General features: G+C 39.6%; 2 protein-coding genes across 2 annotated transcripts in view; both read left to right on the top strand.

The window, feature by feature from the left end:
- Positions 1-16,587: 16,587 nt before the first annotated feature.
- Positions 16,588-43,499, top strand: LOC140239713 (uncharacterized). The gene is made up of 15 exons (XM_072319536.1): positions 16,588-16,721; positions 23,131-23,280; positions 23,865-23,981; positions 25,257-25,349; positions 26,140-26,227; positions 27,749-27,804; positions 29,792-29,869; positions 30,855-30,914; positions 32,268-34,838; positions 35,712-35,868; positions 37,508-37,632; positions 38,159-38,302; positions 39,482-39,601; positions 40,596-40,784; positions 42,417-43,499. Exons 1-15 carry the CDS (start codon positions 16,608-16,610, stop codon positions 42,990-42,992), a joined length of 4,638 nt encoding a protein of 1,545 aa, XP_072175637.1. The 5' UTR covers positions 16,588-16,607; the 3' UTR covers positions 42,993-43,499.
- Positions 43,500-71,770: 28,271 nt separating this feature from the next.
- Positions 71,771-72,089, top strand: part of LOC140239712 (uncharacterized) — a 12,221-nt gene continuing 11,902 nt past the window's right edge. The window contains exon 1 of the mRNA XM_072319535.1: positions 71,771-71,861. Within this exon, the coding sequence (XP_072175636.1) occupies positions 71,771-71,861 (91 nt within the window). The remainder of the gene's footprint in view (positions 71,862-72,089) is intronic.

Raw genomic sequence — 72,089 nt, 5'->3', positions numbered from 1 at the left:
GTGGTGATACTCCGTACGTTTGTTACACGCGATATACTAGTAATACACACGGCACACTACAACTTGCTGTGATGTGCACGCTGAGAATTGGGTTTTCGACGTGGACGGACCTGCTTGTTGAGTCAGGTGTACGCTAGACGATCGGGGACTTTTCTCGATCAGCGGACGGTAAACGGTGCATGCATGCAGCGAGCGCAGCACAGGAGGCAGTACTGTACGTGCATGGGCAGTTCGTTATCACACGTCGACTTTCTACCGATGATAACTAGCACGGCTCTCTCCATGTACATGTACATACCCATACGAGTTATCCTATGTACGCACGCACGCCTGAACTGTGACACACACCTCCGTCTAATCCCACAGCTTCAGCTCCGCGCGCTCCCGATTCCCCATGGCCCAAGCCACGTTATCCTAATTTCCGTCCTCAGGTACTGAGTACTAGTATCTTGGCCCTTGGCTGGCCCTTGGCTGGCCCCGTTTACATAGAAGGATGCATAAAGTCAGAAACATATTGGATAAGTCCAGTATTATCAGCCAATCAGAATGGAGTATTCAAAGACTTTAATGTTAGATTTTCTAAATCATGTTAGATTTTCTGACTTATGTTTGATCTTAAAAAGGGATGGTATAGTATTGGATGAGGTGATCTGAGGATTAAGCCTTTAACTTTTTGCAAAATAATGTAAACCACTATTGAATATGAATAGAGAATAACAGAGGAAAAGTTCATTGATGAAAATCCGTTTTGATATAAAATGGCTGTGATATCCAAAACCAAAGTAAAACAAAGCGATCGTAAAGAAGGTGGGTCCCACCTTTCATTTGGATCACTTTGTTTTTGGATCAGCCATTTCAAAACCAATTTTCATCATTAGAAATGCTCTTTCATCTTCCATATAAGAGGTATCATCTTATCATCTCAAAAGGTCATCATCAAAAAGCGTTGGAAACCTGAAGCCCCATCTCAACCGAAACTGTGTCATCCCTTTAACTTTCAGGCAACAGGGCTCGCGGGAGACACACGCAACTTGACATATAGTAAGGAGCTGTAAACTTCTTTTCTCAAGTTCTTTCCCTAACGTCGTATCAAATTGTAATAAGTTACCGGAATGAAATCTTAATATCCTAGACGTATGTAAAGACTTTTTCGGTTTGTGCCCCCCCCCCCCATTTTTTTTTTTTTTTTTTTTTCGTGTCTCCGGGATGACAGGCCTCGGTGCCTCACGGATAATATTATTCACTTGAATCTGGGCAGCGCCGCCGGTGAGTATGTACAGTCATGTATCAGTAAGTAAATGGTTTTAAAACTCTCAGGGAAAAGGATATCATTAATTTGTGTGAACATTGTATCTTTTATTTCAGGCAGTGAGTTTTTTTTTTTTTTTTTTATTTATTTATTTTCTCGTGCATGTGAATCTGTGTATAGCTGTATGGCGTTAATTGTGATGATACTGATATTAGCCACGGTCAAAAACTAACTTACTGAACAGTAAAAAGGAAGGGACGTGTAAATGAATATAACATCCATTAGGCCTACTAGTGATATTGATTATCATAAAACAACCTATTGATATTTACCATCATAATTATAATTACAACCTGGGGCGCCTTCACCTAATAACACTTATTATGGAAATTGATATGAGACAAAAAAGGGACAATGTGTACGGTACCCGGGGCCCCGGCTAAATGCTGGTTAGTGATAATGTGAGAGTAAAGATTAGGGCTGGTTTAGGTTTACAGTTAGGATTAGGGTTAGGGGAAGGTGAAGGGGAAAGGTCTGGGGTATTGTTCCAGGGCCGGCGGAGCGTTTTCAAAAGTGGGGGCCCACTTCCGGGTTCATGAGCTAACAAGCAGAAAAAAAAAAAAAAGGTCCTCAGCTCATCTCTCCTGCTCCATTCAGGGACCGGAAACCGGAAAAACATAACCTTACCGCACTTACCTTTAAAGATCTCTATCTTTTTCTCTTTAGTGCCACTAAACGTACTTCCGGGTTAAAAAAAAAAAAAAAGTGTGGGGGGGGGGGCAAAGTGATGACACCTAGGTATTATTTTCTTTGTATGGTGCACAAAAAGTGGGGGCCCGAGCCCCCACGGCAAACCCCCCTCCCCTTCCGCCGGCCATTTATGTTCAGGGGGTAATTGCCATAAACCAAAAATTTTACTACCATTATAATATTGGGTGCGTGACTTGTGGGATCTAGACAGGATGCGATCATTGTGTTCATTTATCTTGGCAGCTCAACTGCAGCTGCCTCACTGCTAGCTGCTCAGCTCAAGATGCTATAGCGCCACCTTGCGACATTATTATACGCTTACGTCCACCTGTCCTTGATCCAATCAAGGCGCCGCCGGCTGAGAGAGAATCTACTGCCCGCCTCGTTCTACACGTGCGTTGTTAGGTTAGCGATCGAGCAGCGATACAACCTTTGTTCATTTTATGAAAACTCAAGAAGAACATTACCTGACCATGACGGAGTATGGTAAATGTTATTAAGTACATGCTGAGGCATTGTGTCGTGATATTTTGGATGAGACTTGAATGAACGCTTTTTCAGTCGCTTCAGTCGAATCGCCCAGCCCAGACGCTCAGCATAGCAGACGATGTGTATGCACATTGAGGCGGGATTTCGACGAGGGCTCGCTCGGGTACGGTACCAGGCCAACGGGACACCGGCACTGCACGCAGCTATTAGGTCCCTACTACTATGTACTAGTGCGTGGAACTGGCAATCAATTCATGAGCATTGATGAGACGAGGGAACTGCCTTTACTTGCAAGTGGTCATATTTGACGGGTGTATTTATTGGTAATATAGACCATCTATCTTTGTCCTATCAATTTAAAATGTTGTCAGGTGGACAAGTCAGTATTAATTACCTAGATTGACAAGGTCTAACGTTAGAATTTCTAAGGTTAGATCCTACATGAGATCTTTGCTAAAAAAAAGGTCTGCCTATTAAACGTTAACTGTTAAACAAAAAAACAAAAAAACAACAAAAAAAATCAGGCGTGTATGGTGGTGTGTATGGAAATCCCTTCTTGTTAATCTTGGTTGGTCTAAAATTCAAATGCCAATTTGACTAATAATATGCGATATGATCCTGAATGCCGAACTAGGTCTAGCTGGTCTAGATTCTACTAACCCGTTAGATCTAACGTTGACACATTTAGATCTAGTACGAACGTTAGATCTGGCTTCTGTTAAGGGCCTAGGAGCCTACTCAACTTTATGCTAACTAGAAACCCTAGATCTAGTAGATATTATAAACGGTCAAATAGATCTAACCTGTTAGATCTAAAAGAAACTGGATTCTATAACAGTATAAAAAGTTGAGTAGGTCTAACAGAAGAATGTAGATTTAGGCCTAATGTTAGATCTCAGTATTGTGTTAGATGTCTAACAGAGTTTTGTGTTTTTACAGACTTTGTACTTCTAACGTTAATCTACTGGGAGGCCCAATGCCTAGAGTAAGAGTTCAGTAGGAACCAGAAGACTTAATGTTACCACTTAAATATCGCAAAGCCAGACTTTCAAGCATTTTCTTTTTTTTTTTTCTGAGGTCTATCTGTAAAGTTTTACATTTATTAGATAATGGACTCCTGATCCTGGAGATGGAAGTTACCTCACCTCCCTGGTTTAGACATACATCTGTAGATGTTTTAAATTTTAAAACAACCATCGATCTTAGATCTTAGGTCTGTTTGTATTAAATATAATGTAACAACTCTATTACACACAAATTAGATGATAAAACTTAAGACTTACCACTTAAATATCGCAAAGCCAGACTTTGAAGCATTTTCTTTTTTTTTTTTTTTCCTGAGGTCTATCTGTAAAGTTTTACATTTATTAGATAATGGACTCCTGATCCTGGAGATGGAAGTTATAACCTCACCTCCCTGGTTTAGACATACATCTGTACTGTAGATGTTTTAAATTTTAAAACAACCATCGATCTTAGATCTTAGGTCTGTTTGTATTAAACATAATGTAACAACTCTATTACACACAAATTAGATGATAAAACTTCATTCAATTTCGGATTGACCAGACTAGAGAGTATGACATCATCTCCCATAATTATTGCATTTTAACCCGTTCCTCCCGCAATTCTCTGAGAGCCTTCAGGCAATACCCTACAATGAGATTCTATTTGCAGGTTGATGGAGAGCGGGCAGGTTGGTAATTTGCCTGTGCGAAAACAGTCAAGCGTTAAATGTACTTTAGTATGCTTTTGCACGATTAACTACCAGTACATGTGCCATCAAACAATGAAAATATTGATCGATCGCGAGGCATGAATAGAATGTGCGCTGATGGGCTCAAAAAGACTCGTTCTTCACAAAGTAGGCACCTGGAATGGGTCAGCGAAAGCAAATTTCTTCTGAGCTCAGCTGTGTTTAATTGCTCTTCAAATAAGTTTTACATCAAAATAAGCATGCACTACATTGGAGAAAAGGTAAATAATACTGCCATACACACGGTTTTCATACAGAAAGAAAACTGATTCTGGTAGAAGAAACTCCAACCTTTTTATCAAAGCCATTTTACTGGCCAGCTTAACACAAACATGTTTTATTTACACCACAAACGCAGTCACTCTTGTCTAGATTTTAGGAACCTATACATGCCAGTTTCCTGTAGGGGATGACAGACTAAAATGGCTCCTCGTATAACTATAGTGGCAGTTATCCAACTACCGGTAGACACTAGACTATAGTTGACTAAAATATGCATCAGCGTGTACATGTCTAGACCTCAGCTAGAGAATCAGTAGGCCTACATGTACCACTATTTCTCGGAAATTAATGCAAATTAATTAAGAGTTACATTCTGGGTCTTATAATTTCAGGTCCAATTTTAATGAAATCATTGTCATTTTTTTCCTCTCAGCATTACTCTGTATTACTTAAACTAAAGTTGGCTTGATCGATGGAATTGCACACCAAGATCAGACACATGTAGGGCATATACGTACCAGTCAGATGATGTTCAATATCTGTTCGATGTTATTTGAGACCCTGAATTAATGAATTTTGGTCTACATCTTGTATGATCGGTGTTGAGCCTACTGGCAGGGCCTACAGTACATTGCTGTCTCAGGACCATGAAATATCCAAGAAATGTTATTCAATGATGATTAATTTGGGTCAAACTATCCCAACTATGGGACAGAAAGATAGTCTTGTAGTCAGACTACCAACAGGTAAATGTAGTGCAAATATTCTTAAATGGGAATGATAAACACCGAATAAACTCAAACAAAAACATGGTGTCATGCTGGAATGTCAAGGATGAGGATTGAGTTTTTGTGCAAATCCAGATTGGTAATGATAATGTGTGTGGAAGTGTGTATGATAAGCTGAATGAACAATTACACAGTAAATAACCATGGAACAGTGTTTTTTTTTTCAGTGTTCAAAATTTTGTGCGTAATTTTCCAAAAATGTAAAGGAATTTAGTGTGAAAATAACATGAATAATAACAATGTGAATATTTTGGTTTGTTTTGTCTGAAAAGAAAAAATAGAATTGATTTTTGTAATTGTCAAATGTCTATAAAATTTATTGCAAATTTCATCAACTGTACATTTTACTTGTTTAATTTCTCTTGAAATACATGGGGAAACTCTGCAATGTAACATTGTATCTTGGTTACTTAATGGTCAGTGTTGTTCGTCTACCTTTAGCAGGGTCCTAGGCCTACAGTGTTCGTCACCACTTTTTTATTTTTGTATCTTTTTTTTGGGGGGGGGGGGAGGGGAATTGGCTGGGGAAAAATATGGTAAGTTTCCAATCATTTGACAGTCATGGAATGTTTATGCAAACATAATCAGAAGGGAGAGACATAATTTATTTCTAGAAAATGTAGTTAATTAAAATAATTTTGCATATATGGAACATAAAGTTTAAGTGTACAGACACATATAGTATTGAATGAATAGTCTCACAAGAGAGTTTAACCCGTTGAGGACGAGTCCCGAGTATACTCGGGCAAGCGTCTATGGGAATTGCGTGTTGTACAATGTAGCAAAATCAAACCGTCCTCAACGGGTTAAGTTCTGCACGGAATACCATGCTAAAACATCAAGAGGGTAGTTGAAATTACATACAAATTGGCCAATCGATAGCTTTATTAAAATTGTGTAGATCTGTGTTTGATAAAATATTTTTTAAACCATGGTGCATTATCTTGAGTTAAAATTGTATTGTGAGTGCATTATAAAGGTAATTGCCCTCTGAAATGTAGCTCCAGCAAAACATTTTAAAAAGACTAACCGGTATAAGCTACAACTGTATACACAGACATTCTGGTTTAAACAAAGAAGGGTTTCTATTTGCTGGCAAACTTTATTAGTAGTGAGTATGTACTCATAAAGAGAGTAATGAAAAGCGCCCTCTACTGTTTCCTTTCCACCCATTTGGACCTCACATGCAAATCATGCATGAATGACCTATGGCCCTGTGCTGAAGTGTCTTCTGCACACGGCACGCTTATGATGTGCTACAGTGTAAATGCAGGCCTGTAATGCATTCTCAGTGAATATATGTGGCACATGGCTGGTCTATTTGTATACTGATTTCATCCAATGTGGTTCCAAGAATGACTTTAGTCTTCTCCTCATTCTACTTGAAATTCTTATCCTGTTCATGTCCCTGAAGACGGACCGACAAGGCGAAGCCGAAGTTCCAATTTTCGCTTCAAGTTCGCAGAGCCGCCATCATTGGTTGAGTTCGACGCAGCAGATTTTTAAGGTACATGTAGTTCAACGTTTTCAAACATTTTGGTAGACAGTTCTAAAGATTTAGACAATGAAGTTGCAAGTAATAATATCCTAGATGTTATGTTGACGTGAATTGATAAAACCCGCCAGCTTTAACCCATGTAATGTGTCGGATTGTAAAATTTTAAGCTGTGTACATAAGATTTATGCTCACGCGCGCACTAATACAGCATGGCCTACAATGACAAATGGCTATGGTGCCGTTGCTTTAGCACCAGAAAATATTGAGAATCAGAAATAATCTTCATTATTCCTTTTGAATGAATGTAATGTGCAGGTTGACAACTAAGTGTGTAAACGTCAATATTTTTTGTACAATTAATTTTTTGCACCGAGTGGCTAAAAAACATATTGGTGGGATTTTGATCGATTCAAACTGTGCAATTGGCAACCTGTTCAAGATGCGCAGATAAAATTGTAAGGATATTTTAGCGGGTTTTGGAATTTGCGCGCTAGCCAGAAGTAGCTTGAAATACCCACAATGGTGTGAAAATGTCAACATTTTACAGTACACTAGCTATTTAATACACAACACTGCTCTGATTTAAAAAGGAAAAAAAAAATCATCACCACCATCATCATCACAAAGCAATCTGTAATTTATTATAGTCATGTATATTTCCATGTTGGTTGTCCTTAAGTAGTTTGATTCTTACAGTTTACACATAAGAATGTGCAGCAACTTAGAATCTGCTTGATTGTGCTTTAAAATTAAAACCTGTCTTTCATAGAGGCCCTCCTCTTGTTCCCACCCTATATACTTATAGGGTGCGTTCGAGCGCTCTCCTAAAGCGAACTGTACCGTACCGTACCCGCGCCAGAGGAGCATTCGAACGCTCCTAAAGTGTACCGTACCGTACTGTACCGAGCCAAAAGTGGACCACTTCCCGATGTGCTCCAAAAGCGTACCAAAGCGTACCAAAAGTTCGTTGTAAAGCATGCGCGTATCATGCGCATACGCCACAATGCAAAAACATCATTCTCTTTGTTCTGGACAGCTGTAAGTAGTTCAAGCGCCAGGGGTGAATGACATTCTTGCTACAAACAAGCGTGACCTTTCTAAAAATAACTCGTGAGTACGCTTTCTCCACAGAGCGCTCGAACGCTCCAAAATTGGCATGGTACGGTACGGTACGCTTTAGTTCAGTTCGCTTTGGTTCGCTTTAGAGCGCTCGAACACACCCTTATACTCATGCAATGAAAGAGAAAAACATTTGGAAATTTGCAGATTAAAACCTCCAAGCGATGAAGTGATGGGATGATATAGAAGAATGAGTGAACCCCCGAGAAGAGTCCTGTTGAATGTTTAAACAAACCCCAATTACGGTACTTTTTGTATAAGGCTCTCGTGCAATACTGTAAAAGTGGAATGTTTCGCCGTGCAGAAATTTTTGCGCAACATGAAACTAAGCGAATATTAATGGTACTATTAACTTGGAAGCAATTTACATGTTTGTTTGTTTTTGTTTGTTTTTTTTTTCGGGGGGGGGGGGGAGGTTTGCGTAGTTTCTGGTCATGCAAAATGTGCAGAAATTTTCACACTGTTAAAAATATCCACTTTTATAGTATATATTAGAAATGTCCTGCAGTCATTATCATGGAGCCCTGCTACATTTGTACTCCCTTCTGAGAGAAATCCGCAAGCTCTAAAAGGCAGAACATTGTGTGCATGGGTATGGGGAGGGCTGGGCCCATGGGCGAGGGCTGGGCTGGGGGAGGGGGAAGGAGGGGGACAAAGGAGATGGATTCAAAAAAATTGAACATAACAAAAAAGTGCCCCTAACTTTTCTTTCACCTAAGCAGAAATTTTCTTACAGGTAGTTTTTTTCTTCACTCAGTTGGTAAAATGAATCTTGCAAAATCAAAAACACAAAATATTATCACATATATTTAATACAAGCACAAATATTTGTGTTCTTTAAGGGGGATGGCTAGTAAGTGGGAATCAGTGGGAATGCTGGGGGATGATTGTTCCAATCCTTGTGGGATTCATTTAAGAGTACATATTGTCATTATGTATCTATTGTTGTGTGAAAATTATTTGCTTCAAAACGGTCTCATATTCAAGTAATGTGCAGTTTAATGCCCCATCACTGTACAGGAATGCTAACCTGGAAACATTAAACTGCACATTACTTGAATATGAGACCATTCTGAACAGCAAATAATTTTCACACAATAATAGATACTCTTAAATGAATCCCACAAGGAATGGAACAATCATCCTCCAGCATTCCCACTGATCCCTTTAATATTGCAATGCATTCATTCGATCCACAGGTTACTAGATGAACTTGTCTTGGATTAATATCTCACTGCAGAGTTGAAAACATACAAAATTCATCTTCTTAGTGCAATCACAAAAAAAAAAAATACTTAAGAATCTCCACTTATTGCAGTATTATGGACAGGAAAATATGTTTGCAAACAAAATTTTGAACATATAGGATTGTTGGAAATGTGCTCCTTTGCCAATACAATATAATGTATTTTGCTCTCCATTTTGCCTAAATTTTACATTGGAATGTCAGTCTATGTTCATGCTTACATGTATCCATAATATTTTTAAGTGAGGACAAAAAAGTGTAAATTTTGTGAACATGAGACATGAATTATGGCAGCTATGAAATCCAAAAGTTTTCAAGTTTCATGTTTGCGCTAATAAGCACCTCGATGGTAGTCAGGCTCAAATGCAATTTGTGTAAAGAGGTTAAAATGTCATGTAACGTCATCTAAACTTTAGGCCTAAGTTTGACATTGACTTTCACACAAGTTGCAATGAAATTCCTTTTTTAGTGAGCGAGTTGTCTGAGAATGATATCCAAACCATTATCTTGTTTTGAATCATCATTCAACAAAGACAACTTTTAAACATTGGGATCAGCTTTTGATTGAGTTACAAATCTACAGCCAACATGATTCCTGTATTGTTTAAAGTTTAAAACTCAATAAGGTGTTTGTTGTGATTGCATCATTGCCTTATTGGCTTTAAATAATGCTTGTGACTGATGAATTACTTTTTTGATCATTTCCTTTAAAAAAAAACAAACCCAACAAATTATCTGTACATTATGCCCAATGTTATGAGAAATATACCATTGAACTGTGTTTTAATGTTGTTTTTTTTTTATTGATGTTAATTCAAATGTGCAGTGACATTTCACTCAAATTCAGCTCATCATATGTCATTATTGTGAAGACACTGTGAATGTTTTAAAACCAGCAACTTTTATATCAATTTGATACTTTTCACATACCGGTATATACAATTCATCTCCCATTCCTTGATTACTGTTATACTCCATTATATATATTTTGCTGATGTTTTATTTTCATAAATTTGGCTAGTTAGGTGCTATATTTATCAATATACATATTCATTTAGGTGCTATAACTCTTATCTCAACATGAATATGACATGCATGCATACATTTCTCTGTTCATTATGATTACTGTACTCAATGATTGCAAACTAAACCACCTGCGAAATTGCCGGGAAGTCCCAATTTGCAAGAAATTAGACTCTCTGTAAATATTTTGCGTTTATCAGGCAATTTGCATTTAAATGTGGGCCTGATGAGCACGGTATGAAAATATTTATTGCTGGATTAATGGCAACACAGTTTTGATTATTAAGTTTTTATACACTGAATGGAACAGGATTGCCCTGAAAACTACCAGCGTATATATAGTCCACATGCACATGGTTTGTACACATTATGGTACCGTGTTTAGCAAGTTCCGATGATCATGACATAGGGTCACACAATTCTGATGCATTGTAAAGACCTGTGCCAGTCATGCTCTAGATATTAGAGACCTAGTTCTGTTTAACAAATTATCCTGCCTTCTCCAGAGCATGTGATTTCCACACAGTGTCTTTTATGTGTAGCCCAATGTTATTGTTGGTACCAGGTAGCTTCTATTAAAGGTATTGTCTGCCTAGTGTAGTAATGTAGAGATCTTAATCCACACTGGGCTAGCTAGGCAGCAGCCTGCCCTGCCCTTTCACAATGCACGATGGCTGAAGCCCCTAGTGTACCATGTATGCTGCTCAGTGTGCACACAATACGCTCACTGGGCAAGTGTTTATATGCTAATTAGATGCGACCTTTTACCCCTACATGTGTGTCTGTGTGTTGGTGCATGCGTAGTGGGAGTGAGCTGTTCCTCTACAGCCATGCATGCATGCATCCTGAGAAAAATACAATGCATGGATCACCCATGTGTAGTTTGAGCTGAAGTTCTCTGCATACAGATTCAAAATCTTCTGTATGGCTTATATCTGAAATGAGATTTCTTATTGGCATTTTCTTCGAGATATGCTTAGAGAATGCGATTCGAAGGACTGGTTGGAAGGCCGGGAGGGTTCCGTTGAAGTTTGTGGCTCGAATACATAGTTTGCAAAAGTTTTCGCTCTTGTGTATACTGCATGAGCGGCATGGCCTGAAAGGATGGTGCATGTAATGTGTGAGTAGCCATCTTTGTTTACAGCGCAGGGCCACGATATTTCCTGGCTTATGTGATTATAATCTGTGTCTTTGCTGATCTATGCAAGTGAAGTAACATGTCTTGCAAATCCAGTGTTCTCCGTCAATCAGATAAAACCTGGTCAAACACCCTGTCTACTTTGTCTTAAATAGTAAGACAATGTCACAGTTTAGGAACCCCCTTTATCATAATGTTTATGATTTGAGTCTAGCCAAGGCATCTACGAATTAGTCCTACAGTGTTTAATAGCACGACTAATGTAGTACCATGGGTATTGGATGATAAAAGTTCAGAGTTTCTTCAAGCAATTAAACTCAGCTGTGCATTTATCAGCTCAGCTTGGGCTTCAAAACCACAAAAATCTATACAGATTATTGAATATAATGGTACTTCTTTGGGCATGTGTTGATAGAATGTACTAGGGCTAGGGTACTCTGTAGATACACAGCAAGAATGGGCACCCTGTAAATGAGCTTTTGTGCTCAATAATCAATTTCAAGCAAGTCCGAGAGACTGTGATAATTTGTTACAGGTAGGACCTACAAACCCATAGCATGCTTCTTTTTCTCTAGAGCGTAAATATCTTGCATTATCATAGATTACTGTATACGCTGTTATGAATGATGAGGTCGTAGACATTTTCGCGAGATTTTTTTTTCTTGGATCGACGCCGATGCTTACGTTAATGCTCTATTAACGTGATTAACAAAGCGCATGGAGACAATTTTGCGTGTTGTTAAATTCGCGATCCAACTGTGATTCGCAAAATTTGCGAAAATTAAACCCTCGCGAAAATAACAGCTTATAGAGTAGTTTCCAGTGTGGAATTTTTCTTGGATTTTGCAGAATTAACAGCATGGGAATATTTTGTTTGTTTGTATTTTTCTGAGAAAGTAGAATGAACATAGAAATATCCTCTAATCTATGAACTTTAGCAAATGAAATTTATTTAAAAAAAGAGAGAGAGAGAGAAAAAAAAGTCAGTCATGGGAAAGAAATCACATTTTAATACCAGCAAGGTATTACTATCCACTTTCACTGTTCACATTTGACTTTTCTTGGGTGCACTAGTTTGATCAGGCATTGGGTAAACCACTACAACAGGGCAAAGCAGTTCTTTTGAATGTTTGTATGTGGCTGAGATCATATGTTTTCACTCTTCTGCAATGTATTCAATTGGCTGACATAAAAATGGTAGTATACATATTATTAGAGTTTTCTCACTGTCACAATGGTCATGATATAGAATACCGTATATGTTTGAATGGCAATTCAGTCCTTATGTTCCACTTTGTTTCCCTCTGCACCATTTCACTTTTTTTTTTATGCTACATGGAGCAGTTTCGGATGAGTGTAATCTCTCATTTTTTTTTAAAGTATGGTTAAAACAAATATGAACTGGAACATTTTGTTTCAAGCAGATAATATGGGCACTTTTTAGTTGTGTATCAATTTCTTTTCGGTGATGTAGTTAATTATGTGAAGAGAGCATTCACAGGATTTGGAATGCGAGTACCCCTTTAGGGTGCCTAAAGTAAGCTGTGATTGACACAAAAGATTGTTTTTGGTCAAAGAAGAAATATTAATCTGAGTTTTAGAGTAGTCCTGGGACTGAAAGTGGAAGATATCAATTTTACCAAAGTTGACAATCTTGCAAAACACAGAGTAACCCCCCCCCCAAAAAAAAAAAGAGATAAAAGAGATCTTATTCCTTCTATTTCTCCATCACAGGAATTTTCCCTCAAAATGAGTTCAGAGCTGGGTCAGTCATGTTCACATGGATCGTTGAGCTGCCAGTGGTTGCTAATGGTTACGACACGCCCATGAAGTGATGCCTCATCCCCTTGGATGCTGAGAGTCACTTTTCACCAGCCTCCAGAGACCACGGTACGGGGCGAGAAGTCAGAATATTGTGCGACCTCTGGTCAAAGGTCGTAGGACTGTGAGCTGGTAGGTCACATCAAGGGTCAGAGGTCAAGGGAGGACTGGTGAACCATGGAGGGTGGGATGAACCTGAACGTGAATGTGAACGTGGTCCCGCTAGCCCTGCGGAGGACGCACCGCGCCAATGCTGGGTGAGTGTTGGATGCTTGCATGTAATTCTTGGTATCGCCAATGCGCAGAAAACTTCTGCGCACGCTATAAAGCCCTGTCGCAGATGCACCGTGGGATTCCTCGCAGCCATTGTTCCTTCTGATTGTCTTGCACATGTCTTTGTTCCAATGCAATTCAGTCAGAGCAATTTTTGTCTGCTTTTTTCTTTGCTTAGAATTGAAGAGTTTCAAATTTCAAAATTTTACTGATTTGTGGTCACCATCTAGAGTCATGGTTTACTACTGCAAGGCTTCAAATGTGCTGCCACGTGATGGCAAGTAAAGAAATCTTCAACAGAAAATACCTGTGGATAAAGATGGAATGTTATTTTTTTGTATCTCTGTTGATAATTTACCTGTATCTTTTTTACAATGTTATTTCTGTTCATCGCATTGTGGTACTGATTTTCTGACATCTGTGTATATGAATGCTTCATTGTACTTCCAATTATTTTGTTTGTTGGAAAGGAAATAAATCAACTTGAACTTGAACTTGAACGTGCATATATGCAGCCAAAACAGGGACAAGTTTGTCCCCTGAGCTATCCTACTAAATGTAAAATGCATCTGAAACGCTGCTCTGCGCATGGCACCTAGGTATTGGCGATACCGAGAATTGTGCTTTTCATCTCAAGGATCAATTGTCAAGAGCAAGACACACTGTGAAAGCACAGGACGAGTGTCAATTACCAACTTGGTTGTGAGGACAGCAACAGAGACGCAAGGATATCATGTCTACAGCTTTGAGATCATATTTCAAGCTGGAGCCCCATGTTGAGAATATTGAGAATTTAAATGCTGTTGAAAACATTCTTCTATAAAAGGGTTTGTTTGTTTGTTTTTGACCATGGACTGTTGTTAGTGTACACACATGAATTATTTCAACTGAGAGGAAAGTAATCTACAGTCAACATCCTCACCCAGTTTTAAAAACTTGAAAGAAAAACCATTTTGCCATTCTGTATTGGTACTCTCTTCAGCCATTGAAATTGGAAATTTGTTTTAAATAAGGATATGATTTGGTAAGCAGTGCAGTGTTCTATAAAAACACTCTTACAGCCTTCTACTTATATCAAGTCATCTGCATCATAAGTCCTGTAGATTTCATGTTTTATATTAAAAGACAGCAGATATGAGAAAATGATTTAACTTTCCTTTAATACATAATTTGATCATCTGCAGTAATTGTAATAATCATTATGTTTGAACTGCATTATAGTCTAACACCAAATATGGAGTGCCTGTTGTGGATTGCAGTTTAATTATTTGAAGACATGTTGGTGGGACTTAATATTAATTTCAAAGTAAACTTTTCTCTCTTTTAGTATTCTTACTCTCTCTTTGCTTAATATTCAATTTCAAAGTAAAACTTTTCTATTTTTATAGTAATTTTAATCTCTTTTTCTTTCTTCACTTTACCTGTACATCAGTTTGATATATTGCATTTTGTTTTGTGACTGTTGAAATGATGTTGCACAGAATCGCTGTTCATGAATTCTCTTGATGAGCACTTTGCACATTACTGATCAACAGTTCTTTTTTCCCCCCAAATGATATGTGGATTGGTGAAGACGGAGGGATAGAAATATCACTGCACAGAGTCTATAATTTCTGGGTTTTTTTTTTTTTTTTTTTTTTTTGGTCAGTGTGTGTTTGTGTGGGGGAATCTATGAGACTGTGTGTTTCCTTCTTACTTGCTGTAAGAGAGGAGAGAAAGATATATGAATAGAAAGAAGAAAGATTAAAAAAAGAAAAGAAAAGATGGTTACATGTATGTGCCCAGTCAATCATCTTTGATCCACTGAACTCCGTACTCTTTGTTCAGTTGGATTGACATAGTAATTTTTGTTCACATGGTTTTCATTTTCTGTTGAATTGTAAATGAAAAACATTGTCTGTGGAAAAAAAGTGACAGACAAATATGACAGCCATTTGAATGTAAGGGCCACAAAATTTTATGTGAGTTATTATGTGCTGGAATTGTGAGGAACGAAAGGCAATATTTTACTCTGTTGGACCACCTCAGGCACCTACACTTGTATACCAATCCTTGATTTTGGTATAATATTATGATTACTATCCTTTTATGATGCAGAGCCAAGAGGAAGCAGGCGATGCGAGAAGCAGAGGAGTCTCCCACCCCACCTAGGCAGAGAGGTGAACTGTTTGACAAGAATCTCAAAATTATACACTCCACTCAGTCTTTGTTGAAACTCCCAACTAATTCAGTTCAGAAAGACATTGCATGTTGCATACATGTACTTCCAACAGGTACAATGTACGTTTACAGCAAAAAAACTGATCAAATACTTTTTGAAGATTGGCATTATATTTTTCCACTCTACTATGTGGCAATTTCTCTTCCTTTTGAGAAGTGTGAATGAAAATCATTGCAAATTAGACTGCATTTTCTTTTGTTGATTTAAATTTCAACTGACTTTCAGAATATGATTATACAAACTTGTATGTATTCTGGTTTTTTTTTTCTTCCACAGTACTTGTAGCAGTCATCTTTTTTAATACAAGTTACGTACGAGACATCGTACATTGTGTGTGTATGGCTAATGATCCTCTTTCATTGTGGCCTGATGACTTTGAGAAAAGATTAGGTGACAATCATTCATGAAGTGGGAGGGGAGTTGGATAGGAGCGAGGAGAGATGAAACCAATAAAGAGAAAGAATCAAGACAAGTGCACCTGTGAACACCTGTGGACATAAAGCCTTAATAAAGATAGTATTAATGAACTGAGGACAGCCATGTTAGATAGACAGGTTTGGAGGTGCAACTTCGTTTGTGGAACCCGAGATGGCATAGGCTGAAGCTACTGTATACGTCGTATATTTTGTGAGTCTAAATTTTCGCGTATCGGGAATTCCCGATGATTTCGCGAGTGATTATATTCGTGGTCGTGGAGTCTTGTACTGAACGGAGAAGTGTACACGCGTATGTCACAGTCACAGCGGAATCAGATTCAATATTTTCGCTTGTTTTTAATTTCACGAATAGCACCTGACTCGTGAAATTCATGGCAATAAAAACCTTGCGAAATATTCGGCGTGTATGGTAATTTATGCCCTCAAACTACTTGTAGTAGTACGTAGTAGTAGTAGTAGTACACCTGTCTATTAAAAGTCAGTCTCTTTGTTTTCTCTTTTTCTCTCTGTCTCTCGATCAGTAGACAGGAGCAAGGAGAGTGCAAGGAAGAAGCGAAAGAAGCAGGTTTCACCAGGAATGGGCGCGGCGGCAAAGTCGCCGGGGAAGAAATCCAAGGCGGACTTCAAATCCGCAGAGGCTGTGCCCCCAGCGAGACTGAAGAGGCCCGTCTCACACTCGATCAAGAAACTGGTGAGTCATCGCATTTCATTTCATTACCTCCGCCAAGGGAGGAGGTTATGTGTTCATTCCCATTTGTTTGTTTGTCTGTGCGCAAAATAACTCAAAAAGTTGCGAACGGATTGGGATGAAACTTGCAGGAAAGTTTGAAATTGACACATTGTGAGCAGTACAATTTTTACGTGTTTTTTTTTTTCTTTTTTTTTTGCAGAATTTTACCCTGTTGGAGACTAGTCCCAAGAATGCTTTGGCAAGTGTCAATTGGAAATGCATGTACCTTTAATTGCACCAAAATCAAATGGGGCCACAAGGACAATTTTTATGTTGTAATTGTGGAAAAAAAAAAGGTAGGAAGGGCATTTCATCATTTTATCCAGGACAACAAAGATAGATTTAACCCAAATTAAAGACATTATTTACCATATGCAGATGAAACAAAAACCCAGCTTTAGTACTTCAAAATAGTTCTAAAATGTAAGTTATGAATCTCAATAGAAACAACCAATGTAAAATTTGAATCAGTATGATTAAAGATAATATAAAGTTTTGGTACCTCAAAAGTTTCCCTGAATTTCCTTGTCTTAGTTTGTGTTTTAGGTTAAAGTACCTTTCATATAACTAACACTGTGAGACTTACTCGCCCCAAAGTGCTCTCATGTCTTAGTAATCATGCAATTAACTGCGACCAGCAGCCCCATACGCATAGTGACCAGCAGCCCCATACGCATAGCGTAATGGGGCTTCGCATTGTAGTATTCAGGATCATGAAAGATTTAGTATTGCGGGTAAATATCAACTTAAAGGTAGGGGATACCTTTTACAGACCTTCCAAAATGCAGCAAAACATTAAATATGAACCTCAGGGGACTTGTTTAGGCCACTGCTGAGAAATTTGGAAGTCAACAGTTATCTACAATTTGAATAATGCACAAAACTCAAATACTCAGTAGTTCTGTGTGTCAGTCATCTGTATTTTTTATGTATAAACACAAATCTAAAAGTATAAAAGCTGATGCAATTACATATAGAGTGTGTGGCAAGAATGTATGTTTGTAAGTTTTGATGAACTTTCTTCACAAAATAAACATGATGGACACACATGCAGTGCATGGGTCTGCAAAGGTAGCCTAGTAATGTACTGGAATTTACGGTGAGCCCCGAAAAAAATTCAATTCAAAATCTAACGGTCAATAAAAATGTACCAAATGTTACCTTCCACTTTCAATACTTTATGGGAGTTTCTAAAATGATACTCTCTTCAACATACCACTGTATTTATACAACTCTTCATTTAAGGCCTGCAAATGGGATTCCCTACCTTTAAAATCCAAAAATTTCTTCAATTTGAAGACTTACCAATTAAGTTGAAATATTGAAAACAGGCTTCGGGCAACGTTTGGTTCTGCTAATAGTACCTTTCTGTTCGAATTGATGACTGAATTTGACTCGGTCGAGAGGACCTTGGGAGAGCTACATACACTGAATAATACAGCCAGCGCATTGGCACACATCACATGCGCACAAATTTCAAATCCATGAACGGATAAGATGTTTGTGTGCGCATGCGCTGGCCATTAATTCAGTGTAGCTCTCCCAAGGTCCTCTTGGCCGAGTCACATTCGTTCATCAATTCGAACAGAAAGGGACTATTGGCAAAACCAAACGTTGCCCCAACTGGTAAGTCGTCAAATTGAAGAAATTTTTGGATTTTAAGTTGATATTTACCCGCGATACTAAATCTGTCATGATGCTGAATGCTACAATGCGAAGCCCCATTTAGCTATGCGTATGGGGCTGCTGGTCACAGTTAGCTATGCGTATGGGGCTGCACGCTGCTGGTCGCAGTTGTCATGCAATAATGGTTTCGTACAATACGTGTACTACCTCGCCGCCGTACGGCGGCGGCTCTGGTACGAAACCATTATTGCATGATTACTAAGACATGAGAGCACTTTGGGGCAAGTAAGTCTCACAGTGTTAGTTATATGAAAGGTACTTTGACCTGAAACACAAACTAAGACAAGGAAATTCAGGAAAACTTTTGACATACCAAAACTTTATATTATCTTTAATGTTAAGGATAATAATAATAATAATAATAAACCATTTTTATAGAGCGCAAATTACATTCAAGTCTCTAAGCGCTTTTAGAAATGAGAAAAGACAGATTATACATGTGTAAGAACACTCAATACAAAGTAGAAAATTACATATATATCAACTTAAAACACATCATTAAACAGTTTACAGAGCAATGGTTACTTTACAAACAAATGAGACTTCAATAAAGACTTGAACTGATCTAATGATGAACATTCTCTGATATCATTGGGGAGCTGATTCCAAAGTTGAGGTATTGAATATTGAAATGATCGTTGACCGTATGACTTAGTCGATACATGCACCGGTTTTAACAATTGTTTGGTGCTTGAGCGAAGTTGTCTGGAAGGTTGATATTTTTGGAGGAGCTGTTGCAAATAATGAGGAGCTAACTGATGTTGACATTTATATGCAATTACAAGTAACTTATAAACTAACCTATCTTTGACTGGCAACCAGTGCAACTTGTGTAATATTGAAGAAATAGAGTCATATGTGTGAGTTTGGGTAACCAATCTTGCAGCTGAATTTTGAATTCGCTGTAGTCTACCTAACATTGAATCTGACAAACCATATAACAATCCATTACAATTATCAATTCTACTCTTTACAAAAGCATGTATAAGTCGTTCAGTCGCACATTGATCAAGATAGCGTCTAATTGAACCAATTCTATGTAGTTCAAAATTACGCTGTACGACATATACTGTTGATATGATCAGTCAAAGTCAGTTGATCATCAAAAAGAACCCTTAAATTGCGTGCACATCTAGTAGGACGAAGAATAAAATCATTGAAAGTTATCGGAGGAAGCAAACTCCTTTTCCTGAAACGTGAACATATATGAAGCAATTCAGTTTTTTCTTCATTGATTGAGAGGCTGTTTACTGAAGACCAATCAGCTATTGCACGCAAACATTCCTCCTGTTTTGGAATAATCATTGGCCAATCCCCTTGTTTTCCTGTAGCATAGAGTTGAGTATCATCTGCATAGATTGCATGACTAAAACCAAAGTAAGTTATCAAATCTTCCACTGGTGATACATACATAGTGAACAGAATCGGCCCCAACACTGAGCCCTGCGGAACTCCATGTCGAAGCAAGCAGCTGGTCGACGTCTGCCCGTCGATGACAACAGACTGAGAGCGATTAGTGACGTAAGATTCGAGCCACTGAAGTGCTGTGTCACGAAAACCAAATCTGATATGAAGCCGATGGATTAAGGTGTCGTGACATATCGTGTCAAATGCCGCAAAATAATCCAGCATTAAAAGAATAGCTTCTAGACCCTTATCGATAGTAAGAAGAAGATCATTGGACACCCCAAGTAAAGCTGTTTCCACACTGTGATTTCTACGATACGCAGATTGCATGCTGGCATTCAAGCGGTTTTCCTCGGTGTATGACTGTATCTGTAAAGCAACTGCACGTTCAACGGTTTTAGACAGGAACTTCAGATTAGCAATTGGTCTGTAATTTTTCATGTCTTCAGCATCCAGGTTATTATTCTTTAATAGCGGCTTCACATGGGCATGCTTGAAGACATCAGGATAAACACCTTGGTCAAATGACATGTTTATAACCTGAGCTATGATGGGAGCAAGCTCTTCTCTACACTTTTTCACGAGACATGTAGGGATGGGATCAAGTGCGCAGGTTGATGATGGAGAATTGTTGATAATCTTAATGACTTGCTGAACAGACACTGATGAAAAGTTGTCAAAGGTTACGGCACATGTACGCTCGACACGAGGAACATCAAATGATGTTTGCGTAGTCTGGAGCTTATCAACAATACGATTGATTTTCTCAGCAAAAAATTAGGAGAATCTCTGAGCTAGAACATCATTTGAATCACAAGAAGGAAGCACTGTTGTATTCTGCGGGTTGCATAGTTTATCCATCTTCTTGAAAAGATCACGAGTATCACAATCTTTGAACTGGTCAATGTGATACATTGATTTGGTATCGCGCAAGAGATAATTGTATTTATTACGACAATTCTTGAAGTTTTGCGCATCAACCTCAAGCCCAGAAGATCGCTTTTTTCGTTCCAAGTGTCGGAGTTCCTGTTTGACTCTGCGCAGTTCGTCGTTGTACCATGGTGCATTAGGTCGGCATGTTATTTCTCTCGATATGAGAGGGGCATGTACATCTAAAATATGTCTGAGGACAGCATCATACTGGTCTGTAAGCTCGTCAAGATCATTTGCAGGAGCTGTATAAAGTTTGGACTGAAGAATGTCTCAGCGAAATTTATCAATGTTTATAGCATGTATTTTACGGAACAAAATGTTAAGCATTATGGGATCTGATTTCCTGGTATTAAGACAGCATAATACTGCAGCATGATCTGAAGGCAGATATTCTGTCGTTGACACATCACTGACCAGATCGTCTGAAGCTCGTGACAATATCAAGTCAAGAGTATGTCCAAGTTCATGGGTAGGAACGGACACATGCTGTGTTAAATTGAAGGAATCGATCAATTCAGAGATGAGCCGGGTTTCCCGATCTGCCTTGTTATCCATATGAAAATTGAAGTCTCCGGTAATGAGGAGTCGAGCCGGATCTGACACAAGCCGTTCCAGATATGATGAAAATTCCTGTATAAATAGTGAAGACGTCAGCTGATGACTCTGAGTTCTCTAAGGTCTGTATACAACTACCAGTCGAAAAGGAATTCTCCGAGGTCCAGAAATCGTAAGATCTATATGCTCAAAAGATTCCCACTGCCCTTGATTATTATGATGAACTTTCAGACTCTTATGTATGCATACACCCACACCACCTCCATGTCGACCAATCCTGGGAATGTGTAGCAGTGTATGTGTGGGAAGAGTGGCCATTAGATCAGCTGTAGAGATATTATCACGCTCATCTCCACACAGCCATGTTTCAGTAAGGGCAAGTATCTCCAATTTTTTAGACATGATGAGATCACTTATGATACCAGTTTTGCCTTTTATGGAACGAGCATTCCACAATCCAAATTGGCATTTGGGATCATTGTCTCTAAGGCGCAAGTTTTCTTCATTGGTCAAACATCTTGAACGTCTACATCTGCCCCCTTTACGGCCTCGTCTGGTTTTTCTTACATGAATACCCAATGATCTGATAGTTACTAAAACTGTATCATCCACACCATAATTTCGGTAACGAAAATCCAACAATTCTTCACGCGAGTAGATTCTGTCTTTATGACAAGTACCTGTGGATTGTTGTGACCCGTGGCATGTGGAAGCATTATCACCCAAGCCTCCATTTCCAGACTCGGGCCCTGGGTTAGTTTTAACATCACCAGATTTTAACAGTTCAAGTTGAAAGGTGCAGTCACAGTTGCTGCAGTAAGGAATCCTCTTGCCATAAAAGGTATTGCTTCTCCTTACAGTAGCACAGAGAGAGTCTGAAATCTGAACAATGGGGGTGCTAAGTAGTATGAATGGTGTATCAAGCTGTTGTCCAGCAATGAATAGTTTGATGCTTGCTAAAGAGGACAAGACAGCACAAAGCCCTCCCTGAAGTGAATGTTCCAGGCATAGTCAAGTTGGCTGAGATGGTATGCTTGATGGTATGCTTGACTGACTGAGAGTCTCCTGTGCACAAAAATGGATGCAGCACTTACCCACTCAGCAGTACAGTTTCCATTTCCAATTTCCACATAGATCACCAAAACAGAAACATTTCATGGTCCAAAACTTGTCCTGCTGAATCCTTGACATTAGAATATAATGCCCTTCAGAAATGATCAGAAGATGAGTCTGAAGTTCAAGAATATTGAAGTGAAAAGTGAGAGAGGGTGGAGAGCTGCTGTTACGCGCTCACCCACTTCAAGAATAAGGATTATCAAATATACAAATTGTGACCAATAGCTATAATAAAATCTGAGAAAAATAGTGATATGTCCTTATAGTTTAGGCTTTATTGCAAAATTTTTACATGGCAGGATATTTTGTGATACAACTGACCTACACATAGGCATCAAATATGATATCTCAAACATTTGTTAAATCACTGCTTCAAATGGTATAGAGTACCTTAATACAGCATGGTGAATAATATTTTCCTTGACATATATCTTAATGCCAGGTCAATCGGAGTGTGTAAACTTCATGAAAAACCACAAAAACACTCTTACCAATTAATATCCAATCGTATTGCACTACCATAGTTCCGCTGCCTTTGGGGCCTGTTTCATGAAAATGTGACGTGTCCAGAATAAGCCTTTGCCATTTGCTTCATTTTTTTAACACACCATGATTTCTCTAAACTTGAAAATATCCCAGAGTTGTTAATCGTGTTTCTCAATTTACCCCACAGCACCCGAACCATGACTTCTACTGCTGGCAGTGCCACAGGCAAGAAGACAGCGACCAGTTCCTCTACTGCAACCTGTGTCCGAGGGTCTACCACTTGACCTGTGCCAAAGTGGGTCAGGTTGTCGCCGACTGGGTGTGTCCTGAGTGTGAGGTCAGTCAAGGAAGCGAGTGGACGTAGAATGCTGTAACACCAGAAACATAGGAGGCATGAATCTTGGTTCATCAGCGCCGGCGAAACCGGGGGCCACTTTTTTTTTTTCCCTGCACAATACAGTAAAAGATAAGGTGTAACTACTTTGGGCCCCCTTTTTTTTTTACCCCAGAAGTGGCACTCCCCCCCCCCCCCAAAAAAAAAAAAAAAAAGAAAAAAAGAAAAAGAAAAAGAAAATGGCTCCGCGTTTGCCGATTGGAAGTTGAACCAAGTTGTACAAATTTTGAAATTCACCGCTGATCTTTGTAATTGACACAACACAGTGAAAATGATAGTCAACAAATGCGTAATTATAGTGATATCATTTACAGTGTACCATAATTTACTGTCAAATGGGATATTCATACAACGATATGCAAATTTCCAGCTGTCATTTTGCCAGTTAGTGATGTGCAATTTTTGAGATGACAAACTGTGGATGATTGTAGAATATATAAGCAAGGTGAATTTCTGTGTTTTTGAGTACACTGTGTTTGGGAAGTAATTTGAACAGTCAAGCCACATTGTTGTCTGTCCCTCTGCAGAAAATGACGGAAGCAGAGTGTATGGACACGCAGTCGAGTGCCATGTCGCTCCTCAACCTCGACCAGATCGCCAAAGTCCTTCGCTGCGCCCTGGAGAAGGTTAAACTCTTCAGTCACGTGAGTTTCTCTGCTCCATGCTGCTTCTTCATTGTATGGCGCAATATTGTGCCTGCTGATACTGTTTGCTGACTGATATTGCTAGTCGCCCGGGGAGAAAACATGTGGGGTTGACATCTTTCCCCCTTCTCTGGTGTGGGTACAGTATGTGGGTGGACCACTTCACCGTGTTTAATAGCACTGTGCTCTTTACCTTGTATCTCAATCCCTACTCCATCTGTACAACATCCTCAATTTCAATGTCCTTGTGTTGGTAGCGGAGGATATAAATACCAAGAAGTTGAAAGTATTAATAGCAGAAACATAACCACGCACCTACCATAATAATCCTGTTGTATGTGAAGATTTGTAGCTAAGGGTCAAATCCTGCTTATGGGTATTGTATACCTGCAGTGTTTTTAGGCGTTTGTTTTCAATATATGGGATGATGTTCAGATGGGCTAGGAGGAACATAGTGTGATGGACTTGCTGTTTTATTAATTTTCTTCTCTTTTTTTTTTCATCCCACTCTTACGTGACTGTTGAAATGATGTTGCACAGAATCGCTGTTCATGAATTTTCTTGATGAGCACTTTGCACATTACTGATCAACAGTTCTTTTTCGATGAAATGTTTTGGATGGACGAAGCAAGGAGGGATAGGATGAAAAACACTGCAGAACATTTATGCGTGTTTGTTTCCCAGCGGGCTTTTGGGTTTCCGCATGCAAACACAGCACAGCCAAACCATCCCTGGATAACATGAACTGTCCTAAAACCATGTAACAAATGTTCTCCTATAGTTCTGTAAATTGTGTAGTATGTATTCAGATGTACTTGGTGATGGGAAGCACCATACATGTATGATGCGGTTCCATAACATTTGCTCCTGCGACAATTGCTCCCATGAAATATCTGCACACTAAAAGCCAAACATTAATTCTTCCCACAAGCGTAACCCTAACCCTACTCCTAATCCTCACATCCAAACTAAACGAAAAACTCTATCACAACCCTAACCCCAATCCCAAGTCCTGGAGAAAATAATACGAGAGCAATTGTCGCATGAGCAAATGTTGTGTTACTGTCTGAAGCTAGTATTTGTAATATCATTGTTGTGTCAGTAGTTAGAAAGAAATATTTCCAGTAGTTGATTATGTGAAGTCCCATCAGTTCTGAAACTTGTGAACTGCCAAAACAGGATTGAAATGACCAAACCAAATATGACATTGTTGCAGATTGTACGAGATATATGACTCACAAGCATTTGTTGTACTTTTGCCCTTTTCTATTGCAGTCGTCTGTGTTCCTAAAGCCGGTGGATACGTCAGAGTATTCAGACTATCGCCGCTATGTCTTTATCCCCATGGATCTCTCTGTAGTTGAGAAGGTATGTGTAATGGATCTGTGATTTTTTTTTCTAATATATATCCCAGCCAACTTGTTTCTTAGCGCTCACTAGTGATATCATTTACTGAGATGCTAAATGACTTTGTGCAGTATTTTGTGCCAAATTTTGCCGAAATACTGCAGATTTCATGGTAAAAAAAAAAAATTGATTTTTACCAAATTGTTTGACTAAACATGTCTATTGCAGGAAAGGAAAGAAGACTATTTTTTTTTCACACCAAACATGTGCCTTTTGGCCCCTAGAGTACTGCAAAGCCATTTTCCTAGGTTGTCATTGTCATTGCCATTTTTCCTTTTACATTTGTAGTTCCTGTTCATTATTTCATAGGTGTGGCATTCCAAAGGTTCATTATATCCAAATTCCAGAATGAAATAAGATTTGTTATTCCAAAGGTCCATTTGTATGCACCTCTCTTTTTTCTTTTGCTCATTTTTTTTTTTTTTTTTGTGATTAATGAACCTTATTTCATTTTTTAATTAATGAACTTTCGGGATAACAAATCTATTTTCATTTTTGGATGACCTTATCTTCAGAATAAAAGACCTTTGGAATAATGCCACAATGTTCAGATTAGCAAACCCTATTTCATTTTTTGATTAACAAACATTCAGGCAGGGTTTGACATTAATTCATCCTTTCATTTGTTTACTAATTGATTAATTGATTGTGAGTGTGTTTGTCTCTGTGTGTTTCTGTGAGTATGCCTTTGCATTGCCACATTGATGATCAAATATACTTTTAACATTTCTTTAATTCTTTTTCTCCCCAGAATATCCAGAAACGATATTATGGCTCAACAGAGGCTTTCATGGCGAGCGTAGGTTGGATCCATCATAATGCTCTTGTGTATTTTGGATGTAAGTGTTTATTTATTATTTACTTATAAATAGATAGGTAGATGGATGAAAGATAGGTAGAGAGGAGGAGGAAAGGAGTGAGAGAAAGAGATAGGAAAACTGAAGAAAATGGCTGCTAATAGCTCTAAAGGGCATCCCATTTCATCTTTAAGGTGTGTGTGGGGGGGGGGGGATGAGGGGCTTTTGCTCAGAAGTGAGCTCAGATGAATACTGTACAAATGGTTGTATAAATACCATATATTCAGCGAGTCTATTTTTTCACGAGTCAGGACTTCTCGAAAATGTGGTGAGTTGCTAAATTTGCGATCGTGGGTACGGTACTGAACGGAGAAATGAATCCTTGCTCGTCACATTCATGTCGGGATCAGAGTCGATATTTTCACACGTTTCTGAATTTGTGAGTAGAGCCTGACTCATGAAATTTGCAGCGATAAAAACCTTGTGAAATATCTGGCATATGCAGACTTATTAAACTTATTTTCATCTGTCATGACGGCTGTTTGACAGTATGACCGCTTCTCACCTTCGTAATTTTTGTCAAACCTGAGCATGTAAATCTTGTCAGTACCAAATCGCTATCATGCCCATAGAAGTGACGGGCAAACAGCTGATCGCAGTCTCTCGAATTCATGGTACCCCTGCATCATTTACCTGATCTTGCTGAAAAAAAAACTATTCTTACTTGCCATTTATTTTCAAAACCTCTATTGTGTAGTGCAAAGCAGTAATGTGAAATATGACCGTGCATCACAAAACGAACAAAAAGTCGCACACACTGATTTTGTGTGAGGACTGAAAATAAATAGGTCAACCGAGCCGATCTTGACTTTTTCATATTTTCTGAAAGAGCAAGTCTTCTTCTACATTACGCTAAAATTTAGGATCATAAAACAGGCAGGAAAGTGTGTTTTTTAGCAGTTTATCATGAACATTTTTATTGGTAGAATAGTGTGATTAAGTGTGTCTTTAGAGTCCCCTTTTCATTTCTTAAAAACCTTGCACACACTCTTCACTTTCAACTCTAATAATTTTTGAAAGGATGATGCTACTGATTTGAAAGTTGAAAGAATTGATTATGGACAGAATGTGTTAATCAGGCATGCTCGATTTCAGTTTGATCGGATAATCCCTTCATTGTTGTTACTCTGGTAGTTTACATTCTGTTTTTTGTCCCATTCATCGTAGTGCCAGCACGGATTAATAAAGATACAGCGCTTGAATAGACACTGTACTTCAGAGCCTCTTTTCTCAGGTCACACTTTTCCTGAGTGTGTGCTTTCTTTGCGATATTTAGATAGGTTAGGAGAGTCCATTTGATTTGATTTATTCATCATTTTAAAGCTTAAAGTCTGCTCTTTCAGATTATGCTCTAAACTAAAATTTCATGTCTGGCGACTTTCTGTTTGTTTTGTGATGCAGGGTCACAAATGGTATCTGTATGGGCACAAATCTTTCCTGCTCTAAAGAGAAGTGAGAAAACAAAGACATTATTGTTGAATGTATTTCATCTTTTCCCCAAAGCTGGATCAAGAATTGGCAATGCAGGCAAGGCACTGTACAAGACATTTCAAAATGAGGTAGAGAGAGCTTCATCATTATCAACTTAACTCATATTCCTAGAAAGCTTGAGATTTAACCCTATTCTAACTGGGCTATTTGAGACCAAGTTTTTACTGGGGGGGGGGGGGGGGAGGGGTCAATTTGACCCCCCCTTCAGATCTCGGTCGCCGATTGCGCGATCGCCGCGAAGTTTTGCCTGAAGATAGAGCTGGATGTCAGCTACAAGATAACATGGTCATACAATAGAAAAATATTGCCTTTCTATTTTTAATAAATTAATTATGCAAATTTGTGCATGAAATCATATTTTCACCTATAACTCCATTAAAAAGACTGGAGGATTGCTAAATTTTTGTGTCAGAATTCCTCAAGACACATTGAACAATTTTTGTGTAAAAAAATAGCACAATCAAAATCAATTTCTTTTGTTTTCTATTGTTTTGTTAATTATGTATTTTATTGTTTTTTCGACCTTTTGTTTTCTATTGTTTTTTTGCCAAAATTTGTTGTAGGCACTTTTTCAGGCTTATCTACACTAGAATTGATTAATTTCAATGGTTAAAAGTTGAAATAATCCTATTTATATCAATTTAACCAAAAAACACAACTTGCATTGGATTTGCACATGATATCATGAATTTGAGCTTTTTTTTGGTTGACATGCATATGCAAAACATTACGTAACTTCAGAACGGTGTACCAATGTTGCAAATTTGGTTTCAAAATATGCGGGAGACTTCACTGAAAAAAGTCGTGAAACGACGTGGCAAAATCTTTGCGAGTCGCGAAATCGTGGCGCGAAACGTCGAGGGGGGGTCAATTTGACCCCCCCCCCAGTTAGAATAGGGTTAATAGGGGTCAAAAATTGTAACCCTGATCATGAATACTTATCTAATAGTCACTACATGAAAACCTTGTCAGCTATAAACTTATAACTTTTCAGTTCCTGAAAGAAATATAATCAGTTTAAAGTACAGTACCATGCTCTTGATATTTTTCCCCCAATTTTTACAGACATTTGAGGTGTAGTAATGTTCCGGATTTAATTTTTGTTACTGAATTTTTGGTCGGTTAATTGAAATAAGATAATCTTACCATGCATGTATTTCCCCTGTACATCATGGATTTCTTGAGCAGAGTACTCTAGAAGTGTAAATTTTTGTGGTGTTGAAATTTTCGCACATTTCGTGCCACCAGAAACTAGAGCAAAAATAAAAGCACACAAATATTTTCGCATGCCATGTGTTTCAGTAGTTGACGTCGTGATTCCACAGAAAGAAAAACGAGTGAAACTCATCTTTACCTGGCTGAGGGCGAAATATTACACAAAAAATATCCACTTATACAGTAATGCTGATTCGAGGATATGATTAATTTCTTTTCTACCCCCACTGAATATCTTCAGTGATGAGCTGTTGTGTTAAAAGGGACAAAATCTGTACCCAAATACCCAGAATAATTAGTCAATTATAGATAACATATATCGTGGAGATCCAACGAAAATTTAGCCGGTGAGGTACAGTCTTTCAGAAAGAAGGTTATTGTTGTCCAAATTCTGTGTCCCTGCAAATGACTAATCATGAAAACAAAGTAATAAATGAGATACAGTCTTTAGATACATGTATTGCCATTGCTGAGACTCTTGTGTCTTTTTACCTGCATACCTTGTGTTTGCAAGATAATAATATGGGCTCTCACTTTCAAATCAAAACCGACCAATTGTCACTTGACATTGTCCCTTTTCGCTTGAATCCAACACAATATTAGATCGATATTTGTGTACGAACATCTTTTTTTTTTTCAATTTTTGTTTTCTTTCACAAAGAAAGATGGAATTTGGAAGGAGCCTGTTCATTCATTCATGTATTCATTTCTAGTTCAAAGCATAATAACATTTACAAAATTCAACATACATTTTTCATACTAAATATTTTAAATGTTAACTTTTGAGAATCGATTCTGCAATCACCTAAAAATGTACATGTATGTTACATTTTTCTCTAGATGAATGAAGTGGAAACGTGCCCTGACTGCTATGTCACAAGCATCAACAAACGGACGAACTGGTTCGCCGAAGTCTGTGTGAGTATGGCCTTTCCAGGTACAGGTTATTTCTTATAACCCTGTCTGTACCATTCCCAGCTATCATGCATATAATGACCGTAGTATTTAAGATCTTGGTTATGAGAGGCTTAAACACTGTATAGTGTAGGTAATCTGAGAAACAGACATGCTTGACCCCTCATGCTCCTTTCATTTATATTCCTTATAATATGTTGTATTGTGAATAATAAAAGTACAAATGATTGTACTTTGTCAAAAACAACAACAACTGAAAAAACAAACAGGATTCTTCAATCACAGTTGTTCTTTTGTTTTGTTTCTGTTTTCTTGGAGGGGCCAGTGATTTGTACGACAAATAATTTGTGTATTTGTATTTTTTTATGGGAAGCAGATACTACTACACTGGCTTTTTATCATCAGATATTCACAGGATGTACTTTCAATTTATAATTCACAACTTCACACAGAAAAAAAAAAGTATTGCTAGCAGCTGGCTGAGTCATGCTTGATACTGCTTGTTGAATCAGTTAGAGAGAGAAAAAAATGCAGATGATGATCATCATAATGATGATGATGATGATTTGATTGATAAGGCTTATAGATGATGACCCTTTAATAGCAAGTTCTGACTGATACTTGGTCGAGCAGTAATGGGATGTGTGTATCAGCACAGCACCAAAGTGCACAGTACAAAAGTACACAGCACACATCATTTCAAGACATTTGCACATTTTGTAGTGTGATGGTTTACTTCTTTTGAACGATTCCTTTCAGGCTTGTATGTTTTGTTCCCACCAGCTCATGAATACCGGTATCTGAAGTCCTTGCCTGTTCTACATCTTGTTTTATTGACTGCAATATTAAACTTCAGCAGCATAATGGTGACTATATTGGTAGCCATATAAATTTATGTTACTGTATGCTTGAAAATCTTACTTCAGTGAATGAGAGGAATTGGATACACATCTGATGCATCATTATACATTGTGTTTGTTTTCTGCAGACTAAACCCCACACTCTGATTTGGGCTAAACTTCAGGGATTTCCCTTCTGGCCAGCAAAGGTAATAGACACAAGATTTCAGCCAGCATAATGTAATCTGAAGTAGCATGAATAAGACAGCTTGCACTATGAACTTACAGGAAAAAGATACGACTTCTGAATCATTTCCTTTTGAAGAGCTAGTTAGAGATGATGTAGGATGATCCATCCTACAGAAACCCTTGAAAATATATTAACCCATTCCTTCTGCACTTCTCTGAGTGCCTTTTATGCCCCCAAATGAGATTCTTTTTGCCCATCGATTGAGAACGGACAGGTTGGTAATCGACCTGTGCGAAAGCAGTCAAGCGACGCATGTATCCCCCTTTCCATGGTCAACTATATGTGCCATCAAACAATGACAATATCGATCGGGTACGATTATAATAGATTGTGTGCTGATGGGCTCACAGACCCTTTTGTTCTACACAAAACCAGGCACCTGAATGGGGTGACTGGTGTCAGCGAACACAGAAATCTACTGAGCTCAGCTTTAATTGCTATGTACATGTTCATATGAGTTTTATAGCAGATCAAGCGCAAACTAAACTAAAAAAAAGATAAGTAATACTGTGATATATGCATTTTGTCCAACAGAAAGAGAGCAAAAAGCTGATAGAATAAACTCTTATCTTTTTTATCAAACCCATTCTAGGCATTGTAACACAAAGAAACATGAATTTAGGCCATGAAAGCAGGCACTTTTGTCTTCATCTTGGGAACCTGATATACCAGGTTCCCGTATATAGCAGTTGGTCTCACGGGAACAACACCAGGTTCCCATAAGGAACGGGTTAATACTACACCTCCCGGGTTAGCCCCAAGTGACCTAGCTGTAGTCAGCAAAAGATTTCAAGCAGGCCCTCATGTGCAGCATGTATGAATGAATCTGTGCTCTCTTCTACTTGATTGTACAAGACCTGACTCTACAAAATGTTTTATAAGAAATATTTTTGAAAATCCAGGATTGTGTATAACATTTGTTGCCAAACTTTGGGTCTGAGAATTCATGAAGGTGGTTTAGATTTAGACCATGGTTTATGTACTTTTTTCCTGCATAAATACAACTGACAGATAGTGTATGCCAACATACGTCTAGTAACAAACACGTGTTGATTGCACGTGTCAAAGGTACGCCTAATCCACACTTATTTGACCATGGTACAAGTTTAAACCATGGTCTAAATCCAAACCACCCTCCCCCCTGAATTGAGGCCTAGATTTTTAAGTGTCACCGAATTTTCATGCCAGCTACATGTTGTAATAAGATGTGCTAAGCCTCTGTATGGACTCACAGAACAGCCACAAGGGCTGTTTCTTTGCAGATGTATTTATAAAAGATTTTTGCGTTTCTCTTTTCTGTCAATGTCTGCAGGCTATGAAGGAGAAAGATGGATTGGTTGAGGCACGTTTCTTTGGCCAGCACGACCGCGCCATGATCCCCGTCCACAACTGCTTCCTATACTCCAGCCAGATCCCATTCCCACCCTCTAAGAAGCGGCTGAACGGCCTCAACAATGCCCTCAAGGAAGTGAAGGTCCACATCCAGAACCTGATTGAGAAGCTGGGCACCTACCAGCTGGCGGCCCACCTGACGCCCTATGACCCCAACCGGCGCTACACCACAAACTCCCTGGCCGTCATGCCCGACGGCAAGGTCAAGGGGCTGACAGAGGCCAGCCGATATGCCATGATGAGGTCAAAGGTGGTGGAGAACGGAAAGGAGGGGTCGACGCAGAAGAGTTCGGATGGTCAGTCGGCGTCGTCTTCAAAGAGCAGTGAGACCCCCGGTGGTGCACAAGAAACTGCGGAGATTGATGTCGAAGGCTCCGATGGAGCGAGCCAAGACAGTAGTCTCCAGGAAGAAAACAATAGCGAGAATGAGACAGCACCCATCAAGTCGGAACCTGATGACTGTAATGTAGAGACTGACATGAAGGGCACCTGCTTCCAGTCTAGTTCAAATGATAGTGAAGCTGGAAGAAGTTCAGTTGATGGACATGTTGAAGAGGATATAACTGAGGATGATGGTGACAGAAAAATGGAAGCTACTGATAGATTATCTGTGAACAAGGTTGATGTGCCAGTTAAAGAGGAAGCAGACAATTTACCTCCATCTGAGAGTGACAGGAAAAGGAAGTTCTCCGAGGCCAGTGACTCTGGGGATCATCAGGCCAAGGTCCTGAGGAAATCATCAAGTGATGATGATGATGATGATGGTGGGGATGGAGGAGGGGGTGAAACACAGGATGAAGTTGAACTTGGGACAGGAAAAATGGTGGAAGATACATTAGAAGAGGGTGATGCCTCAGACCAAAGCTGCAAAGAAACAGATAACTCTCTCCCTTCTGAGGGTCTCGGAGGCCACCTGAATGATGTTTCTGAGGATGCATCCAGTGCTTCTACTCTGCAGACACCTCACAAAGACGATCCTTCCCTGGAGACTAGTGCTGAAGCAAGGGAAAGCAAAGAGAATGGTGTTTCCAGTGGTACCTCTGATGGAATTGAGAGCGATGTTGAGAAATCTGAGGATTCTTGTGCATTGCCTGCAAGCCCTCCTCCATCCCAAACAAAGGCAGCGCAGTCCACGCCAAAGAAAGATGCCTTCCTGGAGAACCTCAGCAAGACCATCGACACCTGCAAGGCATCACTGGGTATCGATTCCGAGCCGGCAGAGGATGACGAGGATGAAGACGATGATGATGAAGATGAGGATGGGGATGAGGAAGAGGAGGAGGAGGAGGAGGATGAGGAGGAAGAAGAGGAGGAAGAGGAGGAGGAGGAGGATGTAAACTCCACAGAGGATGAGACTCTTGACAGTGAAGAGGAGGCTGATGAGGAAGGAACGGAGAATGCTGCAGAGATCAGCACAACTAATCCTCTGACAACAGAAGCGGAAAGTACCGAGGATGCAGCTCAAATCGAGAGAGAAGCAGAAGAAGATGCAGCTGAGAGAACTATTGACACCAATGAATCATTGGATGAGGAATCAAATGTAGAAAATATTGCAGATGATGGAGATGAGACAATACCACCTGATGCAGAACAATTTGATGGAGAGCAGCAGGTGGCCGATACCAGAGAAGAGGATGATGGAGCAATGTGTGATGATGTTCCCATGGATACAGAGGGAACAGATAGAGAGGGAGCAATGTGTGATGATGTTACCATGGATACAGAGAGAACAGATAGAGAGACACCAATGGATGTTGATGATGGCCTCAATGAAGGAGACCAAGAAAACAGCCGGAGCGAAAGCACAAGTGACATTCCTCCCACTCCACAAGCAGCCGAGATGCCTCCAGTAGACAGTGAAACCAGTGAAAGCAGGGCAAGTCAGGAGGAAGCGGCATCGCATGCGGGCGAAGATTCTGCCGATGGCAATGCTGTCTCTGATAGAGACACCGCGAAGAACGTGGAGGATGCAGTTGTTGCCAGCGATGATGAGGACAACGACATCGGCATGTATGGAGGCGATAGTGCAAGTGACGGAGAGTTGCTCATCGATGAAGGAAAAGTGGAGGAGACGGTGGAGAAGAATGGAAGGAGGGAACATGGTGACGGAGATAGAACTGAATCGCGAGACTCTCCAAGCAATGAACCAAAGAGCGATGTGCCTGATTTAAAGAAAGGTGTCACGCAGGATGAGGGCGTGTCCGCTGAGCAGGGCGCCTCAAACCAGGACACTGGAGTTGCAGGACCATCTCCAGAAGTAGAGGCTTACAAAATGGCAAGTAAGGATGACAGAAGTGCGGAGGCTGATGGTACGTGTAGATCACCCCCTGCGTTGAGGGGAGATTCGTGCGAGGATGTAGGCGCGGCACCACCTCCGAGCAGCGATGGAAGCGACAAAGACCAGAAATCCCCAGAGGATGCTGAGAGTGGCGTGAGCAGTGTGCCCAAGACAGGAGAGAAGGACTCAGAGTATGGGAAGCTTGTGAATAAGGTAAGACAAGATGACACTTTCCCTACCATTTCTGCATTTCATTTGCACAACGTGAAACTAGATTCAAAGGTCCTGTTGAACAGTGTTTCCAAATTGAAATAGATATGAGCTGCTATTAAAATGTCACCAGTGTCTCTCTTGAGTGCAAATGCATATTAAAAAAAAGAGTTGACAATCAGCATTAATACTTCAAAAACATGAAAAAACAAACAAACAAACTGGGAGCAGCTGGATGTGCCAAGCACTATACAGCTCAGTAAGTAGAGTTTGAAATTTGTACAGTTGAGCCATGGCAGAGTCTATTTGTGTCTTTGATATTTCCTTTTCACACGTGTGTATCGTCTTTTGCATATTTTGATATAATTTTGATAGCAGTTTTGATCGAGAGATTCTCATAAAACTAAACTGTTGATGTTTCTGTAGATAAGAGCAAAGACCAAAGTACAGTGTATAGTAGGTCTATAGTTTCATTATGGCCATAGACATTACAGTTTCATGCTAGATATACCTAAGTAGTACATTTTGTGGGACCAGTCAATTAGTAATACCTAAGTTTTCTAGCAATAACGCAGAGGTTGCAAAATCACTAACATACACTTGAAAGAAAATTTGACAAGACTTCTCATTGTAGATAATACTTCCTGGAAGTTTGTCATATTTGTGTAGTGTTGGTACCACATTTGTAAACTAATCCATTACTGATATTCTGAAAAAGTGATTAAAAAAAAGTAACATCCATACAGAACCTCAACAAATTCTTTAGACATTTTCTCCAAATGAAGTATACATGCGTCATATTTTCCTGTGTTGGCAACGCAGAACTGTAGTGATTGAAAAATGACAAGATGATTACTAAACTGTCACGTGTCCCAGATTGTGGAAGCTGCCATGAGATCCTACGCAGAGCTTGAAGACAAGTTGTCAACGGCCAGTGGAGACCTCAAGTCACTCGTGCTGAAGCTCCAGAGGGAGGTGATTGCATTGAAGGCACAGCGGGAACTGCAGATAGAGGAGATGCAGCACTGCAACAGTTGAGTATTGCATTTCTGCTGCCTCCTCCCTCTGTTATGACAGAAATAGCAGCTTTCAATACTTTACCTGTTTACTTTTTCCACAGGCCTAAAGTTCACTTTTGCTGTATGTTGTTATTTGCTCATTGTCCCCGCCGAACAAGTTCGAGCAGGGTACTGTGAAATGGGCCTGTACGTGTGTGTGTCCGTGTGTCCGTCTGTCCGTGTGTGCGTCCGTGTGTGATCAAAATCTTCAATTTGCTACTTCTCTGTCATTTATGAGCCAATTTTGATTCTGTTTGCTTTATATGATAGCACTACATGGGAGCTTTGAAACTTCTACGCAGAATTTCAGTTGTGACCTCTGACCTTGACCTTTGACCTATATTGTACATTTTGCTACAAAATGCTACTCCTTCCCCATTTCTAACCCGATTTCGATTCCGTTTGCTTTATGTAATGGCACTAGTTGAGGGCTTCAAAACTTCTACACAGAATTTTGACCTTTGACTTCTTTGACCTTTGACCTTGATTTTTTGACCTGTATTGTACATTTTGCTACAAAATGCTACTTCCGGCGGGGACATATATTACGCACCGCGTAATTTCCACTTTTCCTTGTTATCTCTCTTCTTATATTCATGATGGACTTGATTGTCACGTGATAAAATTTTGTAATCTGTTTTGTGTACCATGTGTTCCACTTTTATGGAAAAATTGTGCAGTGCTACTCCATTTTTTTGCTCCTCCTCCTGTTCTCCCTCCTCCTCCATCGCCATCTCTTCCTTCTTCACCTCTGTCATATGTGACCCGTTACAACAAAAGGATCTGAAAGTGAGGTCAAGGGAGGACAATTTTCTGGAAATGACATGACGTTATTCCCTTAGTCTTCCACTATATTTTCATATTATAAGACGACTCCTAAAAGTACCCGGTTGCAGAGATATTGATTGATTGATTAGCACATGGCGAGTGGTTTAGAAAATCAGTGTTTGGAGAAATCCACCTTCAAAGTTTTCCTTCCGACGCTATCATGATCAAGGGGAAGCAAGTCAGATTTCACCTCTTGTTAATAGAAGGCATGCTCTCAGCAACCTCCACGATGTTAATTCAAGCTTTTAGCGCTAGCGGTCTACACATGACCAATCAGTAACCATGATGCCACGCACTGACCGATAAGATTACTCCCTCATTGCTAGGGGCAGAATCTAGCTAGAACGCGAAATCCTAATCTTCGGACACGTCTCTGTTCCTTTGAAAGTTGAAAAATCATGGCTCAGAAAAATGCTAATTTCTTGCCTTTCCTTTGATCATTTAGCTTCGAAATTTCTGCAGATGATAGGTGATACATTAGACTACAAAGTTATACCAAAAACAGAAATCCGATCATTTTGATGATCTGACTTAAAACTTGATTTTCACGGTTCAGCCGTGAGCGACTTATGCATCCTTTTGTTGCGGTGGGTCACATATAATCACTGTCAACATCATCATCTCTTTCTAGATGTCATCACGGTTGTGTTCAATGTCATGATAAGCACCACTATGATATCCCTTCTTACCAGCATGCCTTGTCAACCAACTTTTTACGATGCTCAATCTATATCAAATTCTTTATTACAACCCTTCTGTTGTTGTTGCTTTTTTTTCTGTGTGTAGAGCTTACATCAGCTGAGATATCGCTGGTGGCAGAATACAACAAGAATATGAAGCTGAATAATGTGAGGAAGGAATGTGACTGGAACCAACAAAATGCGGTCAAGAAAGCCAAGTCCACTCAGTGGGTATGTCATTAGCACTTTAGACCACCACCTGTTTTAGATTCGCCATGTACAGTGTACGGTGTACATCAAAAAAGGGTAATCCAACTTTGGAGGGCTTCTATTTCATGATTGTCAGCTATGGAGAGCACAATGTTGATTGTTAAAAAAGAAGAACTCTTCCTCTTTCCATTGGTACCTAATTTATTGATAAATGTCATGCATGAATGAGTACATCGTGTACATCAAACTTTAAAGACAACAATGACAAATTGCATTTTTTCCCAAGTTTGAGTGTCACATGAAGGAACAATGAATGTCTCACTGAATGGATGACGTCTGTCAATGAAAGTGGCCAAATAAATAGACTAGCCGGTACGAATGCAGGTTTGTGTTGAAGGTTTCTTCCAACCTTTTGTATGGTCCATAACATTCAACATGGCCATGGCCATAACAAATGAACAATGATACTTTTCATGTGTGAAATGGTCCAACACCAATTAAATCTCCCTGTGGGTTTTTTTTTTTTTTTTTTTTGATGTCCTCCCAGTGTGCTTCCTGTGGCCTGGAGGCTAACTACTTCTGCTGCTGGAACACCAGCTACTGCAACTACCGCTGCCAGGAGCAGCACTGGCCTGTGCATGAGAAGACGTGCCAGCAGAAGACCGGCCACTTTCCCTTCATGATGGATCCGGTAAGACGCCCTCTTCTGATACCTCTCACACCTGAAAATTAATCCCCATTGAGACACTCATTTTGAGGATGCAAAAGATTCACTGGCTGCCGAGTTTGAAATCAAGGTTCACCAAATTGTTGCAATTCAGTCCTAAAATTTGCATTGTAGGGTTTCCCACCCTCTCCATCTACGTATTCTGCATTGCAAGTTTCCTGCGATGTATATTTTGCAGAAATACATTCAGCACTCAACACAGCATTGTCTCTTAGAGGGCTTCCTCTCAACTCTTTATGTGCCATGTTCACCTGCCTGACTCGGTCAACGGTGTGTCAAGTTCGCATATTTTGCTCGAAAGCACAAACCTGCCCAAACCGATGAATAAATTGCCGAATGCCTCATTGCAATGAAAGCTTCACTCACCATCATGTTCCTCTCACATGTAGCTTGCATTGTTTGGTGATTGAATACCAAGGGGTGGTTCCCATTGGATTTTCACGTAAATTCAAAGTTTCTGTCATTGTTTTGTGTGCAATAAGTTATGCCTGTACAATAATTTAACCACTGGTCATTTGAAAGAAAATAATCAAAAGTTTGCCATTAAATTTACATCATGTAAAGCAAAGCTTTGGATTTTATCTACAACTCTGGTCATTGCATGTCCAACATAACAAAAATTTGTAAAAGGTTACATGGATTTGAAAAACAGAATATTTTCCCAAAGCAAGCCTGCGTTGCAGTCTCAGAATACTGTAAAACATGATATTTTCGCGGCATGAAATTTTCGAGAGTTGCCTCTAACATTCAGTGCATATAGTGTAGACAAGAACTTTCGAGTGCAGTTTAATTTCGAGAATCTTGGCTCTCACGAAATTTGCGAAATTAAAATGCATACCAACATTCCTCATTTTACAGTATTGTGGCACACAGGGGGTTTACACCAGAGAGTATGAAGAATTGAATGTCACATTGTAAACACTGTGAATATCATGTTGTAATATTGCTCTGTTTCATCAAGTTAGTTTCTTTGTATTCTCCTTTTTCTTCTCCTTACTGCACTCATCTTTCTTTTCTTCTAATTCTCCTTTTCTTTCTTCTTCCTCCTCACCTTGTTCCTCTTCTTCCTTCACCCCATCCTACCTTTATTCTTCATCTTCTCCCTCGTCCTTCCACCTTGCATCTCTTACTCCCTTCTTGCAGGAAGGGGATCCTCACAAGAGGAAGAAGAAGAAGAAGAAGAGAAAGAAGGATTACATGGTGGATTCAGATGGAGACTTCGACAACAGTGATGATGACCCGACGTATGAGCCAGATCCAGAGGTAGGACATCGAAAAATTTTATGTGCATGGCTAGGGAGAAATCTACAATTATCGCAATTGCTTACGGCTAACAAAACCAGACAAAAAAAAAAAAAAGAGAAGCAATGCATCAATGCTGTTGAGTTGTCCTTGTGAGCATGTTGTGAGTGCAACTCTACATTATATTATGTGAGTTACTTGTTATGATAGAGAAGAATCAGACTGAAAACAAAAAACAAAAACAAAACAATGTGTGCTGGTTTGTGTGTCGGTTGGCACGGAATGTATTTTCCATGAAGTTGTGAAGTAAGCTGAAGAGTTAGCTTTCACGATGTTCTTGTCGCTAGCCAGCCATGTGACAAGTCCACAAAATGGTAGAAACCTTGTGAAACAAGTGTGCTACTTTAAGGAGACTCGATTTCACAATTGACCTTTATTATTCAGAATGCTCTCTTTCCCAAAATTTATTTCATTTCTTCCACAGTTTTCCTGACAGTTCTACAGAGCCATTTACTTTATGTAGAGTATTTGTTCCATTGAAATACAGTTGAACCTCTCTTATACGGCCTCCCTTTATCCGGATCTCTCTATTATACGGATGCAATCTCGCCGTGATTTTTTTTTATTTTTTTTTAATAATTACGGGAGGAAAGGGGGATTCCCAACTCCTTGAGAACTCCTACACAAACACACATGAATTACATATTACTTCCAACATTAACATACACCTCTATTTTGGGGTCTGTTACTGAGTGTAACAATGAAAAGGTTGCAGTATACACATTACTACATGTGGTACTACAATGGGCTGCATCAGTACATGCGTATGTATATGTACATGTATAAAGCATTGAGTCTCCCGTATCCGGCCAAATCCCTTATCCGGATGAGCCCCGGTCCCGACTTGTCCGGATACGAGAGGTTCAACTGTAGTCCATAGCTGACTCACAGAGATTGAGAAATATATGGGAAACTGATCATTCTCATTCAATCATGTGAATGGACGTAATTGCAGGATTTGCCGACCATGGTCGACCACAGGAAGTCCAAGCAGCAAGAGGTACGGGAGACCAAGTTAGGCCGTCCTCGGACGTCGGCCTCCAAAGCCGAGCAGCAGGGGCAGTCGAAGGTCAGGGCTCGCAAGCAGACGGTGGCCTCCAAGCTTAGGGCTGCCCTCACTCAGCCGCAGCAGAGCAGCCAGAAGGTAAGGACTGGGGGGGGGGGGGGAAATTAGCCTTAGAACCAGACTGACCCAAGTCAGGCAAGGTGCTACAGAAGCACTTGCCCAATTTCCCAGGGCAAATGAAAATCAAATTTGGGCAAGTATTTTTGAACAATGATAACAAGTGCTTGCTCAAATTTGGCAAGCAAAAAGTTTTGAAGCCATCATTTTTTTTTTTTTTTTTCACTTTTTCCCCTAAACAAACCCACAAAGTCAACCATGCAGAAGTCCATGGCTGTTTTGTGATGCAACAAACTTTATAACTCATTTCAGCAACTTGAAGAAGCCCCAGTGCAATGCAACGGCAACACTTGATCGGACCAAGTTTGTTCCTCTATTGTGATTAAGCATGCAAATCAATGTGTGCTGTTTATTCAAGTGATTGTGTTTTATTAAGCCCTTGACTAGCACATGATTTCGATATTATTTCCTTGTATATTGGACTTTCTTTTTGGGTAAGTAAAATTAATATTCGGGCAAGTGTTTTGCAGCAAATTTGAAAATCTGCTTGCCCGACCGGGCAAGTGGTAAAATAAAGTTATGTAGCACCCTGTCAGGTTCTCTTTTGTATATTTATGCTTTTGTCACGAGGGGTGCTAGAGGCATTATGGTTTGGGCTTGTCCGTCTGTCCGTCTACCATACCAATCCAGACCTTATTCAGGGATGCCACTTTCTGGGCAAAAGCCTGAATTCAGGTCCTTTTGTGTATTTTAGGCCGTCTATTTCATTGCAGCTGGAATCACTTAGTATAACATCATGATTGAAGAGAAGGTATGGGGACTTTGCCTGTCTTACCAATCCAGACATTATTTTCTTCTTTTTTTTTCCTGTTTTTTTTTTGCAATTCAGTTTTATTCATTTCTTAAAATCACATTCAAAATGTTTACAGAGATGTGTGAGTCAAAAGAGGAAATCACGCGAAAGCCTTTGGGCTTGGAAATGGAGATTTCCTTTACAATACACTTTAAAATCATAGTTTTGAAAAAAAAAATATTATTACCCATACGAATTAGTTTTGCGAGGCAATTGCAGTTGGTATTTTGCAGGGTGGTGGAGGTCAGCGGGCGATATTAGTGCATATCACGACCATCCGGGTCTCGCCATTCACTTTACATGTAAACATTCCGGTCGACCACAAAGCTGTGTGTCGGTTACACACACCGTGCACAAACCAATTTGTGCATTCACAAATCTGCAACACATGCATCGCTCGCGGAGAGGTTTCGCGATGAAGGGCAAATTCCCATACGTTAGCACGTAAAAACGAGGACGGTCGCAGTGACTGTGTGAGCGTGTGGCGTACCTGATTGTGCATGGGTTTGTGTGCAAGCATGTGGGTGTAGTTGAGCGCAGTGGTGTAGGGTTCGACCTGACGCCGAGTGGATTTTGTTACAGTAAATCGGGAAGTGTACAATGTAATGTGACTGCTCAAAGATGCCTAAAATGCCTGAAAATAGGTAATAATAATAATATGTCAAAATGTATCTAGAACACCATGTATGAGTACAAAATAAAAAGATAAATAATTTGTGTTCACTGTTTAACTGAATGAACTATGTAAAAGCTAGGTTTGAATTTATGTTCCATGTGAAAACCTTGTCCAACTATTTCAGGTTGCCATTCAAGTTTCCTCTGGCCAAGTGATGAAAGGTAATGTAATTCTGCCCACTCAAGTCGTTTCTGCTGGCCAAGCTATGACCGTCAATTCCAGCCCAAAACCTGTCCGTTTGGTCCAGTACAGCGGGGGCATCCCAACAAGCATCGTGCCCAAGCCACAGCCCTTCGTCCAGTACGTGGCCGCACCGGGTGTCGCGGCAAACATGAAGACCATCCCGGCACAGCGCCCCGGGGCGGTACCAACGGTTGCGGTGCAGGTGTGCCCGAGCAAGCCGACTGAAGTTTCCTCCATTGTGCAGGCGCTGTCGCAGCCACTGCCGCAGGGGCTGCAGCCCGGCGGCAAGTACGTCATCACCCTGGGCAACGCGCCAGTGACCAACGTTCAAGGTGGCAGCACCGTGAAAGTGGTGCAGCAGCAGCAAGTGCCAGCACCGAAGCTGGCCAATGCCATACCCGTGGTTCTCAACAGTTCGGGCGGGGTCGCACAGGTTGCCACCGTTGCACCGGGAGTGGTACCAGCTAGGGTGTTGCCACAGGTAGTGGCCACATCTCTGCCGCAGAATAGGCGGTAGGTAGGTTCATGGTCGTTCCACCTTGCTGGGAGAGGTATCAGCAAACTGTGTCACCCAATGTGTGCCCAAACTTCTAGAAGCCACCTTATTCTTGTTCATCATGGGTTGTAACCTTTTTGGGACAAAAGACTTCAGATGCGTGGCCCTCGCTTTTCAACAATAAAGTTACATGTTGCAGTGCCATAGTTCAACAGTAGATGATAACATCATCAAGAACCACATGACATCCATCCAGTTTGCACATGTTATACCGATCCAGAATGCAGTGATGAGAAAAATGGATGTGTTCGTAAGTTGTTCTTGCAAACCAAAGACTTTGTGACTTGCTGGTACAATAATAATAATGAAAACAGCGATAATAAAGTCTTCTGTATCCAGGGTAGCCCATTCAGTGTCGCCACTGTTCTACCAGAGGGCCCTGCCATAGCGTTGCCAGGTATCCATAATATACAGCTGGGTTGAGAGGGAACTTGGTGGGTAAAAAAATCTTGTCCAAGGATGAAAGCACTGGGAGGGAATGGAACTCGCGTTCTGTGATTGGGAGTTGGGAGTCTTATCCACTAATGCCACAGTGCCCCCACAATAGAGTCAATATCTCACAACTCAAAAATTGGTTAAGTGAAAAAAACAAACAAGCAAAAGCAACAACAACAACAACAACAACAACAAAAATCTACCCCTGCAGGGTATAAATGTAGGTTGGTTCTGTTGTGTAAGTCAAATTCACAAAAGTCAAAAAATTTTGATGCGGTCCCTAAGGATTTGACTCGGGCAAGGTTGACTGTCTTTTCAGTGATGATGGATATGTGTCTCTTGTCTTGTTATCGTAAAGTCCTTGTTCTGAGACTAATAAAATGATCAAAGTACTATGTAATGTAAATAAATCAAGCTCAGGTTGTGAAAACAGCTGTGATATGAATAATGAAGAGCCGTAGACGAACATCAGTTGTTTCCTTTCGCACATTGCACCTTTTTCTGCATGGCACCATAACATAGATTTTATATACATTTGTTTCTGGCGATGAGATGCTAGTATGCAGATTTTTTTTTTTTCTTACTCTCACGAGTGTTAGAGCGTTCAAATTGTGATGTCATCATTGTCACTGGAATAATTTGCACAGTTGTAAATTTTCATCCAGGCATATTTTACCATAGCAAACAATGTGGAAATATCATAGCCATGGATCTTTAAGCAAAGTGTTCAAACTCTACTTGTTTTCTTGATTTTTGGATGCTTTGCTGGTGTGCATGTGCTGCATGGCCTGTAGTCATTTGCTGCAAAAGCTTCTCTGATCTCCTCCATCTTTTTCCTGCTCTTTGCATTTGAGTGATATAGGGCAATGCTGATCTTTCCTAAGGTCTCATCCTTGACGTACGTGTATGAGAAAGATGTCACCGGCTTCTGAAAACGTGTGTAAACCTTTGTCTACAAGGGCCCTGCGTTACCACATACTATTCAAAATGTATGGGCTGTTCTCACATTCTGTTGAGGGCATGGGGTTGATTTTTTAAGAGAAAAGTAGGGGTTTCTTTAACCCGCTCCTCCCGCAATTCTCTGAGAACCTCTAATGCCCCCCAGACAAGATCCTTTATGTCTGTCAACAAAGAACGACAGAAGATGGGTAATTAACTGACTATTAAATGGCAAGTTTTGAAGAAAAAAAAAAGGGAAAAAAGATTGAACGGTTCGTCTTCACATATAGACATGCCAATGACACTATCGTCACAAAGAAACCTGGATTTCTACTCACATCCACTTGGCTTCAAAAAGAATTACTCCAAAGAGAATTCACAGATAAGCTCTAGATCATCACTTGGCATTGTACAATCTTCATGTGCCTATAGGCTACTTGGGTTTCATATGTGACCATGCACCTCAAAACAAACAAAAAGTCGCCAGGCATGAATTTTTAGTTAAGACCATATTCTGAAAGAGCAGACTTTGAGCTTTAAAATGATGTATAACTCAAATCAAATGGACTCTCCTAATCTATCTAAATATTGGAAAGAAAGCACAAACTCAGGAAAAGAGTGAACTGAGAAAAGAGGCTGTGAAGTACAGTGTCTATTCAGGCACTTAATCTTTACCAAACCGTGCTGGCTGTGCAATGAATGGGACAAAAAACAGAAAGGAAACCGCCAGAGTAACAACAATGAAGGGATTATCAGATTAAAGTGAAATTAAGCGTGCCTCATTAAAACATTCTGTCCATAATTAATGCCAACTTTCAAAGCAGTAGCACTATCCTTTCAAAAGTTATTAGAGTTGGAAGTGAAGAGTGTGGACAAGGTTTTTCAAAAATTAAAAAGGGATTCTAAAGACACACCTAATCACACTATTCTACCAAAAATGTTCGAGATAAACTGCTTAAAAAAGACACTTTCCTGCCCGTTTTATGATACCAAATTTTAGCATAATGTAAAAGAAGACCCGCTCTTTCAGAAAATATGAAAAAGTCAAGTTCGGCTAGGTTGACCCATTTCACTTATTTTCAGTCCTCACGCAAAATCAGTGTGTGCAACTTTATGTTCGTTTTGAGGTGCACGGTCACATATGCAATCCACTGTTCTACATCCCTAGATTCTAGACACAAAGCGCCGAATTCACGAAGGTGGTACAAATGAAACCATGGTTTAAGCCATGGACAAAAACCATGGAGCGCCAAGTGTCGCATGGAATATTTCGTTAGGAAATCAGTCCTTTCGTCGATGAAATGATCATTTTGTAACGAAATGACAACATTTTGTAACTAAATGAACATTTCGTCCACGAAATGATAATTTCGTTAACGAAACGGTCATTTTGTTGACAAAATAACCAATTTTGTAGTGAAATGTTTTTTTGTCCATGGTTTAACCCATGGTTTCATTTGTACCACCTTCGTGAATTCGGGCCAATGTATCTAATGGTGAGTGGTATTGTTTATTTGATGACTGGATGGATGGTGCAATATCAACAGGGCACCTCCATACAGTTCTAACTAACTCTGCTCTTCTCTGTGTATGATTGTCTTTGTTCAACGACGTATCTCGTATGGTTAACAATTTTCATAACTTCAAAAACAAATCAAAACAAAGGAGAAAGACCAATATGATGTAGCCAACCGGCTAAACGGCAAGATTTTATATGACGGCAAGAAAAGAAAAGAAAAAAAAAAGGACTGATGTGTCTTCACCATAGACATATCAATGAAACTATCCTAGCCTTCACACACACAAAAAAAAAAGCAAAACAAAACCGGATTTCTCTTCACATCCTTTTGGCCTTGGGGAAAAAAAAAAGTTACTCCTAACAGAATTCACAAATGAACTTCAGATCATCACTTGGCAATGCCCAATCTTCATGTGCCCATTTTTGGCATGTTACACACATAATCCACTGTTCTCCACTCCTAGATTGAGAGAAAAGGCCTGAACAGTAGGTACACTCGAGAGTCCTCATAATTTTCGATTGGTTTTCTACTGGATTTTCCCTTTCCCCTGCCTTTCCCTTTACTTTTTCCCTTTCCATTCCCATGTCCTTCCTGTGATTGGTCTTAAAGACGAGGAAACAACTGGACCTTTGTTTCCAATTTTCCTCTTTTCACTTACTGATCTGCTTTCAACTCATTTAGATACGGACTGCTGGTCAGTATGACGGTTTTCCTCTCTTCAGTCCTTGTCTCCTTGGTTGCGGCTGCTGGACTCGAGGAACACCCATGACATCTCCCGGTGTCTGATGTTGTTGATATGGAGGCTGTTTCCTACTACATGAAGGGACAGGGGTTGGTGATGAAGGACCTGGTCTTGTGTACCACTATCACTGAAGGAACATTAAGTGGACTAGTGCAGCATTATCTGGGTCTGTTCTTGGTTGGACCTGACTGTGTGTTTCACTGACTGAAGGAACAACCATTTGTGATGCAGTATTTGATAGGCCTGCAATTGGTTGGACCTGGGCTTGTGTACCACCAACTGCACGAATAGCAAGTGGTGGTGCAGCCTTAACTGGGCCTGCTCTTGGTTGGACCTGTTCCTGTGAACATGGAAGGGACAGGAGTTAGTGGTGCGGAAGTAACTGGCTCTGCAATCGGTTGGATCTCGAGTTGTGTTCCACTAGCTGAAGGAGCAGCAAGTGGTTGTGCCGCATTACCTGTGCCTGCAATTGGCTGACGGACCTGATCTATTTGTCCGTTGTTTCTGTGGCGGCGAATTCATCATCAGAAAAGACATTCGGGTTGAGATGACACATCCCAGTCTTGGCAAAATGACTTATTGCTGTAGATGATGTTGCAGCCTTCTGGTGGGCAGCCCTAAACCGCCTTGGTAGTAGATGGTGACAACTTTCCCTGGGTGGTTTCTGAACCATATACGGACCTCTTGCTCATAGTAAGTGCTTACCGGGCCCAGAAGGGAAACGTCCAGAGGTTGCATATGGTGTGACGTATGAGGAGGGATGACAAGAAGTATGTGAACATGACTTCCTCTAGCCTTTTCCATAAAGTCGATGTTCTTGGTGTGTGTTGCTTGTCCATCTAGTATCTAGAGGATGGGGTCTTCAGCCGTTGGTTTGGTGTGATGGAGAAAATGGCCGAGCCATCTCTCAGGGAAGATATCGGACTGCATCCAGCCAGACTGATGATGATGGTCTCTGGCGGTGTTCCAGTTTCAAAGAGTGGACTGATCTTCTTCCCAGGGAAGATGAGCAATGGTGGTATGAAGTTCCGCAGTGCATTGAAGCAGATATCTGCCATAGCAAGGGCGCCTCTTTCTCCTGACGAAAGCATGCCAACTTCCATTTTCCCCTTGAGAGAAATCGCCTTTGATGCCTTTACTTGGGACAGTCATAAACGCACTGTCTCATCCACATTGAATATGCGGCTAGTAGGCGACGACTTCTGGCTTGTCGAAGCCTGCTAGCCCTGCTGCTGATGTTAACTGCGAAGTGCGTCACAAGAGTTTACCATGCCGCTTGAAAAACCCACGGACGAAATCTTCTCCCGCCATTTCCAGTTCAGCATTGAAAGGATGTGCTATGCCATTTCTGACAGCATACTGGTATGTCATTCTCATGGAAGTGACTCTCCATGAAAAGAACCAAGTCTGCCAACTCCTTTTCTTCTTCAGTAAAAGCACGCCTGCGGATGAAGCAAATCAAAGAGCATGTTATGTTTAACAATCATTAAACTGACTCTTGCCCAATGATATTTACAATAATAGCACTGTACAAGGTAGTCTCTATTTCCTTGAAATGGGCTCTAGCGTGCACACACACACACACACACACACACACACACAAATCTATAATATGTTCACTTCAAAAGCACTTTCAATTAACCATTCAAAACAATACATCATGTTTATGATCTCACTTGTATTTATGACACATTCTTTTAATTTATCTATTTATTTATCTTTGTTGTCATCATTATCAGCAGTTCACTTTTTTTTTTCTTTTTTTTTTTGGGGTGGGGGGGGGGGGGGGGCTATGCTTCAAGTATTGCAGGCCATATCTTCCTCCATGGGTCTAAGCCCTATGCTGGGTGTCTACCGTTGAATAAAAGTTACAACTCACTTGTACCGGCCTAGCCCCCTTTTGGACTCTTCTCTAGGGTCATCATCTTGCTTTGCCCTTCGGAATAGGGTAGTCTTCGGCACATTGTACATTAGTGCAGCTTCCGCAAGAATCATCGATCTTTCACTTACTCTAGTAATGGTGTCCGCCATCACTTGTTCCGACCAGCTCTGCTGGTCACTTTTTGCATTTGTACTTTCTCGCCATTTTACCTGAAATTTGAGGAAACAGAAATAAATATATATTTACATAATGTTATTTTACTGGGGCAAAGTGGAATGATTTTGGGTAAACTGGGATGGTGCTCAACTCTGCCCCATTTACACTGTCCCCACCATGTGAGTTTTCTCCCAACGTGCATCACTACCATGTGGGCCAATATTTGCTAGACCTATTACCATGCACAAACTAGGCTTAGACCCATCTATCATTATTATGGCTCTCGAGATTATACAGCATAAGCACGGTGATATCATACATACTGTATAGCTACTGAATATTGGTTTTCATATACGAAAAACATATTTTTCTGTAAAAAGCACACACATACCTGACTGATTTCCATGACTCCAGTCACAAACAATGCAGCATCCCTGAAGGTATCATGGTGCTGGAGCATAGACAGAGGGCAGCATTCACACTGATTTTATGAGGGTGTTTTGCTTTACCCTGTGTTCCACTTTACCCCACTTTCCCCTATAGAGAGTGTTGTGTTGTGGATCTGCAATCTTCTTGCAACAATGAAATCTCGGTAACTAGGTTTATCTGTATGTGTCATCACAGAGGTCATGTAGCCTGCATGCCAGTTATGACTGGTGCTGTGTGTCATTATGCTGCCCTCTTGAGCCTATCAAAGGTTATTGCCAACATACACCCAGCTGGTAATTAGATGCATGCACAGAGGAGATGAGGCCCATGTAAGGTCGTGCCGAGCTGTGTCCCATATAAGGGCAAATTTGTACTTTGGAATGACCCCCAAGATATACATGAATTTATTGAATGAAGCAACTTTATTAGAACACATCAATAGAAGCTTGAGGAAAATCAGACAATTCCTTGATCTATTTCATTGGTTTCCTATCATACCGCAAGTTCAAAATTTGTGATACAGCATCAGTATGTAAAAAAAAAAAGGACAAGACAAACGAGACAGAATCATGTTTGCCGTGTTATGACATGCTCATTTGCTCCTATGTCCTTGAACCCTCATTCTAGGCGCTCAACTGATATGCACCTGTCATGTATGTATTCCATTTCCAAGGAAGGTGTACCACAGCATCATGTTAAATGGCAAATCCCATTTTGCAGTGGTTAAACAACAGTGCAACACCAATTGCAAGCCTACCAGTATTGTATAACTCCCAGAAAGTTGATGGGTTGCATTTTAGTCCATCTTATTTTGTTTTTCTTTTGCCATGGCATGCAGAGAAGAGAGATTCCAAGTTTTTCAGGGATGGTCGCTCATTTGCTGTCTACTCCCATTTTTGAAGATCTTGGTATCAGCTGATTTGCATGTCTAATTTCTTTGTTATGAATCGAGACACCCATAGGCTTTTCTCACAGGCACCACTTTATCCCCAGGCTATCTTTAGCCCAGGACTCTTCGTAGCTTTTCGTCATTTGCATTCTGATTGCCATACTGTCCGTGAAACAGGGAATAAGAGAGAGTGACGGAGGTTGTAGCGCTTCCCACTTGCAAATTGTTTTCAAAACCTGTCTTGCATCCATTTTGTCATGAATATTAATGAGATAGCATGGCACATAGCAGCTCAAGAGTTTTTTTACCTTCTTTTTTGAATAAACCAAGCACTTGCCCAGGTCTCGTTTATATTCATGAAGATTATGTAATCATCCATCCATTATCCTGTCGTATTGTTTTCGTTCACTTCCATAGTCCCAATTTTTACGGCAGGGAAATGTAGTGATGGTGCTGAACATTGCTCGATAGTCAAAGAGTGTCGGTTGTCTCAAAAGGCCAGTAAGAACAGGAATAGAGGCAATCTTTACCCTAGGAAATCGATGATGGGCATGGGGTGGGGGGGGGGGTGGGGCGAGGGGGGAGTAGTGAAGACCAGCAGAGCTGATGCAACATTTTGCTAATAACAAAAGGCCTGTGACAAAGTTGAGTTGTGCTCCGATCGTAAAGTTTGACATTGTATATTTGGCAAATCGTTGCATACTGTACTGTAAAATGTTCTTATGCGTTTTCTTTTTGTGTATTTCCCGATTTGTCGCAAGATTTGTGCAATTAAAATGCATGCAAAAATTCTTGTCCACACTTGCATGCATTGAATGCCAGTAGCAGCTCACGGAAATTTCATGCCTCGGAAATATCTCGCTTTACAGTAGGCCACTTCGCTAGTGCATTCAAATTCATGGACATTTGTCCTGTAAGAACCACATAAGAAGCTTTTCCATACATCAGTACATACTCAAATGCATTTCTCATTACTGGCATGCACGTTGCATGAATTAGTTTTTGCTGCAAAGTATGATGGGCTAGCTTTTTGGTTTCAAGAAATGTCTCGATTGTAAAGGCATACATACAATTGGAATATGCTGCTTCACCAGTAGCAGAGGGTATCTGTTGATTAATGTCTGTAGATGGGAATGACTGAAGTAGGAAACCAGCAAAACTGAGGACCACCTTTCTTTGAATTGCCATTCATTAACTCGTTGAGGACGGGCTGATTTTGCTGCTACATGCATTTCCCATCATAGACACCTGCCCGAGTATATTCGGGACTCGTCTTCAACGGGTTAAGTGAAGTGCAGTGGACCTGTGTTGTAAAGAACAGGTGATAAAATCTGTCACTTTGACAAATTGTGTGTGTGTGCTTTTCCTGGCCCTCAATACCCCAATTAGAGTTTTACAAACCCTGCTATAGCCAAATTGAAATATCAAAGAACATAATTTCTGTGGTTCTCAGGAGCTTGGTATAACCAGAATCCACTGTGGAAAACATTTTAGTTTTGTTCATATGACATTGAACACCACTGGAGATGATCTACTCCAGTTGTTCAACCCTTCTCTGCCAGGGGCTTTGCACAATGTGTACAATGCTATGGGGTTTTCCATGCCAATCCGCACTCAATTAAGGTTCAAGAAATGATGAGAGTGCATTACTGAAGTATATCCACTGAAATGAATCATCTTTAATCATGTATTTAGCACAGCTGTGTTTTCATATCTTTTGTCGTCAGACGAAGCATTTTGCAATTGTCTTTTTCTCTTTTCAGTTTTCTGAAGTTCTTGTTACAAAATCTTTCTGAATTATGTGATATTCCAGGCCTGTGATATTCTATTGATGTATATATTATGGATCTGTTGTTGCCTTGTGTGTAAAGAGAATGGAATGTATACATGTATATGTACACTATTGGTAATATGTAAACAGGATCAGTGTACATACTGTGAATCTTTTTCATACTGGAAATAAACAGGCAAAAATTAAAAAAGAAAGAAAGATAAAACCTGTCAGAGCTGCATTTTTTGTTTCTCCAGTTTATCAGTGTACCAATGCCAATGTACCCTTGGAAGATTGACACAAAATAAATATTAGACTAGAAAAAAAAAACTTGCCCACTGAAAATGAGAGCTTGGAAGACATGAGTCGTGAGACGGGATGTGCACATTTTTCAAATGGCATTTCCTTTTTCTCAATTAGTTAGGCACTTCACACGTTTTAAAAACAATATTAATGCATAAACTTGACAGGCATAAAAATCAACATGTGCAATACATATTCAGTCAAGGAGTGAACTTGTGTATACCATTTGGCCAGAGTCGAATGCATCCATTTCATTGTATTACGTTAAATGCTTCAAACTTCTTTTGTTACTGCCATCTTCTGTTGCGGTCAGGTGGGTGTGCTACCAAGTGCCATTTACAAGGATTATGAATAATCATTACATCACAAATCTCAGTGAATTTAAAAACCAAGATGTCTGTAATGCCACATAATGACTATCTCATGTGCGAATTGGTAACTACGAACTGGCTCATTGCGAGAAGTGTGATACCACTGACGTCATTTCTACAAGATGCAAATGAGAGCTCTTGAAATGCTCCCGAGAATGTCTGTCTAGATGACTCAGTACTGTAACAAGCACATAACTTCGCAAAATAAACACGGTGCTGTGGGCTATAGGTTGCTCGTGTATTTTTGATTGAAGAAAAACGTACACACACACACACACACACAAATGTGTGTATATAATTCAATATAGAGACAGAGAGATGGATAAATATTTTTATCAAAAAAAAATATGTAGGCCTACTGCATGTACATGATGTATGTACATACTTTTACACGTATACAATGCGCACAATATAAATGTATATCTATAATATTATACACGTGTATGTATTTCATACACACACACTCGTGCGCACACACACATATGTATATATATGTGTGTGTGTGTGTGTGTGTGTGTATGTATATAGACATACATGCATATACACATAACCCACATAATACATCAGTTGATCAAAACAAACATATACATATGTATAAGCATATACAACAAACAAACATATACCTCATTTTGTTGGCACACTCACACACATCCATCATATTCAGTGCGCATAGAATGAGAGATGAGAGAAAGAAAAATACCCGTAAGAATAAACGTAACAGGAAGTACAGTAAGTCAACGGTGCCATCTGTTTGAATATACATTTTTGTTCATATAAAACTTTAAATCTGGAAAGCGTGGTACATGTACTAGATTGGCGATCATCATCAACAGAATTCCATTCCTTGACGCCAGTGAAACGAATAAATTGCAATCTCAGAGTTAAATACAAGTGTATGTCAGAGGTTTACGTAAATTATAGCCTTTTGTGGGATATGAATGAAATGATGAATTCATCTTGAACCTAGTTTTAAATGCGTCAGGCAACGTAGATATTTTGATGGTACAGTGTATGTAAACGTGAACAACAAAACATTCAGTTTAACAAGATCAAAAACATGTTAATAGTGGATGAATCAACAATTAGGCCCAAAGGCCTATCAAAGGCTGATTCATGACCTGTCAGATTAAACAACGTTTATTAAACAAAGATTACATAATAAAACATTACAGAATACATTGGACAATATAGATGAGAAAACATACGACAGACAAGTGATTATGCAAAATAATATCTTTGAATCATTCATGCGTGTGTCAAGCGAAGTTTTTGATTTAGGAGAAGCTGTTTATACTTCGTTTTAAAAGACTTCCTTTTAAAAGACTAACGGTACATTTGATATCGGGTTTAAGTCATTCCATAAAAGTGTGTCATTATATCTTATTACTACGTCTAGAAGCATCATACTTATTTATAAAATAGAGTATTAACCTATTACTTCGACGAACACTATATGCAACTATCGTTTCCGATGAAACATTTGCCAAGAAATTGAATGATGTTAATTCAGGAATATGCAAAATTACAGTTAGCAAATTTGTTAATTTCATACACTGATAACAATTTCAGTTTGTTTCACGCGCTGTGTGGTTTGGGGCTGTGAGTAGGTAATGGTTCTAACTGCGCGTTTTTTTAAATGAAATGAAATGAAATGTGGAGGGGACTACTAAGAAGGACTGCTTCTAGAATGCACACCCCCTACGGAATACAGACAAATATAATATCAAAGAAAAGACAAAGTGTTATAACGAAAACATTATACATGGGTACAAGGGCTTATGAACCCTGGTATGGATATACTTACGTGAAATGTTACGTACATGGCCGGCGGAAGGGGGGGGGGGGGGGCTTGGGCCCCCACTTTTTTTTTTTGCGCCATACAAAGGAATATTATAAGGTGTCACCACTTTGGCCCTCCTCCCCACCTTTTTTTACTCCGGAAGTGCGTAAGTGGCACTAACTAGAAATAAATAAAAAGAGACCTTGAATGAGCGCGATAAAGTTATGATTTTTTTTTTTTTTTTTGCGTTGAAGACCCTTTTTTTTTTCCCCTTTGCTTGTCATCTGAAGAAACCCGGAAGTGGCACCAGAAGTTGAGCTTAAGGCCTTTTTTTGCTTGTTAGCTCATGAAACCCGGAAGTGCCCCCCCCCCCCCCCACTTCTGAAAACCCTCCGCCGGCCCTGACAATAGTACATGTGTATGTACAAAATGTTTACCGAGTGCATTTATGAGCAATTAGAATAAGAATGAAACAGAAAATAACCATCCGAGTATAGTAAATAAAAATGCTTCTAGAAAACATTAGTTAAAATATACAGACATTTAATTACCATGAAATTGATTATTAACACTTATCAAGAAACATTTTTTAAGCTTACACTTAAAGCTATTAAAACTTTTAGCTTGTTTCAATGAATGATCGAATGAATTCCAAAGCTTGGGACCCGTAAACATAAAAATTTATGTTGCCAAACTAGTTCTATTTTCATGAAGATGATAATCATACAATTTTTTTTTTTGTTTTAAATACTGTTTCAAAGAGATTTAGCACAGTTTCCCCGGCCAATAATATTGTAATAGGGCCTACATGAATTGGGACAAGATGATGGTGTAAATATAAACCTAAGTCTATTGTACATGATTCTTTCTATCAGATGGGGAAAAAACACACAGCAACAACACAGAAATAATTGCGATACACTTGTCTTGTAGATCTGTACTTTGAAATACTCCGGGATACCTTTTGAAATGATGGATTAATCTTTGCACTCTTTAATTTTTCTGAATCAATACTAGAACTAAATGATGCGTTAATATCACATAAGGATTTAGCAAAATAACGGATGCAGTCCTCAACTACTCGGGGAATTATATCATCTGGTCAAGACACTTCCAGAGATGTGCCACAATATAATATCAAAATCAATGTCAGAGATGATATTGAATGCAAGACTAACAACCTGTGTCATTCAATTCGAGCCGAATGGTTTGCTGCATGTACCTTCTAATCGCTTATTCGCTTATGGAGAGGAGAATAAACGAGAATGAACGAGAATTATTTATATAGATGTAATAACCTGAGATCGAAGGAAAGGGGGGGGGAGGAGGAGGGGGAGGCAGTGACTGGCTATTCTGTCACTTTCTTTGCCTTCGTTGTAAAGCGCAGTCTTCAAGTGGATCCTCTTAATAAAGATATAGTACTCTCATTCGTGTCATCTTTCATATCGTTGTCGTATTTCGCCCGAAGCTAAACGGCCATGTTTTGCCCTTTGTCGCTTTGGTCCACATTGAACGAGCAAATATCGAAGAGCGAGCCGTGGCGCCTTCAAAGAAAGAAAGGAGGAAAAAAGCATAAAGCGCCAGTCGAGATCTCGCCAGCTAGTAATAATGATAATAACAACACATCGGACCATTATCCGTCGGCCTCCATCGCGTGCGCCCTTCCGAAAGCTTCCACCGAGGGATTACGTAACCTCCCGCATGCAATTTCGGCAAATTGAGCCAATTCACGTCCCTGCGGGGGCGGACGGGCGAACGGCGAGCAAAGCAAAGCGGCTTTGGTTTTGTTATAGCACAAGTCGGGCGAGCGGACACGCGACTGATGCTGACGGTTGCTGTAAAGGTTGGCTACTCAGCCTGTTAATCACACACCACGGCGACACAAAGCGAAGGACCAACATCATCAATTGTGTATCGTCACATCTGATACAATCTCAATGACGTGTGCCCCGAGTATACAGTATCTCTTCGTCCTTCATCTTTACATAAAGATACTCCCTTATCCCTCTCACATACGGTACTCTCTCCCTAGCTGTACCCATCTCTCTTTCTTTTCTCTGCTCTTTTACTGATCCATTATCTTTAGCGTTCTTCTCCGCAGATTTCCCCCATATACATTTCACAAAAAACAACAACACACGTTTTCATCCTGCACACGCATATATGCATTTTCACAAAAATAATATGTTCTACTCTCATAAAAACAAAACGCCCGCGCACATAAGGACACACTTAATCAAAGTTGATGTTCAAGTTATCTAAGTTAGTGAGCACACTGGGCATATGTCCATACACAAAAGAAAGGCACATACATGTAAATATATTAATTCAATGCATACATCTAATGTTTATATAGAAATTATGTTCTATGCCCATGTAGTGCATTGTATTAGACGAAGAGCTACCGAAGAGGTATTAGGCGAGCTACAACGTGATACAAAGCCACCACAGCGAAGCTTTTCCTTCGAGTAAAGTAACAAAATCGGCACATGGTTGATGTCACGCTATTTTTCAAAAGAAGTTCTTACCAAACACACTGACCAGATATAGAGTGTAAGTATTGATTGATTTTTTTTTTTTATTAAAAAAAAAATATGTCACTGGAAGGAAAACTGGAAAAAAAAAAGATAGTCAAGGAGAGAAAGCGTTGGGAGAAAGTGTTGAGAAGATGGGATGACCAAGACAAGAGAAGAGGAGACAGAGTTGATGAAAGCTGGGCAAAATTTTTCAAGGAATGAAGCGACAGGAAGCCACGCGACCCGTTTGTCAAGGCAATTAAAGCACCGAAGAACTGATTGGAGCCCAATGGGGATTACTATCTTCTTAAGACGCGTGGCTGTAATCTGGTTAAAAGAGTATTATACGTTCCTTTTATCTATGAACCTCCATGTCCTTTCTCGTCCAAGATGTTCTTGTAGCGGAGGGAAACCCTAGCAGGCCTTTGTTGGGGGAACCGCGGCGGTCACAACGAAAAGGGATCGAGTTTACGAGATGATCGGAAGATGATCAGTCAGGGGGACCTCGTTATTCCGATCTTCATGATATTCGGGGTTTGTGCTTTAAAAGAATACAGATACAAAAACGGGGCTTTGGGTTGGGCCCAACAATTACAAGTGTTAATAGGATACACAGCGAGATGCAGCAGTCCTATAGTCGTCATCGTGCGGACTACACTAACAAAGGAACATTAACCTTGGATTATGAGACGGCTTCATGAAGATAGAAGAGGTTTACCATTTTGAGTTAACACTGTCCAGCGATGCAGAAAGAGAGAAAGAGAAAGGATGGAAGAATGAGAATGAGATGGAGGGGGGGGGGGGGGGAGCTCAAGTAAAAAAAAAAGAGATATGTGTAAAAACAGGTGTCATGAAGCATCAAGGCGACTTTGTATTAAAGCAGATGTGTGACTGTTTACGTTGAGTTCACACGATTTCGAGCCATTCATGTTAACTTCATTCAGTGTGTCCAAGAAAAGGCAATACAAGCCGAAAACAGTGACATAAAAGAGGAATTGTATGTGTTTTCCCGCTCTCTCTCTGTTGAGGTGTCCAAAGTAAACAGTGTTAATGTTAATCTTACTGAAAAGTTCTTTGTGCATAGTTTATCCCCGTTTACATCCATTTGTCAATGTTTAGAAATCCCCGTTGTTACACCTTTATTTTTTAAAGGGATGGTACAGTATTGGTGGAGATGAGAATTGGGCTTTTAACTTTTTGCGAGATACCAAGAAAACACTTATGATATAGTACAGAACATACAATTTTAAGAGGAATTCAATGTTTATTTGATGAAAATCGGGTTTGGAATGACTGAAACATCGAAAAACAAAGTAAAACAAAGCGATCGTAATAAAGCGTGGGTCCCACACTTTATTAGAATCGCTCTTTATTGGATATCTCAGTCATTTCAAAACCAATTTTCATCAAATAAACGTTGAATTCCTCATGGAATTACATGCTCTTTCATATTTCATAAGAGGTTTCTCATTATCTCACCAAAAAATGTTAGAAACCTGAAATTAGGTCTCAACCAAAACTATACAATCCCTTTAACGTTGTGTGTAAGCCTTTCAGTTTGGCGATTATTGTACAAAGAGGGAGATTATTTTCCTCAATCTTTTTGGCAACACCTATCAGTTTCTCGCTTTTTACAACTGTCCGTAGAGGGATCCTTTTGTCCAATTTCGTCACCCCTTGTCTTGTCATCGTAAACAAGAAAAGGAAAGAAAACAAAACAAAAACTCTGCAATATTCCCATAACTCTTTTGGAGTTGTTACCATCTGGTGTATTAATGGTTCGTGGGTGGCTGAACATTCATCTTCATATTTGTTTTGATTTGTTTTGTTTTTAAATTTCGCCATGAGTCTTGTAATCTATCACAGTTTCTTTAGAATTCGCTTGCCCCCTTATGTTGAATACTATTTTTTTTTCATATAGTTTTTGCGCGCAGTTTCTCTCCTCAACAGAAATGACGGTTGCCGATCGAATAAGGACTATTTTTACTTGGTTAAACGAAGTAAAAGAAAAATATGAAGATGAATAGCTAGAGAAAGAAAGAAAGATGTAGAAATGGAAGACTCAAGAAAATGAATAGTGAGATTGGATAGAGGTAGAAGGAATACAAGGAAATCAGAGAAGACGAAAGATGAAAAAAAAAAAGAGTAGGAAATAAGGAATAAAAGTGAAATACAGTACCAGCTAATGGTAGTGGTCAAGTGCAGTGTGGATTCATTAAGGAGAATTAAAGAGTGTCGATATTTTTTCTCTTTTCTGATCGTCTGGTCGCAAATTATCCACATTGCTCTCAAATACTGATTATTCTGTTAGAAAGTCTTGCGTTGAGAAGTCGCGAAAGGTGGTTTGACCATTATTACTTCTCTGGCACAGTGGCAATGAATCTTGTGTGCATTGATAGGGTGGCGTAACCACCCACTTTTCATTCCGACTTGCATCCCTGCACCGTGACATCGCATCAGATTGCATTATCTTCTCTGCGCTATACCCCCGCCCAGCGTTTTATGCGCTTTGGCAATGATGGGCACTTATAGCTACCCCCCTTTTTCCGCCCTCCCTCCCTCCATCTCTTCCCTCTCTCTCTCATCTCATCACATCCGTGCCCTTGGAAACTCAATATACAGAAGTAATTAGCTCCAAATATCGAACGATGGCTCACCTCCTTCTGACGAGTCAGCGTAGCTTTTTTGGCGCAGCGGTACTCATCAGCGAGCGCCCATGCGGTGACCGGTAGCGGACGGTTACGCAAGGCCACCCGAGATGCGGCGTCCCGATAGGAAACATTACTTTTCCTTAGCGCTGGCGTTCACTTTCTCTCCCTCTCTCTCACCATCTCCCTCTTTTCCCCTCGTATCACTTACAGCCCAGTTCACATTCAACTTCTGTGGCGTCGTACACATAGTGTGAGCTAATTTCTCGTGCAGCAGTTTGAATTGATTTCATATGATTTGAAATTATGGTTTTTCCTCATATTGAAAATCAATAACAACTTTTGATACGTCATCATTGCAGAAAATGTTACGTGACGAAAACATCTACACATTTGGTAAACACAATTCTATACAGGAGGATTCCAATCAATCACAAGCTCAACATGATATCGGCACCTCTTATTTCACCTAAACATCATCCCTTTGTCGTTACTTTTATCCATGGCACCGATATTTTTCTTCAAAAAGATAAAAAATGGTAGTCGATATTTTGTAAACTTGATCTTTACAATGACTACTAATGCTGACGAAGGAAGAATAGAAATAAATCTGTTCAACCTGATATTTTTCCTTCGAGTCAAACTGGTAACTGGATGTGATATCCTCAAAATTTATGAAGAGTACCAACAGACCTTATTATCAAGTCAAATCGTTGCTTTCATTTGCTTGTGATGTTGAGTTAACAAATAACATGAATAACTCAGTCATCTCTACCCCTTCCCACCCCCCCCCCCCCATCCGCAAAAAAGAAAAGAAAAAAGAAGAAAATATATGTTTGGAAAACAGACGGCTCAGCTATACATGTTATTTGTGAATTGTGATGATGTGATATAAACTTATATAAGAATAAAGGGCTTATATATCTATATACATGTATATATCACGCATTAATCCTCACTACCTAACCCCCCCCCCAAAAAAAAAAAAATCTTTTACTTGTTACCGCCAAATAAGCAAAAACCTTCGAAAACTCAAGTATGTAGATATTTTTGATAGATTTAACGCGGTGAGATTCAGAAACTGATCAGTCATCACAAAGCTTTTAAATCACCAAGCACTGGCATTACCACGCGACTATTGCTACATACTATCACCACCTGCCACCACAACCATCACCACCAGGTGACCACTACCATCACCATCACTTCCACCACTACCACCACCGCCACCACCAGTGTCATCACAATAACTACATGACAAGACACCTATCGTAAGTCCCATGTGGCTTTTCCAGGATCGACAAATTCAAGACAACCAGGAGAACACAATTTATTGACATCTATAGAGACACAAATGGGTTGAAAAATCCCATATGCCTTTTATAATATTAATATGCTAAAGAAAAGATATGGTATCACAATCATGTGCGGTGTTTCCTTAATATCAAGGAAAGCTATAGAAACAAATCGAAATTGATAAGTAAACCTAACAGTCGTCACCAAGCCATTGAAAGAAAACATTTACAACATCTCAGTGGTGAAGTTGGCGATAAAGAGATATATTCCAGTGATTCAATAAATATGCTATCAGAAGTGATTCACCTTAACTTTTGAGTGTGAATCGGGCTCCGGGAGCACTTTCTAATAATTGGATGTGCGTGCACTTACTGCAATCCTCTCATTATCTTGGTATGAAGGGCATATATAATATATATGTATTTCACAAAGCTACTCGGCAAACAAATTTTGCGCGTTACGTAATACTTTAATTGCACACGCTTTCTCCTCCCCGCATCCCATCGCTTCTCTCGGCCTTAACGGTCATCTTTGGTTTTTGTTGTTTTGTCTGCGCGATTGTTTTAGTTCTCGCTAGCGAGGCTCAGTGTAAGTAGATGAGATATAGAGGGAATGAGAAAACAAAAGAAGAGATGTAATATAGTTCCGTCAAGTGGAAAATTAATATAACAAGGGGAGAAAAACTGACGGGGGGGGGGCAGGGTATGGTTCTTACGAATAAAGACAAGGCTGGACTTGTTTATTCTTTTCTTATTTATATGAAGGTGCCGTATCGTCATGATCGAAATTAGTTTCTTCAAAATTGAAATTGAGGTGGCGTAATGGCGGCGGATATAAGGTAATATCAGGGTAATTTGCCAGGATTTTGTGCTGCCAGAACAAAATCGAAATCAAGGCGAACACGTCTATGAGAACGGAGTAAAGAGTGAGTATTAATTCTTGAGAAACACTAGCCGTACCTTGTTGGCGCGTTTTTGTTTTTCACTCGCAGGCGACAGTGGTCAACTTTTATTCTTTTTTACCACGAGTAATAAAGATACATTTCATGAGATATGGATGATTATAATGGAAAAACAGCAGTGTATGAGGATGAGATAAGTCCATATACAATCAGAGGGATGGATAATGACTACTTTTTCCAGAGCAAGAGCAATTACATCAGTCTCGAAGTCTTGCTATTACTTTTTTTTATTTCACGATTTATTCACTTTTTTTATTTTATTCTTTTTTTAGTTTCGCAACAGACATAAAATACGTGAGCACAAATTCACACCGAGAGCAATGGAGAGGAATAAAGTTTGCGAAATTTGATGGCTGAGTGCATTGACGAATGTGTAAGTAGATTAGCCAGTAATGTGACATTTGATTTCAAAATGGAGTCCAAGCAGTCGTTAAAAGGATGCTTGCTATAATTCAACGAAATTGAATCTCAGATGGGGTTTCCTAGTACTAACATGATAAGTGTAAATGTCTATAACTACGGTCACAAAGGTTCGTACGAACGATGCCTCCGTACAAATGTCACTGTTCGTACGAATTCTGATTTTCAGTTATACAATGGCCCCTAGAATTTGTACGTTTTTCATAAGAATGCCTTGAGTTATCCTTTCGTCAGACTTACGGCTATCATACGATTTCTTTTTGTCGTAAGATGGTCGTACGTGCAACTCACAGCACTCTCAAGTCATTCGAAAGAAGATTTTACGATTTTTAAAGATTTTTTGTACATTTTTCGGGTTGTTAAAAAGACGCTGCCGTGTCCTGTCGAAAATTCTGTAACAGTTGAAAGTTGAAAGTTGAAAGATGGCAGTAGGGCCAAGGAGACTATAACTGCAGCTGCATCTACAAGTAGAACAGGAGGAGGTTGTTGCTCCAACCCCCGACCCCTCTCGCTCCTTCCTCCTCATCTCCCTCCTTTCTTTTTCTTCCCCTTCCCCTTTTCCTTTTTATTGCCTTCCCTTTTGATCCCACATTTAACAGAGATGCTTTCTGGTCGAACACCTAGAACAGAGTGAGGATTTGAACTTCGAGCGTTTGGCTTTATCCCCCTAAAACTCAACAGTTGCACAAATTGTGTACCAACGCCTTACGAGTCCATAACGCTTTACAAACTCGAAGAACTTTACAAACTCGTAAGAACGCCATACGAATCTCCGTTCGTAAGACATTCTTACGAGAGATGTAAGAGCCCTCTATGAACGACGGCGTTCTTGCAATCATCGTAAGAAGTTAAAGCTTCTAGAATTGTCTCTCTACCCTACAAAAGCTTGCGTAGTTCTTACGATGTTTGTACGACGTTCGTTAGGCCGCCTTACGAAGAAAGGGTTTCGTACGAAGTTAAAACAAAATCTTGGACAAGACCATCGACCAGACTACGAACTTACGAACGGTCTACGAACGGTCTACGAACGCTGGTTTCGTATGGCCTTCTTAAGAAGATCTTACGAAATTGTCTAAAAATTGTTCGTACGGCGTTCGTAGCAGTTCGTAAAGGCATTTGTGACCGAGCCTTAATATTATTGTATTTCTATACCTTAAGGTCGCAATCTGCTGATACATAATTTCAACAAACATCTTCTGTTTTCCGGACAGCTAATGACAGTAGTATGAGGCCATCCCTAGTTAAAGGCAGTGATCCATCAATTTGGAACAAATTCCCAGGATTCTTAGCTCAAGTAACAGTTTATCATCAAATTACAGATTTCCACTGTCGAGTATATCATGAGATATGTATGAAATAAAAATCTTAAAAAATACAACTCGTTCAAATATGTTAGGGTATAGAAATAGAAAAAAAAAGATACGCACTGGATATTCTTTGTGAAGCAGAAATTAGACACAAAACCATACTCGAGAGTCATTCTAATCAAATGTGAGAAAGTGACTCAGGACTTGATAATTTGACCTGTGTAAAGTAAATTGAAAGTGAATATTAACAAGTGCAGGTGTATAAAGAAAAAAAAAGGTTCCTTTTGACCACCTGGATGTGAATCGTTGGAGTCAATTTAACAAAAAACTCAACGAAACATCAACTCGTACACGATGACTGCGTTTGACAAATACATGAAATGAATAAAAATTTTTCTTGTAGACATTGCATATAATTATATATATATAATACATATTATATATATATATGTATATATATATAATATATATATATATATATATATATATATATATATATATATATATATATATATATATATGTATGTATTAAGAGAGAGCAGGGAAAAAGATTTACATGTATCAAATATCAATTCTTTAAGTATGAAATCATAGAAAAATTTTAACATGTTGGCATTCTAATCTAATTGTGACCATATCTTATCCCTAGTTTTTTTTTTCTAGAATTACTCCATATTTTACTTGACATGTAAGACAATGATACTGTTTCTGCCAAAACAGAAACAGTGATAACCAAAGTGAATATTATGAAAAAGAAAGTTGTAATTATGTAGCTTCAAAACAATTGGTGGAATGAACACGTTATCCCCTTGCCTTTTTTTCAATCATACATAATCATTTTGTTTTCTCTACCAGTGGTTCTGTGTCCTTTATACCTTTTCTAGTTTGTTTGAACTAGTATCAAAGTAACTTTGATACTGCTATTATCTCAGTAATTTCAAAACCGATTTTCATCAAATAAACTTTGAATCCTTCTTAGAATATAATACAGTTCGACCTTGATTATCCGACCTCCTTTTATCCGGAAATCTCTATTATCCGGACGCGTTCACGCAGTGAAGGACTTTTTTTTTCGTCCAAAAATTGAGAAAAAAACAGTAACTTTCATGGATCTATTTCACTAATTTCATAAGATGTGCATGATAGGTTTCTCAATATCTAATGAGGTAAAACATGTATGATTTTCACATAAAGATATACTTTATTTTTGTGAAGAAGGGTCTACAATTTTGCGCAGGCTAGCATAGATTACACCACCGTTGCGGGGTACGCTACCTGCCTAGCTGCCAGTGCACTGGGACGGCAGCTTGGACGGCAGCTATATATATACATTAACATTGTGTCTCCCATATCCGGCCAATTCGCTTTAATATCCAGATGAGTGCCGGTCCCGACATGGCCAGATAATCGAGGTCGAACTGTACTCTTCAATAGTTATTTCATACAGTTGGTTCCTAATTATCTCGCCAAAAAAAAAAAAAAAAAGTTAAAACCTGAATCCCCATTTCAACCAAAACTATTCCATTCCTTTACACCGGCGAAACATTAGTTTGAAATACTCATTAACACCGGTGGATAGAGACCAACTGAAGACGTGGTGAACAAAAACTCATCGAAAGTGATGCAGTGGACTTAAAATCGTCTATACCCGTAGACCGTAAAGCAAGAAACAAAGATCTGGGTTCGGCCAATCTTCTGCCAACAGAACAAAGAAGGCCGCATCTCCGGTAGATCCCAGTCTCTCTCTGCGATTCATGTTACGAGAGCCTCGGTTCAAATAATCATTGTTACGCAAGGGCGCTTCCTCCGAGATGTATACTCCGTGGCAGATCGGTCGATATTTTCTTCCCTGGCAACCTGGCCGGAGTGAAAGTGACCAATCAACGAGCGAGTTTAACACATCCCGGAAGGAAGCTAGTTCAGTACCCCTATACCCTCCGTATCTTCCACCCCTCTTTCACTGGACTATACCCCCTCACCCCCCCCCCCCCCATTCTCTCCCTCTCTTTCTGCATCCCACCGGCGCTTCCAACTTGACTGGTCGGTTCGTCGGGAATAGATGTGGAACTGCTCCCAGCCACTCACGAGCGATATTACGCAACGGTCGTTCCCTTTTGCCTCTCGCTGACCCTCGGCTCATCACTTGGCGACTGGCCGTCACTGGGAATACCCAAAAATTCAGCAGAGTTCGGGAGGAACCAATCCACCACAAATCGTCTATCATACCTCATGAGGCATCCAGATTGGATTCGATCAGCTCGACGCATCTAGTTCACACATCTGCGCGCTTAGTTTTTGATTTTAGTTATGTTGCTTTGCATTAATAACTCCATGCTTTTCATCAATGTTTTATGAAGAATGTTTGGCAAATTAACGTCGAAATAACTGTGACTATTTAAACAATACAAAATTGCTCTTGTGTTTCCATCGTTTTATGGCTAGTTTAGACCTTTCGCAGAACACCTTGTAAATTTTGCTGTAATTCTGAAAAGAAAAGACAGCGCCTTTGCTCTTGGAGGAAGATTTGTCATCTGTGATTGGTACGACAGACAAAGGACATCCTCTACTTCACGTGGATTTGAAGAAAAAAATCTTTTTGTCCTAGTCACCCTGTAACCATCACTGCGCTTCCACTACCTTAATAAGGTGAGTTCATTATTTTACCTGTTAACATAATTATTTCATTATGTCGACCTTAACATCACTCGCCTTTGTTGGGCAAGATTTCTTAATGGTGCTTTCTTCCCACCTCCCTGATCTAACTAATGCAAGCTTACCTATTATACGTGTCAAACTAAAAGACACACAATAACGTAAAGTAGGTGCGGTCCGGCGACATGACACCTAAGCAGAAATCTTGCTCGGGTTACCACATAGTGGAAGACATTGATAAAACATGACGAAACATGCGTCTGTGTTTTCAGAAGATAATGTTTTATCACTAAAAATTCAGCTTTAAGATTCCCGTTCTCTTCATTCACGAGTCATTTCAAATCACCTTTCTAATGAATTATTTTTCCATGATTTTTATAGTATGGTAAATAGCAAAGTGATGGTGTATATAAAACAGCTTCAATAAAAGTATAGCTCGTTGTAAAACAACCTGATACCTTCCATAAAGCTGTTCTGATTCCAGGAAGACAGATGATCAGGCTATAGTTAGGGAAAGGCATTGGTACTTTTAGTAAAGTAATTTTTGTTGTCCAAAATGTTACACATTTTTTTTTACGTCATATCAGCCTTTAAGTCTGAAAAGTATGGCATCTGATGAAGGACGATTTCTATGCATTTTTTCGTTTCATTAACGTTTCAGCTTAAAGTCTACTTCAATATCTTAGATATTTCTAATCACATCTTATAAAAAAATTCTATAAGGAAGAATTAAATTTATGTACGATGGCTTATACATATCTAAATCAATTATATCTGAAGAATCTCGGATAGATTAAAAAAAGAGAGAGAGACATATCAACTTTTTGGTTCTCTTTCTCCTTATACTTCTACGTATGTAAATAGATTTTCCATAAAATTATGAGATATAGCATGTATATAATTATGGACATAATTATGACATATCTATTTGGTGAAGCCAAAAAACAAAACAAAACAAATAAACAAACAAACCTAAGGCTATCTGCATGCATATATGTATTCATATTTAAACAAAGATAATGAATGAAAATATGTTCATGTAAACCTCGCTGATTGCGTATATGCACCCTTTGGCATTCATTTGCATATTATATGTAATTATGAATGAGTTTGTGTATAATGCCTCTTATCTGTGTTCCTGCTTCATCAAAATTTCTGACTTTGTTTCTCTTATTGAATCATCATGACATGTACACACTGCTTCCATTTACTATGATAAAGCCCTATGAGGCGTTTCCTTTGTTGCTGTAATTGGTGCCAACAAAGATTAAACTGATAACATTTCTTTTTTCGATGCTAAAGACAACAATTTCTTCTGCCATCTTTCTCAAAACAACTCAGCAGGACGCTAAGCCAGACAAAAGTCGAGGCGCTTGCGATTATGGGATTAACTGGGGTGAGACGCCGGGCATGGTCTCAGATACACCTGCTCTCTCGCGCTTTGTTTTTATATTATTTTGACAAGAAAAATCGGTTTCTTTGTTTCGTCCGTCCGCTCGCAACTCTCCACACAACAAAGAAAGTGGGCGCTTCCCGCAGCGAACGATTTGTTCTCGATTGTCCTCAGTAATCGCCTGTAAGTAGTTCCTTTTTTTTTCTTGGCCCGTGCCGCATTTCCTTTGTCATCATCGTGCATTCCTGTACATCTATCCAACCTGGTAATCACGAGGTAATTTCAAGTCTTTGTATCTTTTAAAAACGTTCTCTGCATCTTAAAGCTGCGAAAGGCATCGGGCAACTCTTCGTCAAAATCGCATGTTCTCTGTTTAGGAGATCCGATTTTTAATGGAAGAATGAACTCTCGTTTTCTTGTAAATTGATGCAATTTTCATTGAAAAGTCACCTGGGGGGGGGGTGTTTCATAAAGCTGTTCGTAAAGTTACGAACGAATTAAGAACGACTGGTGATCAGTTCTTGTGCTGAATTATGGAAATTCTGACAAGTATAGCACATCAGAACTGATCACCAGTTGTTCTTCAGTCGTTCGTAACTTTATGAACAGCTTTCTGAAACAGGGCCCTGAATGTTATGTTATTTGCTAATTCGATTCAATACCGTTTTAATTTTTCTTCCACATGACATAATACAAGAAAAATACAAATGATCTTGGGTACACATTGTGTGACTGTATCAGGTGAAGATTACGCAAAAACCTATGCTCTTTTAATTACAGAAGTAAAATATAAGGTAATTCAAAACAGGCCCAATATGAATGAGAGAGAGAAAAAAAAAACAGACAAATGAGTCAAGTCCGAGTGGTATGTCCGAATCTTTTAGCAACAAAGCTCAGCACAGATGAAAATAGGTTCCTATCTTTGTTGGTTTTTTTTTAATATTCTATTCCTTCCATTGAACGGTGCCGGGTTTGCCTGTAGAAACACTGTAAACCGAAAGTAAAAGATTGAATGAATGAATAAGTAAACGAGTGAATATATAGATTCGATGAGAAGAAATGAATACAAATAAATGAGATACACTTATAATTATTTGTTGAGTGAATTCACTCTCGACGCCGTTTTCTCCTTGCTCCACTCATTATCTTGTCGTAGCACTCATGACTTTGTTTGGACTTACAAATCTGCTTCATTGGTAAAGGCATAATTTTTACCATTTGCAGATGAAAAAAAAAAAAAAAAACCAGCATTAGTGCTTCAAAATAGTTCTGAAATGTAAGTTAGGGATAGAAACAACCAATGTAAAAATTCGAACCATTATGATCAATGTTAAGTATTGTTAAATATGCACAATCTGAACAATACTACTAATAAAAATGTTTCCAGATTAAACCGTATTATACAGTCATGGTTTAAAGAGAAAAATAGTGATATCTCCTCATATTTTAGGCTTTGTTGCAAAAATTTTATACAGTAGGATGTGTTGTGATACAACTGACATACACATATGCATCAAATGTGATATCTTAAACATCTTTTAAATCACTGCTCCCAGAAGTAAACAGGACCTTTAAATTAAAAATCAATGACGGTGACTCACTTTATGGATCCAAACACTAGGCAAAGACAATGAGTGGTAATTTATGATAATCCTACAAAAATCCTTATCCAATTGACTAGACCACAGCTTATCCTTATCAAAGAAAAATATGAATAAACTTCATCCAATGGATGCCGATATGACACTGCAATAATGACAGAGACTTCATAGGTTTGATGCTATCTTTTTTTTTTTCGACGAATGGTTGTTATTGATAAAATAGTAAGCATTGTCTTTCTGGGGTGGATATTTCATCCAGAGTTTTCTCTTTTTTATAGTACGGCGCCACGACTATCTTTGCTTTTCAAAATGACATTCTTTTTTTTTTATTATTATTACAGCATTCCCAGTGGTTTATTCCTGACCAACAACTGTTAGCGGTTTAACCCGTTGAGGACGAGTTGACTTTGCGGTGACACGCATTTCCCATAGACACCTGCCCTAGTATACTCGGGACTACTCTTCAGTGGGTCAATGTATCAAAGAGGGCAATTGTCTATTTCCATCAATGGGCAGATTGGTGTGTAATGGTAAAGGTATCAGCTGGTGATGAAGTTAATGTATATCATGTCTAATCATCACAGAAACAGCCTTTCAAGTTGCTATCATGGGTCGGCAACTAGAACGAGCGTAAGGCCTATGTATTATCACGCAGTCCCTGCCCAGTGAACTAAAATAAACAACAACAACAACAACAACAACAACAACAAAACCAAACCAAACCAAAACAAAACAACCTAAAGAAAAAGAGAACCACGCCTTTACTAGCTGGTGTCCCAACAAATCCGGTGCTGCATTATTGCCGAGCATTATCTGAACCCACGCCGACGGCAATCCTTAACAGCAGCAGATCCGACAAATTTAAATGACCTCGTTAGTGAATATTAGCATATCTCTATGTGATGGGCATTCTCTAGAGGCCAAATTACGTTATTGTTGCCGATCAAGTGTTTATTTGCCCGCTGCGTCCGTTTCCGACACGAGAGAATGGCCGTTCCGTGGAGAAGGGTTTTCATATATCCATATGAAAAGCGAAAAATCCGCGTGGAATTTCGATGTTGTGCTTGATGAAACGCTGGCTCGGCCTCCCAATTTTAAAATGTAAATACTCGAAAATGAAGAAGAAAAAGGAGGTAAAAAAGAGAGGAAGCCTATACGTCCTCAGAAAATACCATCCATGGATACTTATGCATGTATTGAGCAGTATTGGTTTCGCCAGTCAACAGGGCTGATCTTGTTTGCCTTGGCGCCAAAATTCCTCTCGCTTTGTTTTGTCTTCAGCAGTGTGCTCTGCTCCCTACTCACGAGGAGCGACTCCCGCGATGGACACTCACGCCCTATACAGTCCGGGGAGATAGACCCTCCTCAAAGAGATGAATTCTTTATCTCTCTGCCTTCTTTCTTTTTTTTTTCTCTTCGGCTTTTCCTAGACTTTTCTCTCTTTTTTGGCCCAGTTCTGTTGAGAGTAAACTGTGAAGGAGAAGGCTTAGGGTATAAGTCCGAGACGCACAAAGGAAACAGGGTGCACTTCTTCGAGGCTGGTCCCACTTTTCGGTCTCTTCACGGGGGAGTCAACCCCCGCTAATCCCCCGACCTCCGTTGTCCACCAACAGCTTCCATTCACGAGTTTGTCAACACTGGTCCTAACTAGACCAAACAGAAATGCTCTCGAAGTCAGAAAAAAAAAAAAGCTGGAGAAAAGAAATAAAGAGGAGGAGAAAAAAAAGAAGAAGGAGAATGGAACACCAGAAAGGTCCATTATGATTTTCCTCACCTGCATGAATTAAACATGTTTCGCGTAGTTTTGACAATCTCGTGTGAATGAGGGTGTTTCAAAAAAGTGGCAATGCGGTAGCTAAAGCCCTTCGGTCAATTCACGACTGCAGCTCCCGTGAATAACTTGTCGTTTTGATGTCGCTAGGGTGCGAACGATCAGGTAGGAGCTGCAGCTGCTAGGTTGTGGGCTGTCTCAAGATCACTGCTTACGGAGGTTGTCTTTCTATACCCCATTTTCATTCATATCGTGGTTTAGGTTTTCATTCATTCGTCCGTGTTTTTTTTTTTCTATTCATCTTACAAATATTTGTGGTTACATTTTAAACAGTTTGTATCGTCCGACGCTTTTCATAATTATAGCAATTGCATGTGTAGGTAGCAAACTTTCGCTTTTTCTTCAATCTTGCTAAAAATAATAGTAGGATTTGCTTCGATTCAGTTTTTCCTTTAATTCATACTTACCATTAATCAACCTTGACCAGAAGAGCAAATCCTACAAATTGACTGCACGGTTTGAAAAAAAAAAGAAGAGAGAAGTTTTCTGTTTATTGCACTATCCCCACTGCCTTCAAATCTGATTCATTATAAAAATATGTATCATTCCTATATGGTATGTGTTTATGTTACTAAAATCATGCATCTTCTTGCATTCTGTATGTACACTAATGGTGCAGGAACCCCATCAGATTTTGGATGACAGGTTTTTAGTAAATTCATAATTTTCTTTATTCGCAGAACTATATCGGCCGTTTGCGTGCGGGGCATCGGACAGGTGCCGAAATCTCCGCCAGGATTTTCAGCCCGGAGATCGCCGTCGCATTGCTGTTGTTGCTGAGGCCTCGTCGGGAACACAGGTTTTGTCGCCGCCGAGAGTGCCGAAGGGATTCGGGCGGGCGGGGTCGTCAGTCGCGTCGCTGCAAAGCTGCGAGGAGCCAGCAGCTAGCCAAAAGTCATGCCTCGTGCTTTTCTGGTGAAGCACAAACGCGCCAGCGTGGACCGTATAGCGGACGAACTTCTGGCCCGACACGAAGTGGAACAGTCCCGTAAGCACACATCTCATTTCTATTTCTATACATTATTTGAATGATTGCATGTTACCAAATTGATAATTCAAGTCAATGCGGATCTCCAACAATTTGATTTGATCTATTTATTTGTTCGCTACGTGACATCATTTTACATTTCCTTATTTTCAACAATATCATCAAACATTATGATATGCACACATACGGTACTGCACACCATGGCTAATTACTACAATTTTAACAACT

Source organism: Diadema setosum, chromosome 16, assembly GCF_964275005.1.
Source record: "Diadema setosum chromosome 16, eeDiaSeto1, whole genome shotgun sequence".
Taxonomy (NCBI): domain Eukaryota; kingdom Metazoa; phylum Echinodermata; class Echinoidea; order Diadematoida; family Diadematidae; genus Diadema; species Diadema setosum.
The sequence above is the reverse complement of the archived record's forward strand: the minus strand, read 5'-3'. Positions and strand labels throughout refer to the sequence as shown.

Excerpts from the sequence above, each read along its gene's own strand:
- LOC140239713 (XM_072319536.1), top strand. The coding sequence starts at position 16,608 with ATGGGCGCGGCGGCAAAGTCGCCGGGGAAGAAATCCAAGGCGGACTTC. Across the intron at positions 26,228-27,748 it reads TGCTCTTGTGTATTTTGGAT|CTGGATCAAGAATTGGCAAT; the intron begins GTAAGTGTTTAT and ends TTTTCCCCAAAG. Across the intron at positions 27,805-29,791 it reads ACAAGACATTTCAAAATGAG|ATGAATGAAGTGGAAACGTG; the intron begins GTAGAGAGAGCT and ends ATTTTTCTCTAG.